Source organism: Melozone crissalis, unplaced genomic scaffold, assembly GCF_028551555.1.
Source record: "Melozone crissalis strain CALT ecotype California unplaced genomic scaffold, PUWL_Pcris_2 ptg000027l_1, whole genome shotgun sequence".
NCBI lineage: Eukaryota > Metazoa > Chordata > Aves > Passeriformes > Passerellidae > Melozone > Melozone crissalis.
In genome coordinates, this window is record NW_026535805.1 from 70,007,306 (window position 1) to 70,057,903 (window position 50,598).

Consider the following 50,598-nt stretch of genomic DNA (forward strand, 5'->3'; position numbering starts at 1 on the left):
TCTTTGGGCAAGGAATCAATCACAATTCACCTCAAGTGCTGATACTTCTTCCCCTCCCTTTGCTCACATGACTGATGGAAAGGTCATTATTTCCACTATAGCGTTTCATGACTGCAGAACCAAAAGTTCCTGTATGCATAGCCCAAAGGAGTTTCTCATGCTCTCTTCAAAAGGCCAGCCAGGGCTTGAGGCTTGGACTAGGGTTTGCTTCTCTACCTCAGAGTGGGCACAGATAGAACAGAGCCACCTCTAAGTTGTATTCAAAGACAGTGGCAAAGCTTGCCCCCTGTCCCTGCAGCAACTCTGGTTTGCACTGACAGCCTTTAGCACACCATAAAGAACAGGCTGGATCACATCCCTGAACTCTTCATCTAGTGAGTGTACAATGCTTAGACATGCAAGCAAACCTTAACTTCTACAAGTTTAAGGTAACTCTGACTGCAAACATGCATGTCTTAAAAAACAGAAGCAGCTCTGTGTTTGATCTCACCCATCCCTTCTGGAAACATGCACACAAGAAATCAGGAGGGAAATTTCCAGCCACAACTTTTTAGGCATTGTGACAAAATGTTCTCTATCTTACAGGACACATAGCTGGCCAGAGGGATGCTTCAATGTCAACTGAAAGGGAATAAGGACATGTATTGAAGCAGTACCAGCAGAAAAACATTCCAACTATTTTTAAGGGTTTTCCAAGCATAGTGGCTCATGCTGTGCAATCAGACAGATGCTACAGTTTTAACAATAGCAAGGACTTCTTTGCTGTAGGAGTGTCAGACCATTTGTCTGAGTCCTGAGCAGCTCCACTGTGAACAAAGTAAGTCTGGTTTGTACCTGCCAGGTATGCAACTCCTCCTTTTTGAATCTAAAAATGTGGGTTCAAGTCATGCAAGTGACCAACAAATACTGCAAATTTTATTTTTATTTCCTTGTTACAGAAACTAAATTAGCATATGCCTACATCTTAATTAAAACAAATTCACCACTGCAGAGAAAAAGTATTCTTTTTATTCTCTAAAGCACACCCGTGAACACAGAATGAAGTGTAATTCAGTACATAAAAGCTTCTTGGTGTACCTCTCACTGCAGTTTCTCCATTAGTTCTTTTAAAAAAATCATTAGATCTTAGGGATTTTAATATGCTTCCATAAGCTTTGCATCTTCTACCCCTAATGCAATTCACTTTTAGAAATCAGTTAAGAAGCTAAATCAAAAAGGCCCCATAACTTTGCTTTATTTACAGATGCAATGGCTGAATTGAAATAGATTACAGTCACTCCCAGCACCAGCTTCCAATTCAAAGGATTAGTGCATTCCAAAATTTCTCTTTCAACTGTTTTCTAGAGGGGATTAAATTGTCCATAACTACAGCTATGTAGGTAATCCCAGCCACCTACATGAATTACCTTAGAGAAAATAAACGTGCTGACAAAAATATTTATAATTAACAAAATGACAAAATGAGAAACTCAACCTTCAGGAAGAATGGACAGAAGTTTGGTTTTGTGCTGCACTCATTGCTGACTATGGGAGCAGCAGCAGCAGTGTGGGAGAAGAGCAGTTAAGCAGGCTGGAGTCCAGAGCAGGTGTCTCTGGTTCCTCTGTGAGGAGGTCTGCATGTCCAGCTCTCATTTCCTCCTTCCTTTCCACACATCTCCCGTTATTACTTTTTGGTGAAATCATCGGGCAGATTTTCTGAACTGAGACAGCATGCAGCTTATTTCAGAGGGGAAGAAAATAACTGCATCTGCAGGCAGGCTGACTTGCATTATCTGAATAAAGACAGATCTGCTCCTCTGAGTTTTACAGTTTACAAATGGATGAAGGTCTTGTGGCAACTGAGAAACTACTGTAAGATTAACAGCTCGGATGCACGTATATTTGTCTGTTCTTACATACTTTCAAAACCCAATGGAAGGAAGAAGTATCTGCGATTCAGGTAGATCCAGAAGGATTTTTTTTCTTACACAATAAGGTAAATTACTTAGCACATTCCAGGTTAAAAAAATTACAGTAAACATTCAGTAACTGGAATGCATATAATATACAAGTACCATTACATTTACAAAGCTGTTCATGACAATTTTTCTTTCTATATTAAGCATAAAAAAGTTACAAGCTAATTCACAATAACCTTAGTTACAATGTTATTAAAATACATTGATGTTAATCATAAAAATATTTTACTATTTACATGTATATTGTATAAACCTTAACAATAAGAATATGCCTATTTTAGGATGCCTTAAATGAATATTTAGGCAGATTGGTCCATTTTATAGTGCAGTATCCCTGTTTTGGTCTTCACACCATGAAACTGTACCAGATTCACAGTATCTTTGCTAGTGCTTTGCTAAAAGGCTTAATCTTTTTATTATTTAAGAAGCATTAATTCATTCATTACAAAGAGTCAGTTTTATTTCCACTTTGTTTCTTATTAAATCCTACCCCCAGTAGTTCAGGACACTCTGCCTGGCCTTGAGCAATCTGGTTGCATTTCCACATAAGGCTGTAATTAATTTCATCAGTTATCACACTGTCTTGCTTGTAGTCTGGATGCTGTGCGATGAATTCCCTCATCCATCGAGCCACTGTCATTAACTCTCCTGTGGGCAAGAGCAATTAAATTTCACACTTTATACATCTAATTTAGCAGTAGAACACCTAGAGTTCTGTGCACTATATACACAATTACTGAGTAGCCCATGCTTTCATGAGAAACACATTCCTCTACTTTTTGGTTTTCAAATATGGCTAAATGGCAGGCACAATTAAGCTTGACTTTTCCCTGATGGTCTAAATGACACTTATCTGGTGCAGTTTTCCAGCATTCAGATGTTCCAATGACACAATGCAGAGAGAAGTAGAACCTGAACTAGAACAGGTGCTACCAACAGACTGTACAGCAAAAGCTCTTAAACATTTAATTTAACAGAGAATCTGGCTGAGATGAATCAACAGACACCTCTGCACTACTACATTTATATAGAATAAGTTTGCAGTTGATCCATCCAACTGACCTGCTAGTTTTGGTCAGTCAACCCTGGCTTATTATTCTTCCTCTGGCAGCTACTCTAGCAAAAAACAGGCTGGTTCCCAATTATACCAACTTCTGGTTTGTACACAGTGCCTCTGCTTCACTGCACAGTTCTTGGGTTGGTCAGCAGGTACCTAAGGGTCCCCAGCACCTCTGTAAAAGGTCACTGAACGACACACACCACTTGCAGGAGACTGGCAGCCCCATGAAGCTGCAGCTGGGGGCTGGCTGGACACCGGGGTCCAGGCTGCTGAATCTTGCTCCTGAATGCAGCACATGCAAGCAAACCTTAACTAATACAAGTTTAAGGTAATTCTGACTGTTTTAAGACATTAAGATGGGCTGATGGGATGCTCAAAGAGCCCAGAAAAACTTTCATGGCTAGCTACCAAAACATCACCTTCACTGTGAGAGTGGGAAGAGTCAATGGCTTCCACTACAGAAGTCTTCGGTTTAAGAATATTATAATAAAGCAAGAGGAATCAAGTTAGAGAAAGCATGAAGGAACACACAAGTAAAAAGTAAAAAGAATCCAACACTAAAAATATCCTAGCAGTGGTTTTGAACAGATGTACATGAAGACAAATCAGAAAAACTGCAGAAAGTACCGGAAAGAAAAGCAGAATGAAAAAGGTTACTAGAAATCAAAATGTGCTTCCAAAAACCAGAAATAATGTTTTCAAGGAATGAGGCCAGAGTTTACACTTCTACATAAGAGGGCAGGAAAAAAATTACTCAAGAGGCTTTACTTATTGAAGGCACTAAAACTCAACATGCAAACTTTCTGACACCAAAGAGAAGCAGGGAGCCTGCAAGAAAGCCAGTGGAGGCAGGAGCTGAGTAGAGTGAAGCTCAGGAACAGACAGGTTTGCAGTGCAGCTCAGGAACAGACAGGTTTGCAGTGCAAGCAGGAGTGCAGCTCAGGAACAGACAGGTTTGCAGTGCAGCTCAGGAACAGACAGGTTTGCAGTGCAAGCAGGAGTGCAGCTCAGGAACAGACAGGTTTGCAGTGCAGCTCAGGAACAGACAGGTTTGCAGTGCAAGCCGTGCAGGCGCAGCGCTGCAGGAGCAGGCAGGGTCCAGCACGGCAACACGGACCCCTAGTGGCCAGGCAGCCCGGCACTCCCTATCCCGGCCCCGCCGCACCCTGCACACCTGCACTGGGAGCACAGCCTGCAGCTCTCAGGAGTGCCACGCTGTGCCAGTACAGTATGGCACCACTGACTGCCAAAAGGTGTGAGACACTTTCCAGCAAGGAGGGGCAAAGGGAGTTGTACGTGCAGGAGCAACAATATACTGGAGAGGTCCACACAATTATGAATGCTGATGACAAGTGAGTAGATAAACATGATCCTACAACACAGGAACTAGAAGGTGTATCATGGAATAACTGTGAAGAGCATTTAAATGAGAAAAACTAGAGAATTAATTTTTTCAAAAAGCATACCACAGAACTGTGTAATTTCTTATTATATGACTTTAGGGGGAGCCAAAGTGTAACTGCTTCAAGAAAGGTAAGGCAAAGATCATGGAAAGCACATCTGTGAAGGCTCATCAAGCTCTGTGATTACTGCACTGCAGGCAGCCAGGAGAGCACAGCAGGACAAGGACCACTCGATGCTGCTACCTCAGTACTGCTTGCATTAATAACTGGTGGTGGTCAGAGCTGCTGCCTGCCTAGCAATCTGTAGTCTCACTGAGTGGTGGCAATCACACACCAGCGATACAGAGGCCAGGAGGGTAAGACCTGCTGTGCTGCAGGAGAGGAGGTGACTGAGGCTCAAATGAATTATGCCAGGGCAAGGTTACAGCCACAGCAGCTAAGGTGTCAGTGATCTTAATTCATGAGTGCTGTGTGCTTTCTCACCATTTGAGAAATCTGAAAAATGGCCACTCTTTGTGGATGTGACTCATACTAAACAGGCTGTGGATAAGGAACATTTGATTTAAGATCAAGAGTAAACTGGAATAATCCAAAGCTCACAGCTGAGAAACACTGTGGCACAGTAATACAATACCTAATGCTTTTTTATTCTGTGAATTCTAGTTCTTAAGAAGCTTCATTTAAAAGTAATTTCAGTTTGTAAGACCTGAACTATAAACCCTACACTCTTATCTACCTCACGCTCACAGCTTTTAGGTCTGTAAATACAGGAGCTGACTTTTGCAATGACTGCAACTTTGCACCAGGCAGCAAAGCTTTTCTTTGGTGGGGAACACCTGCAGCTGGTCACTAGGCCTTAGGGAAAAGGCCTGCTACAGTTATGGATTCCTTATTTTCTCAAGACCATTTTTCTGAAGGAAAAAACCCCAAACAACAAACAAGGGAATGTTTAAAAACATGTTACCGTTCTGAAGAACTGTTAATGTAGTGAATTACCAGATAAGACAAAATCCTGATTTCCACCTCAGCTTTGGAAAGGTCTTTACCTAGAAGCTTCTACAGCAATTTTCAGGAATTAAAGAGGAATGCAGCACTTTAGTTTAAAACTTGGGGCGGGGGGGAGGCCTAAGAGAAAAACATTCTTGACTTAGGAGGCTAAAATTAAGCATCTAGTTAAATTTTCATCAATGCAGTTATACGAGTGATTTACACAAAAAAAGTTAAAAAGTTGACACAGACTGAGCTAAGCACACAGTTCTGAATTAAGTTTAGCCTGCATCTTTTACTTATTATACTGCTGCATTTTATGAAGATACATAAACAGTCATTATACACCTGTCTTGAAAAACATTGCAACGTGGGAATGACTGTGGAAGAGCCTGCTCTGCTTCCCCTTGAAGGAGTTCTGCTGCTAGCAGAAGGACCTTCTTATCAGTGAGCTAAAGTCTAGGTCCCATGGTCTAGCAGACCTGAGTTTACACTTATGAATGCTTTGGAGTCACACCAGTAATCTCAGGCAAGCTACAGACCCAGCCTCAAATACTCTTACAACACTCAAGTGACAGGGAAAGTGGACTAGTGTATGTGTAAACTACTACAAAGTGGACAGACAATACAGTGGCAAAACAGCAGTAAATGGTGTTGAAAAGCAAAATCGAGGACTGGGTACGTACTATCCTCTAAACCATGATTGTTACTCTATCAGTTACTCTGAATTTAAGTTCTAAAATGGATCACTAAACACTACAGATCAAAAATAGACAGGACAAGATTTAAGCTAGAGAACACACTCGAGTCCTTTGCTCTAATGATTTAACAGCTAACAAGACATCCACAGGTCCCATCAGTCTTATCCAATTGAAAGTAGAAAAACGCCAAGAAAGTCAATACCCAAAAATATCAAACATACCAGAGGCTCTCTTTTTTATTAGCTTCAGGTAGTTTAGGATGCTGCATCTTGTATCCACATCCACTTCCATGTTTTCAAGATAGGAATTCAAAATTGGGATCAAACCTGGAAAGACTCCTTCCTGTGTAAGAGAACAGAATCAGCATAAAACACACTCAGTCTGGTTTCTGGGAGAGTAGAATAGGAAGTGTTCCAGGTAGAAGAGGCTATTACCTTCCCATTGATAATTGTGTCGATGCTCATTAAGGTGTACTCTTCTGCATCAGTGCTTGTCCCATTCTGTGCAGAGCCACATCCATCCAAAACAACATTTCCACCTTCATGTGTGACAAAGGGAAAGGAAAAAAATGGTAAAAAAGGCAAGACGTGCTAAACATCCACAACAATGTTAGTCAGATTACTTGATGTGATACCTTTGCAGATATCTTTTCTGAAGTAAAACATTCCCTGTCGTACAGCATCTCTTTTCTGGGCCACCTTCATGTTTTCATCCACCTGGCAAAAAAGAAATATTTCAGAGATCTGTGCTGTGATACTTTAGAAAAGTAAGATTCTACCAAAACGTCACATTTGTGTTTCATAAGTTGAAATATCTACTATATTTCTTACTACTTCATCACACAAGGTCAAGCTGTGAAGCTAAATTTTATTTCATTCTTCAGTGTCCAGAACAAACCCACCAATAGATGACATTTTATGAAACTGGGTCTCCAGCAGAATAGGTAATGGTATTGTGTTAGAACATGCTATGCTAATTTCAGTTTGGATGAAAACATATGAACAGTTACAATTAACAGGTTATATCCCTTCTGGCAGACTTCTTTGCATATTTAGATGCAATTTAAATAAGTACGGAAGAAGAAAATTTCAATTTCCCTAGCCATAATTTCCTGCTTTTATTAACAAAATCACCGCTGTCTTTAGAAGAATTATGATTGTATTAAACAAATGTTCAGAAACAGCATTCAAGTAAGTTTGTATAGAATTGTATCTATTCCATTCCAAACTTGTTAGGTATTTAAACTTAGATTGCCAGCAAAAAAAGTTCTAAATTTCAGGCTTCTCAAAAGTCCCCAAAACTACGTTTGCTCTGCAAATGGCATAAGCATTGCTCTGTCTTTCTGGATGGAAGATTTTGTCCAAGTTCTTTGGTAATTAACATCATACAGCTTTTGGACATTAGCTTTACCATCCTGTCTTCAGAAAAAGGGATATTTCTCTGAATTCTTTGTCTGATATTTAACTAAAGGCTATGCAAAAGCTTCACTTACTTCTTACCTTCCACACCTTTGTTTTCAATTCACTTTATATTATGAAACCTATTTACACAACAGGTTGTTTTGAGAGTTTGAAAGAACTCCAGTCCCAGCTGATGAGTGTTCAACCACATTCAATCAGACAGCCAAGATTAGTGTGAGATTAGCCCCATAACCCCCTATTATTTTATGTGAAAGAGGCAGGCTTACCAATGGTTGTGCAATTCTGTGTTGCATTACCTGCCAAATTGCTTGGCAAGCTTAAGCAATTTTAAGCCCCCCAGCCCTGCAATTCTGTTCAGGTTCTTTCAGCACCTGATCTCTTATTCACTCTTAACTGGTAGTTAAAATTTTTGTGCTTTTGAGACACTCAAATAACAATGTTATTATGCAATCTAACTGCTAAACTGCTGCATTATTCATGGAGTCTGAACTCCCTGACATCTCCTTTTAGAAGTCATATCAAATCATACCATGTATGAATGGTATGATTACTGTAAATTTATTACTTCAATATTTTTCTCCATTTTAATTAAAAAAACTCTATGAAAAGCCACAGGATACTGTGGTTATGCAGGATTTTCCAGTATAGTGTCAAAAACCTTCTGCCCCACAAGATCTTTTTTAAAGCTACCTATAACATCACAGGAATATCCATCTAAAAAGACATTTTTTGGTCAAGTGCCTCAGAAAAAGGACATGCAAGGACAGTTTCACACAAAACAATTCAGCAATTGTGAGGGCAAGATTAAAGAAAAAAGTACATTTTGCATGGCTTGTCTGTCTAAAGGCAAGCCACAGCTGTGACCAGAATCAGCAGTGTTTGTTTCCATTCAAATACTATGTAACACTAAGCATGCTGAACTCCCCCCTTCCCTCCCCACTACCTACAAACAAAACACAGAATAAGAGCATGAGACACAGGCAACATTAATGTTAAATAACTCTAAAGTTTTCATTTTGAGTTCCACATATTTCTCCCCTGCACGTAAAATGGGGGAAACATACCCTTTCCCAGCCTCCAAACAGCCTTGTGACAATGCTATTTCTCAACATTTCTGCAGCAGTTCAGTGCTAGGCATCACAGAAATTCCTACAGCATTTGTCTATGTTTAATTCCATGAGACAGCAGTAAAATATTTGTTTAATATTGTAGAGTTTAAATTAATCCAAAGTACTGGTACAGATGAAAACTGACTGGAAGATAGAAATGAACTGTTCTGTAAGTGGACAAGTATTATTTCCTAGCTTGCAGGGGATAAAAATCAGACTTGATGCCTTACATTTAGCTCTAACAGATCTGATCTTTCACACCTACCTTGGACAAAGGAATGAGAAAATCCAGTTTATATGACAGAATCACTCTGGTTAGCAATACCACAAACACAACATAAGCAGAGTTTTCAAAGTCTGTTAACTGGACCTAGACAGGAAAGGAGCAGAGATTCAATTACTTTGGGGGGAGCACACCCATGCAAGGCCAGTGAGGACAGTTTGACTCGGAGCTCATGCTGGCACTCGAGCTCACACACGCTGCCCTCGCCGAGGGCTGACCCCCACACACAACCACCAGCACTGACTTCCAGCGCACAAAGCACGCACAGGCTGCAACAAACTCAACCCTGCAATTCCATGCAAAGCACACTTGTGTTTCAAAAGACTAATAACCTGCACCTTCAGGCTCTCTAATTACAGAAGTATAGTAGCATTTAAATTTCCACTCTAAAAGGATTAAATTCAGAGAGCTTAGAAACAGACTACTATAGAATAAAAGGACTTTGTGAAAAAAAACACAACTGTGACAGTGGAATTGTTCAGCACCAGGAAATGTACTAGAGAAATACAGTCTCTAGAAGCTAAATGGGGCTTTGTTTGCTGCTGCTTTAATACAAGCCTAATTCCTTTCCCCATCACCCCAAATCCATTAGCATGCGTTGATGTACTGCAGTGGATTCTCCTGTCAGTTACATTCCCACAGTCCATGTCTGATTAAATACTGCTGTCCACTTCACTTGCATCCAGCAAATCAAAGGGGAGAAAACACAGCACAAGTAACAGGAGTTTGATACTGGATGGCAGAATGCCTGGTACTTTTCCACTTAAAAGGAAACGTGCTCTTGTACATACTGATGTCTTCCTTACCTCCATAGGTCTGAATTCCACTCTCCATCCAATATCTGAATTTGGAGGTGGTGGCTTAAACCTCATTGTCTGCCAGTTTGTAGACTGAATATTCTGCAAAGCACATGAAATAATCTGTCACAATCAAGATGCACATCATTCTATAATATAATTGAAGAAAAATAAGCAGATAACCAGAGTCCTAGTGTCTTCTGTGGAACAGTGTAGCAGGTTGGAGAAGTGGTTCCAAAGTAAGTGCTGTAATTTCCTAAAGCCCACAGTACAACTACCCAACCTAGGAGCAAACATGTTGTACTTTCTCATGCTGTTTTGGTTGAGTATTATGCACAAGATACTAAGGGACTGGCATGCAGCTGACTTTACTTTTTCATGAGGAGCTGACACATCCTGAACTAAAAAGGCCTAATATTACCACAGCTATTATATCATAAAGCTGTAAAAGAGAGATTTCTACATAAATAAAAAACAAACCAGGTTTCAGGAAGCCTTAAAAATTGACAGTTCCCCTTCACATTTATATACATAGCTATAATTTAGGCCCTTCATATTTTATTTAGTTTAAAGTATAAGCCATCACCTTCTAAATAAAAGATAAAATGAATAAATGAATGTGCTTATAACTGCAAAGTCATATGCTAAAAAAACTACCTGAAGTGAAACAATTCTTAGCTAATACAGCCATCCTCCAATTCACTATTATGAAGATAAGCAATTATATATATATATATTTATTAAATTCCTCTAAATTAGACATAACCTCAAAATGGTCGGATTCATTTGCATCATCTAGATGTATTTTCTCCTCAAACAAAGTCAATGGGTCTCGAATGAACAAGTGTGCAATATGCTGTGCCAAAAGGTGGTCAATACCTACAAAATGAAAATTCAAACAAACAATTCATACACATCAAAACAGGCTCTAGAAATATTTTTTAAACAATTTTTTTAACAAGACTGAAAGCATCTAACACTGAAGTGCTACCTCAGCCCACCACATCCTGTTAAAGTGATGACTTCAGGAAGGAAGGAAATTATTAAAAACAGCAAAAACCCCCGAACCAAACAGATTCTTGTTTGGAAATGGCAGCTGAGTATTGGTGTGGCTGCTATTCTTCCTGTTTTCTGATGCATTCTGTGCCATGTTTCCTAAAGCAGTTTGGCTTTCTCCACAAAAATAAACCATTAATTCCAGCTTGAGAAACTCAGTTTGATGTATTAGGGACAGTTTCTGTTACAAATTAATCCTTTGTAAAAAACTCTCAAGACCACTCTGCACAGATACTCCCTGAGTAGGAAATCACTCTGAGGGCTGCACAATGTTTGTAACAAACAACAACAAAAACCACAAAATATCCCCACATACTGCAAACATAATTCTTAACCTGCTCATAATGAAGCAAACACTTACCTTCCTTTATTAGGTGCTCGTAGATATCTTTGTCTATTGTCAAATCAATGTCATTGTATTTCTCACCACATTCAGATAGATAACTGTCTATGGAATCATATCTGGATTTACTGATTCTATAATGGTTGTTCTTCAGTGGCTATATAATTTAAGAATACAATATTTTAACATCTTGTTAACAATGTTACCTAAGTTTTGCTCACTAATGACACTTGAGAATTACTATCCTATTTAAAAAACCCTACAACTTCAATTAAAATTATTAAAAGCACGAGTCTTAAATAGGCTCAATATAAAGTGATTCTGGAATTATGACTATTTTGTTTGCAGACATATATATCTGAGCAAAAAATCAGTAATCACACATTTACTAGAATTCTCTAGATGTAGAAATGTTTTTCTGATGTAGTATGACATTACCCCAAGCACCTGGAAAGCATTAAACAAATACCAACAGTTTCACTATGTGCACACTGTTAGAGATGCCCTTAAAATAGGTAGTTCAAGAAAATTAAATTAAATTAAATATATCAAGTAAATTTAAAAACTTATTAATTTTATGTAATTGTGTAAGTGCATTGAACGGAAATTCCTGCTTCGAGAAATTCTACAAGTTCTTATACCTGGCTCTCTTGATTTAGTTCTAGTTTATACTACTCAGCAGCATCCACTATTTAATCTAATGCAACTTTTGCCTTTTGGGCTCAAGCATAAATTAGCAAGTTTCCTCACTGGGGCCCTTTTCAGCTAGCTGTGGAAGACTGGGATTCCAGACCTAATTAAAAGTATGTATTTGTTAACACAACCTGACCAACCAAGGCGAGTGTTTACACCATCTCTCCTGTATTTACCACAAACACCATCACACTTCCTCACTAGGGATTCTGATGAGCACAAGCAGACTGTGATAATGAAGATTTAACTGTTTTGCCCCAAAGCCCCAGATGCCTAGGAGGAGCACGGCGTACCTCCAGCCCCCGCTCCTCGCGCGTTCGGTCATCCACAGAGGCGGAGATCACGCCCCAGCGACAGTCAATGTCAGACACGTAGCCTCGGTAAAATGGAGACGCAGCACTCAGCGCCATCTAAAATGGAACAGCTGACATCAAAACAAAGGACAGGCCAAGGAACCAGAAGCAAAGTACAACCCCACTGGAAAGGGATCCAGAAGGAGCTGAAGTATATATATTTCAGTTTGACATCCAGCCAAAGCCCGAATAACCAGAAATATCTCAACTGCTGCCTCCAAAAAACGCCTGGGTCAAGGGTTAGCATTCCTTAAAGTGGCTTCTTACACTCTCCAAATGTTTCACCTCTACAGATCAGCATTTCAGGAATGCAAAACTGACACTGGCAGAAGCACTTTTGAGACAAATCAGCAAGTATTCTGCTTGCTCACTTCCGAAGTTCATCTGGAAATTAATTTATTTTGTTTATTTTTGTTTGGCCAGGCACCTTAGTAACACAGATGGAACATACCTCACTCAGGGTAGGATCTTCTCATCATTCAGACCAGACAAATACTTTATAAGCAAATACATGCTTATAAAAGGGACAAATTTAAATTACTTAAGCTGAAATCCTCTGTAGCACCAGAGGGTTTTCAACACCAGTTGGAAAATTAAAAATTGTTTTAAGACCAAGCTTGCCTTGCTTTCATGAAATCTGCCCAAATCTATTTCTAAAACTATTTAACAAGAGTCTCACGCATGTGGGAGTGAGAGACGAGGGGAAGAAATAGACACAAGGGCCAAGAAGGAACAGATATTATCTGTTTTGTGGTGTCATTTGCACATTAAATAGTTAACACGACCCATGCGGCAACCTAGTCTTCTCCCAGACTATCCAATTTGTGAGCTTGCAATTTGGGTATTATTTTTTAAATATATAGTGATTTCTGCTATTAAGGAAGAGTTCATCTGACAGATGTCTATTACTCACCACAATGGGACAAATTGTAGCTAGCTGATCATAGAGATACCTTGCTTCAGAAATGCTGCAAGCCTGAAATGTTACCTGTTGGAAGACGTACAGTTGCTATCAAATTTCTATCATCATACAACAAGCACAGTCCTCCTAGATTTAAAATCAACTATATAATAAAATTATTAATATACTAAAAATTTTAGGGTTTTTTGTTTGGTTTTGTGTGGGTTTTCCCCCTAAGTCTTGGACACATTTCTGCCCAACCTATCAATAGCGTTTATATTACAAGCTTCTTTCCATGTCATTTCCATATTCATTCAGACCATAACGCTTCTATGGTGAGGCTGAATATACAAACACTTGCCAGAATCAAAGAAAACTGAGTTAACATCTAGAATACACATGGGTGAGTAATGCACCTTCAGGAAGTAAGCCAGGAACCTACTTAGAACAACAGTCAGACTCTATTGTAGATTTAACATTTGTTTTATGTGACGCTAATCCTGTTTTAAAGAACATTTCAAGATGCCTTTGATCCTGAAAAACTGTGGAGAAAAAAAAAGAGTATCTGTGTGTCTACTGTAACTTTAATTAAAAAAAAAAAGTCCAGCTTTTTCTGTATTAGAGGCTAGAACCCAGCAAAAAAATAGAAAAGAAATATTATTTGCAGAAGGCATTAATGCTTTGGAAGTCCTACCACAGGTAGGAACAGGTAACTCCTTTGTAATATTTTGGTGAAATTTACTCAGAGCACATCAAACAAAAGACACATTTCTAGTAGCAGACCTTACCCTCTAGACTTTGTAAACCAACACTTTATGAATTTAAAAAATGCACAGAGTGATCAGTCTCAAAACTCCCTTTGTCTTAGCAGTTTATGTATTCACAGATCAGAAGAAAACAGATGGGAATGTACACCTGTACTATCATAACATTATACAAGAGGCTTCAGCTCTAAACCAACAGCTCTGCTTGCTGTCCTGAAGAATTCCAGTTGTACACAGGCTTTCCTCTTCCAAGTATAGTAATTAGAATGACACACAAAACACTGATTTTCTTCTCAGCTTGCCACTAAACCAAACTGCACCTCAAGTAAGACTAAAAAATAACCCAACCAACAAATCCCTCCAAAACTCCTGAGTTCACTGGACAGATTTTTTGGGGGGTGTTGATGATGGTGCTATAGGGAAAATATGGGATTTGTTTGTGTTTGTCTTTTAAAATCTTCATCCAATATTCATTAAAATATCCCAAATTAGAAAACAGCTGTGCTGTGGAGAAAATATTCCTTCTGTGTCTATCCTCCAAGTGGCTTGTTTTGTTTTTTCAGAAAAAAAAACCCCAAGCAAACAAACAAAAACCCAGGTGGTTAAAAGACAAGATTAAGTATTATCTTGCAGAAAAGCAGCTAAGTATGATTTCTCATCATTAATTTTGGACATTCAGCACTAGGGAGCCAGCCTTGGAGTGGGGGTGGGTGCACAGGACACCTACACTCTTCCCCAGACACTGATATTTGCCTCCCTTTTCCTTTTATGTTTATTCCAAACCACATTAAATCTGAGATTCAACATGGTTTCTAGGCAAATGTCCCACTAGGGAGGAAAAGGGCATGGCTGTCTTCTCCAGAAGGGCTCATGCTCTGCCAGTGCAGGCCATCCCAGCCCAAGCTCATCAGGACATTATTTTTACCTCTGGAAATGCATCAAACCAAGTTGTAGCTTGGTGTGCAGTACAAAAAAAATAGAACAAAAACCAAACCAACAAGACCACCACCCCAAACACGAAAGGAAGTACATATCCTACAAACTACCTTGCAAAAATAGGTGGGCAATACAGGTTTTCTTCTAGTCAGTTATCAGGAATTATCAGTTGATAGAGAAGCAGCTGCCAGCCTTTTCATTCTCCCTTTGATGATAGCAGGACTACCAAATTTGAATTTGGCCACTTATTACCAGAATGTAATAATAAAGTGCAGCAGTATGCAATAGTAAAATAGTGCTCCTTTAATAATGTTTTAAAAATTCATACAATGACTGAGTAAGGCTAGATTTCTTTTCTTAGTCTTAAACAAGAGAGATAGTATGAAACAAACCATGGCAAACTAACACCTTGTAAAACCACACAGTATTACATACACTTTACTATCTCATCAGACTCACCCTAATTTGCCCTAGTGGCAAGAAACCATATGTAGCACCTGTCAAGAACTTTTATTTGTACAGCTTTTCAAAGTTTCTCAAGGGGAGTGATTTTTATGAGGTTTTCTGTCCTTTCTATGAAACAAGAAGAGCTTAGATGATTTCCTTTAATCCTATAGAGAGTTAGCACCAGCCTCTTCCTAGCTCTGCTCCAAAACTGTGTTGGCAACAGGCACATTTTATCAAGAGTCAAATACACCATGATTACCTAAGGTGGTAGTGCCCAGCATCAGAGAAACATTTAAAGCAAACAGAAAAGGATTAAAGCACTCTTAACATTCAGCACCTGGATTTAAAGGGAAGATACTGTAAGACAATGTCTCGGGAATACTGTAAGGAATATCTTGGGCATATTACTAAAAAACATAGAAAGTGGGCATGTTCAAATGAGAGAAAACAGAATCAAGAACATCTTCCAGCACACAGTCAGAGAACATGGATTTGGTAGATTTGTGGTACAAGCAGTAAGAAGACAACTCCTTAGCAGATAGCTAAAAATATTTAAGAATGAGAAACTTTATATAGCATGATGTTTGTAAATGAAATAAAATTATACAAAAGCAGAAAGCTACTTATTTTTTAAAATATTCTTACAACCTCTTGCCACTCCCTGCTTTTGCTGTTCTAAGGGTGCAGAAGAAGGAAAACACCCAAATGAGTAACTGAAAAACCTCTCCCATTTGTACAAGACCGCTCAGTTTCCATCGTCACAGTGTCCTTTGGTCATGTCTAAAAGATGAGCAGAGTAGAGGATGACCTTTCACACTCAAAGTGCTGGAGTTTCAGGAGCAGGTGCTTGATCAAATGAGGCTTGACCAGTTCAAGAAACTCTCTCAGCAAGTCATCCAGTTATGTTTGAATATTAACAGAAAAAAACCCCATACAGCAAGTGAATAAACCTGGTGTATTGGACTGGCTCTGGCTGGATGCCAGATATCCACTAAAGCCATTTAATCACTCTCCTCTTTTGCTGGACAGGGAAGAAAAAGCGTAACAGAAGGCTTAAGGATCAAGGTAATGCCAGGGAGAGAAGACAGAATCAGTTAGATTGGCAAAGATCTCTGAGATCACCGAGTCCAGCCTATGGCTGAACACCACCTGGCCAGCTAGACCATGGCACTGAGTGCACATCCAGTATTACCTTAAACACCTCCAGGTACAGTGACTCCACCACCTCCCTGGGCAGCTCATTCCAATATCCAATCACCCCTTCTGTGAAGAATTTCTTCCTGATGTCCAATCTGAACCTCCCTAGGTGCAGCTTGAAGCCATTTCCTCTTGTTCTGGTGCTGGTTGCCTGAGAGAAGAAGCTGATCCCAACCTTGCTACAGCCTCCTTTCAGGCACTTGTAGACAGTGGTAAGGTCTCCCCTGAGCCTCCTCCTCTCCAGGCTAAACAGCCCCAGCTCCCTCAGCTGCTCCTCACAGCCCTTGTGCTCCAGACCCTGCCCCAGCCCCACTGCCCTTCCCTGGACTCACTCCAGCCCCTCAGTGTCTTTCTCACAGTGAGGGGCCCAGAGCTGGACCCAGCACTGGAGGTGTGGCCCCAGCAGTGCTGAGCACAGGGGGACAATCCCTGCCCTGCTCCTGCTGGCCACACTATTGCTGATATGGGCCAGGATGGCACTGCCCTTCCTGGCCACCTGGGCACACACTGGCTCACAATCAGCTGGATGTCAACCAGCACCCCCAGGTCCTCTTCCATCAGGCAGTTTTCCAGCCACTTGTCCCCAGCTTGCAGATCTGCATGGACTTGTGGTGGCCAAAGTGCAGGACCCAGCACTTCCTCCTACTGAACCACCTACAACTGGCCTTGTCCCATTGATCCAGCCTGTCCAGGTCCCTCTGCAGAGTCTTCCTACCCTCCAGCAGATCAACACTGACACAACTTGGTGTGATGCAGCTCATTGACCAGTTACTGTCATAGGAAAAACAGCTTAACTTGGGGAAATTAATTGAATTCAGAACAAGTCAAATCAGAGTAGAGCAATCAGAAATATAAACTAAATCTTAAAATTCACTTCACTCCCATATTATCTACTTCTTCCCCTCCCAGCAGTGCAGAGAATGAGGAATGAGGGCTGTGGTCAGTTTGCCACACATTGTCTCTCCTGCTCCTTTCCCCTCACACTCTTGCTTCAGTGTGGGGTCCTTTCCCTGGGACAGTCCTCCAATGAACGTGTTCACTGCTCCAACATGAGTCTTTGTCCTGGCATCAGCTGGGATAATTACTTTTGTTCCTAGTGGCTGGGTACAGTTCTGTGTTCTAGATTCAGTATGGAAATAATGCTGATAACACTCTGATGTTTTAGTTCTTGCTGAGTAGGGCTTATTCTAACTTCAGGACTTCTCAGTTTCCCATGCTCTGCCAGTGAGCAGCTGCACAAGAAGCCAAGAAGGAGCACAGCTGGGACCTGAACTGGCCAAAGGCATAGCCCATCCCGTACCATATGGCATCATGCTCAATACATAAACTGGGGAGTTGGCTGAGAGGGGCCAATTGCTGCTTGGGGACAGACTGAGCATTTGTCTGCAGGCTGTGAGCAACTGTTCTGCTGAGCATCACTTTCTTCTCAAGTTTTATTCCCTCTCCTCTTCTCTTCATTACCACTGTCATTATTTTTTATTTCATTTAAATTATTATGCTGGTTTTATCTTGACCCACAAGTCTTGTTCTGATTTGCCCCTCATCCCACCAGGGCCAAGGGGGTATATGTGTGTATGGAGGGAGTAATGGCATGGTACTTATTTGCTGTCTGGGGTTAAAGCACAGCAGCCCCTCTCATGGGCTACACTTAATTAACTGCTCCAGCATGGGTCCCTTTCACAGGTCCAGTCTTTCAGGAACTGAGTGCTCCAGCACAGGTACTCCATGGGGTGACAGGTCCTGCCTCCTTCATGCATCCACCTGTTTTGGTGTGGGGTCCTCCAGGGGCTGCAGGTGGATCTCTGCTCCAACACCAACCTCCTGCCTTACCATGATCTTCTCTGCATGCTCCAGGGGAATCTCAGCTCTGTCACCTTGAACACCTCCTCCCCCTGCTTCTTCACTGACCTTGGTGCCTGCAGAGCTGTTCCTCTTACATACTCTCATTCCTGTCTTCACCTGCAGTGTCATTGCACAGTTTTCCCCCTCCTTCTTGCTGTATGTACCTCAGAGGTGCTACCACTGTCACTGGTGGGCTCAGCCTTGGCCAATGGTGGATCTGTCTTGGACCAGCTGGCATTGGCTCTGCTGGACATGGGAGAAGCTTCCTTCTTATAGGAGAAGCATCTTCTCAGAGCAGCCACCCCTGCAGCCCCTCTACTAGCAAAATCTGGCTACAAAACCCCAATATATTTGGATTTTAAGGCTAGAATACTAGATATACCACTTGCTCTTTTATCTCCCTTTTTGCCACACTGATGTGGCACACAATGCATCAGTTGAAGAAAGTGAAAGTAGACATAAGACAAATCTTAAAAAGGGAAGTGTTGAGAGAAGACAATGTGTAGTAACATCTTGAAAGCAGATGCACATTACCTGGAGGCAGCAGTTTCCCATTCCAAAACCCATAGCATCCATATATATGTAGTCTGGCTTAGCTGCCTTTGCTGCTTCTCCATCATCATAAGGAAATGTTTCAATGAAAGGTGATGGTGTGTTCTTATCTTTAAATACTGTGTGGAAAACACAGGCACTCAGTAACTCAGAGCATGAGACTAAACAATCACTTTGAAAAAGAACAAAGATAAGACTGAATTTACTCACTTGGTACATTTATCACAACCTTCTCTCCTCTTCGGTGTCGAATGTTTCTGGTCAGTGTACTACAACAAAAGAAAAAGTTTTTTGAATGATATGAAATTTTTTCTTTATGCAAATATTTTTGCACCTACTTTCTAAACAATTTTTAGGGTTTCGGAATGTCATTTGTTTTGAGCACTCTCCTTCAGGATGTTTCTTCTCCTGGTTTTAAGACAGACTGTAAAAGATACAACACTGAATTTTTCTTCAGTAAAGTCAGTCTTATTTTGATGGACTTCACAGTACTATTCTAACACACAGTAAGAGGCTACAGACCTGAAGAATACAAGGCCAAGTTAAAAGGTATGGTCAGTTTTAAAACACAATGACTTTCATTGGCTGAAGTCTCACTTTACAGTGAGAAGTACATTTCAGAGTAACTAGGGCAAGCTACTGGGTTCAGAGATGCCAGTGTGACATACCTTAGAAAGAGCTGGATTAACCATGATGGAAGCATTTAGGCACAGGACTTCAAACTGGAAACACTTTTGCAGGAGCAAAATCAACACTTTTTGCCCCACAACAGTGTGAACTATTATACAAAGTTCCTTTAACTTAACAATTAATTTTCTTAAGACATTTTGAAAAGAAAATACATGTCATCACAACCACTTCTGTCCAAGTCCTTCTGATATCTGCAGCAACCAGCCACAGTGCTCTCTATTCCAGTAATGTAAAGAATTTGCAGATATGTCTATGATATTTAGGTAGAGACAAAATATTTGATTTCTCAAATTTTCCAAATATTCTTACCTAAATCTAGGATGTTTATTGATGGCTTCATCTGGAAAAAAGAGCGATTTTGAAGCTCCTCCTTCTACTGGTGTTGGCATACAATCCGGCAGTGTAAACCCAGGACAGCCTAACCTATGTAACACAACAATGAGATCCAAGCTGTAATGAAAACAGACTGTGATTTTAGAACGGTCAGATGATCAGAGATTAGGATTCTAGTGGAGAGCCAGCCAACAACCACCTTCCACAGTAGTTAACACAGCCTTTTTTTTAAAAGAAACCCCACTAGTCTATCATTAGACAGCAAACAAGGACATGTCCAGTGTCTGAAGCAGGAAACTTCAGTACTATGTGGGGTACATATATATTTTAGTGTGTTAGTGCTTGTTATTAATATTGACATGCAGCTGCATTCTGTGCTTCAAAGTTTATCTTGAGGATATAGGCTGACTGCCAAAGAAAGTTATCCAGCCTTACTCTTAACCATCTACCCCTTTTAAAAGATACACTTAACCAACTCTGCAAGAATTAGAGGTAGCTTCAAGTGGTACACATGTCCTAAGTCTTATAACACTTCTAGAACACTGAAAACCTCTAGGAGATGAAAGTCATAAGCAAAGAAAAATTGCAGCTATTAAGGGTAAAATGCTGATAGATACACAAGCTAATCAGAATATGCCCCTCCCCTTTGGGAAACTCAATTTTAAGTTTCAGAGTCACCTGAAACAAGAATAAGCTCTCACTACAGCTGGGACAAAGGAACATTTGACAAGGCTGAGGTAAAGCAGCAGATTAGTTTCTCCATGTTGAACAGTAAAAAGGGCAAAGATCATGTTGAAAGGCTCTAGTATTTGGATAGTTAAAAAAAGTTAGCTGATAAAATTACAAACTACTCAAAATATCAGGAAACACACTTCTGAGATTATTATTTATGTTCAATATTGTTTCTTCTTCCTGGTTTCAGTAAGTTGTCCTGCAACTTGTAAAGCCAGCTTCATCACCTACCTAAGTGCTACACTGTAAACTGCATCCCTCCAGTCCCCAAGAAAGAAAACAAACTTTCTGGCCCAGCAGTGGTGGCTCACAAATTTATGAACTAGGGACACTTATTTAGTATCTAAGCTATAATTTTTTAATATTTAAGCATTTTCAAATAGTTCACTTTTAACTGAATTATTTTGATTTGAATAAGCTTACTTCTTTACCTTTCTTCTGTCAGCACTCTAATAAGATTTTTTTGTCTTTTCAATTGCACAGATTTTAATATACATGTGTACATGCCCAGATGCACACAGGCATACATACATGCTATTGTAGAGACAATGTGGCAAAAATCTTCAACCCTATGAAACCTCAGAAATACGTGTTAGCAAGACTGCAGTCAAACCAACATGGACTTGAATGGGAAGACAGCAAAAGGCAGAAATAATAAACTAAATTAGGCTACCCTAGGGAGAGCAATCTCTGAGGGATGAAAGTATGTTTGGAATGACCCATAAGTCACAAACAAACTACATTTCATTACTTACTGGCTTTCACTGAAGTCCAAAGTACTGCTCCTACAGTGATGTAAAAAGTATTTATCTGTATCTACAAAGGGATGAACAACTCCTCTCCCTGTATTCCCTGCATGACTGGGTCCAAAACATTTCTATGAAAAACTTATTAAATGACATAATGTACCTGTAAGGTTGCAGGGGAACCTGCAACTACTGATAACTACTTAACCACTGGACTTGAAATAAACTCTTATTACATATAGTATAACTCTAATAAAGGGAAAGTAAATTTTGTCAAAGAGTATTCTTAAAACAGCATTTGTGGGGCATTATGCAGATATTTTGGCACCACTGCTGCAAAGGCATATTTTGTATTGTTCCTCCTCTCAGCAAGAATTTTGGGCTATTGCATTCTGTATTACACATGAAACTAGTCAGTAAGGCCAGCTGCTTCTCTCCCACTGCAGAGCAACTTTTATACCATTATAATCATGACTATCCTCATTCACTTCACTGAGCAGGCTAGTTAGAACGAATGTAATAAATCTCTGTCTCGAATTGTATTTCAAAGGAATGTCACAAAATACAGTTTCTCCTAGATAATGAAGTTCATTCTAAATTTAATTTCTTCAAGAACTCCTTTACAACAATAAAAAGGATGAAATCTATCCTCTGTAAGGGTATTATTAACCCAGGAGAGATGCTCTCCTTTCTAGATTCAGTAAGTAGAGTATTGTGTAATAGAAGTACTAAGTGCAGGTGCCCTAAACTGCCAGAAGCTTCCATGTACTTTAGAGAAAAAGTAGTATTAAAAAAAGATCATGTTGGCCATGTTTTGCAGAACTGCTACTCATAAAGAACACAGTTTGCAAAATAGGTAAAGAGAAACCTTTTCTATATAATTTTCTGTATCAACTCAAGGTGGTAGACTACTCTTTACTTAAGAGTTAACACTTTAGGTTACAAATATTCAGCATTCTCTCCTAATACAAAATCATCACAGGTTAGAAGCAACCTAAAAATTTAAAAGATGGTTATTTCCTTGTCTCATTGCAATAAAAATTTTAGCAAACATGACTGGAACATAAAAGCCAAAGTACTTTAATCAAATAATATTTTCCCCTATTTATTGAACAGTTTAGCTGTATGCAATAAGGAGAAAAAGTGTATAAGGAGAACAGGAAACATGGCATTACACTTCAACAACCATGTCACCTTGGAAATGATGTCACTGTGCAAACAGCCTCATTTTCTTTGAGAACAGAAGCAGCTTCCTGCCGTCTTTTCCTCATGTTGTCTTGCACAGTGTTGAATTCAGACATGGTTCCCCCATACGGCTGTCCAGGTGTTCCTTCAATCATGTAACTTCCATATTCTGGTCTCCAGAGTGTTGGGTGACTGTAATGAAAGAAGAGCCACTGATTAATTATTTGTGAGAATTTCAGAAATTAATACCACTTGCAAGAAAAGTCTCCAAATATTTGTCAGAGGAACACAATGTACCTTCCAATGCACCTCACCATCAGGAAGTGGTGAAAAGAAAGCAAAGTGCACTTTGGCAGTAACAGTGCTGCTGTGTAGTACAATAAGCAGGATTTGCCTACACCAAATTGCAGCCACCCTTAGCATCTGTCTCAAGCTTTGTTTCTTGGGGTTTTAACCAGACCCAGAAAATACAGATCACTGTTGCTTTCCACAAGAGAGGACAGGGGAAAACTTCCCTGCCATTCTTACATATACACTTCTAGCCAAGAGATACAGGAGCAAGTACACATGCACTTTATGGGACATGGATTACTGCATGCACACAGACAAAAAATCAGAGCAAGACAAAACAAGCACCCAAACTGCAACTTCTGTGGGCTCACCATTGCATCTTCCTTTATTTCAAAGCATAGAAATTTCAAAGCAGAAAGTGCATGGACTGCCTGCAAGTGTGCTCAAAAGCTTTCACTTCCTGACCCTTAGATTTATTTGAAAATATCAGTATCTGTGGTTTACAGTTTTACCAACAGCAGACTTGAATGTGAAGCCAGGTTAACAAAATTTTGCACAGCATCGTAACAGGAGGATTAAAAAACCCAAGAAACTGGAAACAGCTACTCACTTGGGGTTTACCTTCTCCCCCTTGTCTTGCAGGGTTTGAAGAACTTCTTCACCACAGAGCAACAAACGCACTTTCTTATTTTCATGGTCAAATTTAACCAACATATATTCCACCTTGTAAATAATAAAAACAAAATAAACAATTATAAGTAAGGTTTTTTTCAGGCACAAACAAATTGGCATGCAATTTTAAGCATCAAGTGAATAAAAAGATATGTCACACTGAACTTTACAAAGGTTCAAAAACATTACTAACTACAAATGCAGTAAGCAGTACTGGCAAAGTTGGCTGCAGGCTTATTTAATCTTGAATAAAGACTTGAAATACCTTGAAATTTATTTCTCTCCATTTCTAACTAGAGACACTTCACTAAAAACATCCTAAATTTGTACTTGCCTCCACATTATTTCTAGACAGAATTAAATTCTAGAATTATTCAGAATTATTTCAGAATATTCATAATTATTTCTAGAAGGAACTAAAACTCCATGCAAGCTATATGCAACCCACAGACATTTCACTGTCATCCCATCAGTTACAGTCTCTGCTGCTGACAAAAAAAAACCCAAACAAGCAAAAAACCCCAAAGTTATTCTACAAGACATTCATTTACACCCATCACTTCTTGGAGCTACTAAAGACTAGCACAGAAAGCCCACAGCTGTTGGTGACAGCATCAGTCCTGTCATTGTGACACTCCAGCTCTTGGCACAGCACAGTGGTTTTCACCCCTGTTTGATTCAGCTTTGCTGCAACATTTTCTTCTCCTGCTGCCCAGCAGTGCACGTTGCCCGCAGAGCTCTCCCTGTCCCTGCTCCAAGCTGCAACCCACACGAGATGCAACAAGCCACTAGTGACAGCACTGCTGCATCCCAGCACTACAGACTATGTTCCTCTAATAGACGTCATCTGAAAGCAGCCAAACCTGGAACACCCCCATCTCAAACTTCCTGATCTCCTGGCTGTCAAAGCTCCCATAAAGACTTGTAGAATGCTACCCAGCTCAGCAACCCAACAGCTGCTTGGACCTGGTAGCCCTTCAATACCCATGGATACACTCTATTTGCTAGCACCTCTAGGTCAGAGGATCCTTGGCAATGTTTTGGAAAGGTAAAAGACAAACCAGCCCCCAGCTGTGATGCGTTGCCTACCATGTAAAAACAGAAGTTAACATATGGAAATGCATTACCAGGGTACTGGTAATGCTTTCAGGGCTTTCAAACCCCAGCTGGACCAGTGGTGACAGGCAGTGCCTTTTGTTGGAGGCTCTCAAACCACTGCCTCCAAGAACTACAAATATCATCTAATTCAAACATCAACTTCGAGTTAAAAATTCAGATTGCAATTTCACAGCTAGAACTGTCAGAAGTGCACTGTGCTCCTCAGTTTCATTTTCCAACACTGTCTAGAGCCACATCCCTCTGTATTTAACAAAGGTGACTGCTCCAGTCCCAGGAGCTCAGACTCACCTAAGATGCTCATGTTAAAGTTGCAGCATACCAACTCATGGCAATTTCTATTTTGTACAGAGGTCTGATGAAATAGGAGAGCAGCTTGCCAAAAGACAGGAAACTTGTGCCATGTTTTACAGCACACTGCAAGTAGATTTGTGGTCTTCCTGTTCTTTGGCTGCCTCAGTGTCCGTGGAAGAGTTATTGCTTACTACTGTGACAAAAATATAATCCTTGTTTGGGATTTGTGATTAAATTACAAGCAGTATTATCCAAGAGTGTTTTTAATTCTACAGAATCTGATCAGAGGCAAAATCTGGAGGGACTCATCCATCAATTATACACATTTGCTGTATGTTTCCTAAGATCAAACTTTAATCTCCTAGAGAAAAAAAAAATAATGACTTTTGGTTTCTGTGCAGATTGCACTTTCTTGCATGGTATATTTTATCAATTGTGTGTATTATGCCACAATAATGTACTTGAGATAACTACACTTTATAGTCAACCAGAACAGAGTTGAGCACTGATTTAATTATTGCCCAACACCAGTCTCTCCAGTGTCACTTGACCTTGAATATTGGAAAGAAATAGGGACTTCCAGTTTCCTACCGCATTCAACATCATCTCCTGCTTTGTAAAACTATCATTCTCACTGGGAGCTGGCCTGATCTAGAGGGGAATGCGAGTCCACAGGTCTGAGTCATTCAGATGGACACCGAATGAGCATCGAGCTCACCACATCCCTGGCCTCCCCCACATTGCCTGTGGGAGTGTGTAGCAGAAGGGAGAGCACAGGAGCTGCTGCTGTTGAGACACCCAAAGCTGAACATATGTCCACCTTGACATGAGTATGCTACTGTTATTAGCCTCCTGTTCTAGAAATCCCTCTCCAAATGTAGCTGTAATGAGCTGGTGGAGAGAATACTGTATTTCTCTATAAACCAAACAGCAAGTTTAAAAAAAAAAGAAGCCAAAAGTGTAAAGAAACACTAAGTCAAGAAGGCAAACCCCCCCAAAAAATCAAAGTGTTTCATATTTCAAGTACAGTAGTGCATATACTGCATTTATGCATCTAGCTTTAGAAACAACTATTACCTTTACCTCCAGAAACACTGACTAAATCTTCAAAGCTGTCTTAACACACAGATGATCTGCCTTTAATTTTAATAAGAAAAGAAAAAACTTCAGATGGCTGCCAACAGTTCCAAGTAACCCACAGAGTATCTTGACAACAGAGGGACTGACTGAATGGGCATCCTTAAAGAATGTAATTTAGGCTCATCAAAAGATTTAGCCTACAGCTACAAAGAAAGAAACAAATTCAGAGTTCACACATTCTTACATTCAACTCCAGGTCATCATTCACAGACTTCTCACATGTTTTTTATCCACAACAAAGTTCAGAGAAATGCAACCAAGCTGAGAGAATCAGCATGCCTGGCAGAGATTCCAGTCCAAAGGCCAAATGTGAGGGGCTTCACCCAACATCCATAATTCATCATTTTGCTGAGCTCTTTAGAGTTCACTTTTCTCTACAATTTTAACTAGGCTCCTTAGCAAGAATCAAAATACACTTTAGATCAAACTACTGATGCAGATGGCTGACCAGCAGCCTTGCTTAGAGCCAGTGAGGACAATGCACCCCGTCATGGCCACTCTGGACCCAAGTTTCCAGTCAGTGCTCTCATTGTGCAGCAAACCCTACACACCTCTGTCTTCTGGCTGGCACATGCTGCAGGGCAGCTGAGGACAAGATGTGGCATCCCAGCTCCTCCCTGCAGGCAGACAGACAATGCTCTGCACAACCTCAGTGGATGAATCTCTCTGACCACCCCTGCTCTGCCAGGCTCACAGAAGTTCTATGGTACCTTACCAGGCAAAGGAACAACAGTATGGCCAGCAAGATTGCAAAGCAAAAGCTGAGAAGTCCAGCCCTCACCCTGTTCCGACACAGAGCAAGCTTAAACCAAATTACTGTTCACAGTTAAATGCATTAAAAAAGCAAGTATGATCCTAGTTAAAGCAAATACTTGAGAGTATCAGAACTACTTATGAGCCAACACAAGGAAAAACTGTTCTTTAGAGATTTCCTCCCTCTTAATTACTTGCAATGTAACTGCATCTACAGAGTACTTCCATGCCAGCTCTGCTCCCCTCCACTGCAGGATCTTCTCAAGAAACGCTATGCTCCATTAGATTGCTAGCACCCAGAATACTGCTACTTCACTCACTATGACCTTTTCTCACAACTGGCTACCAAGAAAATTTCAGGCTTTTGAAAATTCTTTGATAACCCCTCTGTAAATACAAGTGAGACCTTGAGGCCTTTCAACTGCGGAGAACCACAACCATTCTCCATTCATTAAGTCAAACAATCGTGCTGGACTTGTCTGGAGGCAAAATGAAAGATGACAGCTCTCTGGAAATGGGTAAGCATGTCTGAAATTGTTTGAATGCCTGAGTTGTTTGACCATAATTACACATATTATTTCTGCATAAGCAATGTTTCTTAAAAGTGAAGGTGTACAAAAAACAACACATTAGGGGGTAATTCTAAAGCACAAGGAGGATCGAAGTCGTCACCTACGCCAGTGCTGTCCTAAATGTGGGTTTGTTGCCCTGTGTGCACAGCCAATGTTCACACCAAGATGAGGTACCTCTATTTAATCACAGGATCTTCAACATCAGAAGAGACCTTAAGGATCAGCAAGTCCAACTTTCAACCCAACACTGCCACTGTAGGCCCTAAATCCCTAAACCATACCACCAAGCAAGACCTAGATGTCTCTTTAATATCTCCAGGGATGGTGATTTTATCCCCTCCCTGCGTAACCTATCCCAATGCCTGGTCACCCTAATGGTGAAATTTTTTTTCTAATGTCTAATCTGAAACACCTATGTTTCAACTTGAGGCTGAATATTTCTTTGTTCTAACTTGTGCAAAGCAAGGAGCTAGGTGATAATCAACAAAAGCTTACTAGCTTTCCTATCATCAAAGCTTTATATCATTTATACATTTTAGCAAAGAAATCACAGTTCACTGACAACAAGTTACACACTTATTAATTCTACCTTCTGTTGGTAAAATTATTCTCTTGCTTCTCATGCTAATTAGTCTGCATGCTCAGTACTTCTCTTGAGTTGGTAGGTTTCTTAAGTCAGTGGACCAGAGGTGAGAATCTCTTCCTGTTGGAATTACCTTCCACCCAGTTTGAACTGATCTCCACACAGTTGCTCAGTTGGCTTTGTTAGTTTATTACTTATCTTGGGAGTTTTGCCAAATGTCCTTATGGCCTGTAAATTCTGTGTCCTTTGTGCCCACTATCAGTAGCACAACCTTCTCCCCAAGCTTTGCTAACCTCTCTCCCTAGACCTAAGACCACTGAAGCGTGTCAAGCTCTAAATTTTAACGCAGCAATTCTACCGACAAGTAATCTATCTTTGTAAGGCAGGGACAGCAACATAACATTGTCCAAACACTTGCCTTGGCAGTGGTCTGCTTCCCAATATAAAAACCCACCCTTGCACACTCAATTTAACACCATCATGCTAACTACACAGGGAACAAAACCTATCTAATAGATGGGAGCAAAGTCTCTGCTGTAGTGTTAAATGTTAAAATCAAGAGCTTTTAACTTTCAAACTATGTGCCATGAGGAACTTCTGCCTATGAAAACACTGGTAAGCACAGAGTCTGGACCTTAGTAAACTCAGAAGCAAGGTGCCAAGATTATATAATAGAAGAAAATAGTTTAGAAGAATGATTTGAAGAGAAGCTTTTTTTAAAAAAGAAAAGCAATGAAAAAAGCATTGCTTCATGCTTTCTGTGTGTAAAAAACAGTACATGCATTAGCCTTGTACCACATTCCTGACCATCCATCTCAGATGTGGATTTCCCATCCCTGAAGTGACCAAGGCCAGTTTGGGTGGAGCTTTGAGCAACCTGGTGTAATGGAAGATGTCCTTGCCCAGGGCATAGAGTCTGATAAAATTATCTCCAACCAATGATCACCGTTGAAAGGTCCCTTACAAGGCAAACCACTCTGTGATTCTACATAAACCAGATCATAGGTGACTCACGGACCACTCTGTTTCTCAAGGACAATCTTAGTGACAGCTTCTTTCTCCCTCCACTGGGCAGCTACCGCCACACATACTGGAACAATTGTTAGCAGTCCTCTCATATGAACCTTCTTTCAGGCCTGGAGCTTTAAGGGAAATTGAAAATTCTTCCTGAACATCCAATGAGGTCTCATGGGTATTGTTTACTGTTAACAAAAGCCACTACCAACATTTAAGTATTTTTGTGCAGTTTGCCTCATATATGCCTATGCCTATTTCCTTATATATGCAGGAGAAAATGCCCTTTTCACTAGTTATTAAGCTCACTTATGGAAAAAAAAAGTAGTTCTTCCAAATCTTTATTCATCAGTTAATGCATCATTAAAATACCATTATCATGAAATGACAGTCTAAAGAAGAACAAAGTTTTAATGATCTGACTGTTCATTAAAGAACCTCTGCCACAAGTTTTCAGTGTTAGATGGAAAAAGCAGATTATTTTCCGTAGGTACAAATACTTCTGATGGATGTAGAACATAATATCCAAGGTGGGTTTTTTTGATGCACTCATCTTCTCACCACTGATGTGATAAAGCATGGAGCCACAGAAATAAACAGCTGGTAATGTACCCTTAATGAAAGCTTTTCTATCTTACAATAAGTCTAATGCCCTCAGGAGCAAATTTCAGAGGAAAACAAGTTTGGAAGTTCCACAGAAGGTCGTTACCCTGTTCCTAGCCATCAAGCCCCCACACTGCACAGTGGCATGAGGCAAGCATTTCCACACTCATGAGATTACCATGGATGTTCTCTGCCACAGAAATAATTTCAAAAATCTGCAACAGGAGAACCAAGATTAAAATGTAATTCTCAAAATGCTTAATTTTGATCAAGCAGATTGGAAGTGGCAATTCAATTTAAAAAGCACCAGCTTTTTTTTTTTGCCAGCTCTAAACAAAACCAATTCACAGAAAGCATGTCCCAGAAACAAAACACAGCTCATGTTTTACATTACATTGACAATAATGAAAAAGTTAAGAACTGCTATCCCACATTATGCATTGTCATAGACAAAACAAAGAGGATGCAGAGCCTCTCAATCTCAGTCAACACACCCAGCCACAGTCAAGCACTCTTGCCTCTTCCCCTCCATGTGACAGCATCAGGGCTGCAGATTGTTTTGTGCATGACACAACGTGACTAGAGGACCTTCTGCACACACCACAAACCAGGAAGCTGGGTTATTGAAAATTAAAACTGAGAAGTTATAACCTTTTGCATGATTTTAAAGAAATAAGATGTGCATTTCAGAAAGAAGTGTCATCTTTGACTTCTGTACTATGTAACACCTCAGGCTAATATTATTAAAAAGACTAGGATCATGTTAACTTTAGATTTCTGCAGCAAAGACAACATTATTTATTCACCAGTGAAACAAAATGCTGCAAGTTTATAATTCACCTTTGGCATACAAAAGAAAAATAAAAAACCTGAACAACCAAACACGCAACATCAACGATAAAATTTTTCTTGTACTACTCCTTCTGACTCACCCTTTCTCATACTTTTAACTAAAATAACGTATCTGCACAGCAAGAAGAGGTCCTGAGGGAAAATAGGAATTAAAATAAAAAAGGTCCCATGATAAAACCACAGCAATCCACTTGATACCCACAGAAGGAAGCACACTGTGAACAAAATATTTTTTATCAGAAATATACAAACAGTAGGTAATTTAAACTTCTCTTATTAAAATCTGAGATTGGGAAGGGGGAAATCAATGTTTACTATGGGGGCAGGTCAATATTTATGACCAACTGCAGATTGCTTTGGGAAAAGCACTACCAAAAAAGAAACTCCTAAAAAAAAGCCCTAAAAATCCCCAACCAACCAACCAAGACCCCAAACCTGCTAAACTGGTTTCCATTGATTACAAATTTAAATTTTCAAAGAGCATGTCAGTATAAACTGCAATGAGTCTTGCTCTGTCACATACACAATGCATCGGGAGTACAGCTCTCAGGTAGGTCATGGGTGCTGTACTACAACCTTATATCAAACACACACATCACCCAGCCACTGGAAAAGCTAAGCAGAAGGAGATGAAGCAAAATTATCATGGGGTTAGCACACTGTGCATGTTTTGAGAGCTACAGGGTTTAGTTTAGGTTTTCCCGGATGCCAGGATTAAAACCAAGCAGAAGAAGTATTTTCATGGCAGTCAGTTGAAGTATCCAGGGAAGGAATAAACATGAAGACTCTTCAAGGGCACCTATCTTGCTCAAGTCAAAATTTAAAGAGTTACATTTCTGTGCATTGGTGTCAACTCCTTTTAGAGGTTGCATGCCCACACACTCATAGCTGTCAAGCAGCACAAGCTGATGCACTAATATCATACCTTCAGACCCAGCCTCAGAAAACTCAACTATTTGAAACAGCAGGTATCCATACAAGAGATGTATGAAGGAAGCACTAAGTCTATCTGTAAATAAATAATTCCAGTGTCCCTTTATTTAGCCAAATAAAGCTCTGAGAGAAAGGGTAAATAAGCAGACATGTGACAAATAACGAAAACACTCATGAGTGCTGCTTCCCCCAAGCTGCCAGTGGGTGAGCACATCGATTAAGACAGCTCCACTGAGATACATCTGCACATGTCACATTTGGCAGAGGCCATCATGAGGAAATTCTGCATTAAAAATCAAAAATGTATGCTGTTTGGGGAATTTCACTGGGGCATGGGGAGACTAAAAGCATTTGTCTTAAAATGACAAGAATGCAAAAAAAGACTTCAGGCTGCCATTAGCTTTAATATAGGCACAAGGTTACCAAGAAAAGCTTTTAAAAATGCAATTTCTGCACACTGGTATACTGCAGCAGTTTGTACAAAGTGAGAATGTGAGATCATCATAGTACTGATGATGAAGCTGTATAATGACTTGGGTGAATATTTTTAAAAGACCATATATTACTGACATTCTGGAAAATGCAACAGCTATTTTTTGTGATTCCGTTTTATTTATAACATATAAAACAAAAAGTTAGTTAGAAAGTTTCAGATAAACATTAAAGAAACCTCACAACTGACTACACAATTATCTAAGTGGTTTGGATAGACGGACAAACATCTTGCATCATGTAAAGTTTAAAGAAAGCGTAGTGAACTGTCTATTCTTGTTGTTCATGTCAGTCAAGGTCTATCTCAGCTTCAAAGCTATCATGTGGCACCTTGTTCCACAAGGCATTTAGGCTTTGTAAAATAAGTAATTATCTTAAAAGTCCATCTGCTCTTCTGGCCCATTAGGTTAGCCAAGTTTCTTGTAAAATGAGAAAAGAACACTACCCTTCTGTACACCATGACACTCTCTCATCATATTCATCACTTCTGGTCCTTTCTTATCTCTTTTTGAACATTTTTAGGCATGTATATCTGTCTCTCACCAAGCCTCACTGGTTGTCTTTTTAGCAAAGAGATGATGAAAACGTCCTCTGTGTACATTAGGGATAGTACCTGTACTTATTTTATGCAGCTGGTGAGCTAGATTCACCATTGCTAAAAAATGCCCTAGATTTTGTTCCTGGTTTTAAAAGGCTGACAGACAAACTGGAGCCTCAAACCACGTGCATCTGAACCCAAATTCATTTCCTTAATATGCAGCAATAATTTTACCAGTCTGAAGTTCTGCAGACTGTAATGTAACATCTCCAACCATACCATTTACAGGCTGCTACTGCCCTGGAAACACCCAAAACCATAACAGGCTAGAAACTGTAACAAGACACTAATGCCATAGCTAGTTCCCTGGAAAGAATAACTCAGGAGGAAATACAGCTCTTTTCACAGCCTAGCCTTTCATTAACAAAAAGGAGAAAGCTTTCAAGAGAGTCATGCATCTTCTAATCAGAAGCAACACCTTTGGGACATTCTGGTAAGAAACCTCTGGCCTCTCCTAGCTCCTGAGAAGGGCTGCTTTGCTTCTTGCATGAGGAAGTGCTGATTAGCACATGTTCATTTTAGTTCTCATTTAACATATTTACAAGGTATAATTCAAAAACTAAAAGATAAGGAGAGGAATTAATTGAGTGTACAGAAGAAAGATCAAAAGAAGCTTAAAGAGGACTGAGAAAGAGGTAAAAGGAAGGAAAGAAAACAAAGAACCAAAACCAAAGTAGAATTAATTCAGAAAGACTTTAACTTGCAAGTAGTGGAGTGGTACATTTGTCATGCTGCCTCATACACAGCATTATCAAATCTTTATTTAGAGGCCTCAAATTTTCACTTCAAGTTGCTGTTAAGAAAACAACTTCTAAAAAGCGGAAGATGCTTACTGTGTGCTAGGTCCCTACACTGATAGGAACAAGACTCATACACAACAAAAGTGTCATTATGTCCAATTTCACTAAACAAGGCTGAGCAAGTCAGATTCCTACTTCATTCACATGTACTTCAAAATAAAACTGTCGCGTTTTGCCCATGCTTGCTTTCTAAATCTCTTCCTTCTGAGATCTCCTTCTGGCACACCTTTCTCAGAATTTTCTTATGCTCAACAACTCCTCGTCAGTCTTTACAGACTGTGGCAGACAAGTATCCCATGCAGATGTGAGTACACATGGATATGTAGTTTGGTGCGAAATGCTGTGACTCTACACTTGTGTGCACACTCAGCACACAAGTGTAGAGCAGCAGCAGCAGCAGAGAGCCCTGCCAAGGGCCAGCCATTCCACTCGCCTGATCCGAGTGTCCGCATTAAGCTCCAAAGGGAAATTTAAGCAACATCCGTCAGTTAGAGGAATGCAATCAGCAGACAAGAGGTGCTGAACAGCACAGGAGACTAATAATACACTGGCACAGAAGGGAGCTTTTTGGGATACAAGCTGGGAAGCAGCAGAATAGGCTAGCATCTGCCAAGCTGCACAAACTCATTGTTTCAGATAGTATCTGCTAACTGTACTGGAGCTCTGAAACAGTACTGAAAAGGTTTTTGATTCTGCTGCACAAAAATAAAAAAAAATAAACAATGATCACAACTCTGCAACCCGGAGGTCAAGCACACGTTATTGGATGGAAGAGGAAGATGAGAACACAAGGAGATTGTTGTTAGCATGACAGGGTCTCACCAGCAGATGTAATTGTTGCCCAGACTTTGTGAGCATTAAGGCGATGATAGTAAGGCGGAGTTTGATGAGGGATAATGAGACAGTTCACTGTTTTGTATTTTCACAATCAGGAGAAGTCAAGCATAAACAGGGAGGTCAACTGTCAGTTTTAAATGAGGCAGAAGGATGATTAAGAGGCAGAAGACCTTTACCTGCAAATGCAAATTTAAGGAGACCTTTAGAAAGCTTTTCTTAGAGCAAGTCTTACTCCGTTACATATTTGGTAGGCTTTTGTTTTTTACCATTGCAAAGGCTTCGTGGTTGTGGAAAATGGAGTAAAAAAAAACTTACCCCAAAACAGACAACAGCTCTTAGTTCTATTAACACAACAAGCAATAAATGAGCTGATTTTTCCAAAGGTAGCAGAACCAGTGTTTTGACCTTTACAGCTCTTTATTCAGGCGAGGATGGGAGCACCAGGGAATGCTACCCTCCAGTGTAAGCTGCGATGCTGTCTCGCTCCCTTCAAAACAGATGCCATCATCATGCTCTGGTAGCACTCAGCCTTAACACTCCTGTCTTACACCCAAGAAACAGTACATGATAATTCCCTCGGCTCCCCAGTGAATGGCGTCCTTAGGAGGTTACAAGCACCCCAAGGAGCTCCCACAGCTCTGTAATGAGTCTTACAACACACACCAAGAAGTGGGAGTCCTAATGAGAACAAAACCAAAGCAAAGGCTGGTATCTACACTCGTGACCAAACACAGTATTTCCTTTTCACAATGGCATCATTCCACTCTAGATGGAGAAAAACCTTTCAGGTATTCACACATACACCCTGAAAGCACTCAGTATGTGATACAGACGTTGAATCTTTTCTCATAAACATTCCTTAAAAAAACTTACAAGATACAGTTTTCACTAAACACGGTCACAGAAACACAAAAGTAATTTTGTTTATTCTGATTTTATCTCTATCACTACATGAGGGCTGTCATCTTTATTCTTGATTTCTATCTTCAAGAAGTTTTTAAAACAATTAAACACCCTTAGGCTACAACTTTAAACATGAAGGTCAAAGTGCAAACAAGACTTTTTATTAAAACAGTCCAATTAGTCAGTTGATTCATCTAAGCTGCATATAAATGTGGTGCCACTTTCTAACAACTAGGTACCTGAGGGGAAAAATGGAAAACAATTGCACTGCCCTCTGCACTAGCCTATCTACAGCACAGCTCAAGTAAGCTACCGACTGAGGTACAGTTTTGTGTTTGCACAAGAGCAGACTAGCTACAAGTACCCGGTCCATTAACTCACTCCTAAATGCTATGTTACATAAAAATATATAACCACATAACACAGCAGAACAAAGTTGTCACACCTGAGTTTATTAGCATTTGCTAAAATGAAGAGGTAGACAATGAACCAGGTTACCTGACCTTCTCAGAATATCCACAGACATTTCTAATACAGCTCTCAGCTCCTTACCAAAATAATGTCTGCAATGATAGTGCTCTTAAAATGCTGCCTCTTGCCACACTGGGGCATGGTAGAAGAGAACTGTGAATTTCCTTTGACACTATGCTCCACTGTTTATTGACCATAAACACTTTGTTCAGTAGGGTCCCCAGGCCAAAGGAAGAACAAGGCTCCCAGAGTCCAGCCTCACCATGCATCTGAGATTACCAAGTGATCAGCTGTGGGTGCTGCAGGGGCTGGTTGTACTCGGTCATTTCCTCCACACACTCCTGGTACTTTCCTCACACTAAGCAGAGCTTGTTGGGCCTAACTGTGAAAGAGCTGAAGCTCTGCTGAGAAAACCAATCACCCTCAAAAACTGAATGGAAGAAGAGTTTTCTCCGGGGTAAACTTTTTGAACTCAGCTGGCCAGTAACAACACAAGGCAGGCAGCAGAAATAGGAGCCTGGAATACAGGGAAGGAAGCTGAACCAGCTTGCTAGTAGATCAGCCTTAACTATCTTGTGAAAGCTCACCCTGAGAAAGCAAGGACAACTAAAATCTAACACCCATTGAAAAACGAGCACCATCTCTTAAAGATTAATGAGAAAACTCTTGAGCTAAGTCTCAGAGCAACAGGAAGACTGTCGATATTCCTGGACTCAAGACTGTGAGGCTCTTTTGTCAGCATAACTTTAGCCATACTAGACATGCGGGAACACAAACGTCAGACAAGGACAGATAAAAGTATATTTAAACTTTCTGAGTCCACACCACTCTAGGTGCAAAACTCTGTGGTTCAGACTACACATACTTTCATTAAACAGATTTTAGAAGCCAAGCCCCTGCTCACTCATGGAAGCAGCTTCTGGGCGCTGATGCTTGCCCTGTTGTTACCTGAAGTATAAAAGGGGTTCATTTAAAGAAGAACTGACTTTAGGACAGAAGTTCTCTCAGAGTGCACACATTGAGAAGAGTGAACAGCATTCTCCTCTGGCAAAGAGCATCTACGAACAGCTGCTATTATCTGAATGAAGTTTTCTCACAAATGCCTTTGCTGTTCAAAAAGCAAACATGAGATAGAGGTCAATGGCCAAGTCCCCACATTGCTTGTATCCTACTCTGCTCTTCCAACTTCCCTGCAGCTGCATCTTGAACACTTTCAAGTGACCAATGCTGGACTTCACCAACACCACGGACAAGGACAGCTTCTAGTACAGCACATGTCAAGCTGCTCCCTGTCTCCTGGGGAACTGATGAACAGAAGAGGCAGCCTTTGCCCCTTGCAGAGTGCTGTCAGGCTGTGTCACAGATGAGCGAAAGTTTACAAGGCAGCACACCCAAGACCTGTGACTAAAGTTACGGTCCTCGGGCACAAAGCACCTGTAACAAAGTTCAAGTCATGACCCGAGCGATCATCCTAAACCTTGTTCAGAAGGCAGGCTGACTCGTACCAAAAGCCCAGGAAACTCCGGGATAAAGCAGGGCTCGGCAGGTCCCTTTCTCGCAGGGATACAGGAGGAACGCGGTGACAGTGCTGCCACTGCAGAGCGGCCCGCCCACCCCCGCTCCTGCTTCCCTCACTTTCCTCCCAAAAACTGAGTCTGAGTTCGAGCAGGCAGTGCCTTGGACTCGAGGCATAGACATGCTTTACTCAGACTCATCGAGAGAGCATAAACAAACTCCGGAGCAGGAGCGAGCGCTGCCGAGCATCGCCGTCCCGGGAATACGCCTCCCGAGGGGCTGCCCGGGCAACCGAGCGGTGCCAGGCGGAAACGCTCAAAGTTGTTCTGGCGTTTCAGACCCGCGGTACCAGCGGGGCAGCCGTGCTGCGCAACGAACTGCGGCGGGCGGTGCATGTGCGCGAGGTAAACAAAGCCCCACCGGGCGGCCGCAACGTCCCCTCCCGCCGGGCCACCGCGGCCGGGCCCGCTCCGGGCAGCACGGCCCGACCCGCGCCGCACCGGAACGGCACCTGAGCCCGCCACAGGGGGCGGCGGAGGCCGCGGCGGAGGCCGCGCTCGCAGGGCTCTCACCCACCTCGTCGCCCCACTTGAGCACGTCCTTGTGGCGGTCGCGCAGGGCGCGGTAGATGTGGAGGAACTGGAGGATGCCGTGCCGCCGCACGTGCTCCGCGTACCGCCGCGTCTCCTCCCAGCTGAGCGGCGAGCCCTGCGACAGCAGCCCCATGCCGGCTAGCAGGGAGGGAAGGAGAGAGGCCGAGGACGCGAGCGGAGCGGAGCGGGTGCGCCCGTGCGCGGTGCGCTCGGTGCCGCGGGTGCGCTCGGCGCCGCGGCGGCGGGACCGAGCCCGGCGCCGCACGTGACGGCGGCCGCGCGTCAGGGCCGTGACTCAGCACTTTCCGCCGGCAGGCGCCGCCCCCGCCGTGCCGGGCGCGGGGCTGAGCGCGGCCTGGCGGCCCCCGGGCGCTCTCGGCGCGGAGCCGCCGGGCAACGAACGGGAGCGAGTCCGGGGAGGCAGGCCCGGTCACCGGCAGCGACCGTGAGCGCCGCTGCTCCGAAAGGCCGGCCCTCTCCCCGGACACAGGGGCGGAGGCGCCACTCGCCCGCACCAGGCGACATGGCGGCGGAAGGGTGTCCCCCGGCAGGACGGAGCGCGTCTGGCCGGCCTGGTGCTCCGGGGGGAAAGGGACCCTTGTGGGCCTGAGAGTGCCAGAATAATGGTTCTGACTGAAAGGCCCCAAAGCGCGGACAGTGTGAGAACGCTTCTGTGTATTTTACAGATCAGAGCACGGGGAAAACTCGGAGTGATGCTCGGAGTGGGTGGAGTGCAGTCCACAGAGGGCGTCCCTCATCCCCCGTGGATTCTGCTCTGCATCTCTCCGGCTGCGGAACTCTCGTGCTGTGGTGCCGAGCAGTAAGCCCAGCCCGTGAAGATGCTGAAAATGAGTTTGTAACCCGGGGGTTGTTCTGGAGGGAATTGCAACAGCATTGTGTCAGGAAAGAGGATGCGGGGGCGTGTCAAAGCGTGTATTTTACAGTCCATAAAAAGTAGAAGGAAGGCTTATTAGTGTTAAATTCTTACTAAATGAACAGACCGAAAGCTGAACGTTAACATGAAGGGAAAGTTTCTCACTGCTGAGAAGCAGAAATTCATTACTCCTGGACCCTCATTGTTACATTTACAAAGCTCATCATCGGCCGCAGGGCTGGTACGTGATAATCCAATGCTTTGAGAATTAGTAAGGTATTTAAATTGTGATATAGCCCACTGATGGATGAACTGTATTATTAGCTATTTCATTGACTGACTGACTATACTTACAAGAACTTTTGCCTTATTCCAGGATATGAGGTGCCTAAAGGATAGAATAAGCTCCCAAGATAATAGAATAACAAAACTGAAACACATTAGTGGAAGATACCAACTACTAAAGTAAAATGACTCAAAAGTGTTTTAATGGCATAAGTTTCTACACAAAAGGCAGCATTGACAAAACAAGGAGTAATAGTTAAAATAACAAACAATTTATAATGACCTTTTTTTAGGAGCTCATGATTTTTTAAAAAAAACCTCATGATTTTGACAGAAATTGTACAGGCTGGCCTGATTGAAAGCAGTGCTGTTGTTGGTACTATAGTAGATTTGGAGATGGCTGTTTGACTTAGTTTGGTGGACAAGAAAACAATCTTTTCTTCTAGCTAAAAAAATCCTGTAACCTTTTTTGTTTTTGAAACATCAAGAGTCCAAAAGTCTCACACTTGGCAATGGTAGAGTCTGATGAGGCATATCCCTCATGTGAAAGCCAAATTGTACTTTATTTCAGAACTAAGGGGACAAAGCCTTGCATGTTTGAGCGCAATTGCACCAAAATATCAAGATACCATATTTGTGCCATCATGCTGCCATCCAGCCTCAGCTTTTCCACAGCTTTGAGTTACAGCTGAAGCACCTCAGGAGTCCTGGCAGTGACAAGGAGCACCTGATAGCCAACAGCTGTGTCAGCCCCCTCTAGCTCTTGGGGCAGTGAGCCTGGGTCTGGAGCAAACCTTGTTGTATCAAATCAAAGTTAATGTTGTCATCTTACAAATCTGAGCCAAGGTGTCTATATTGTTTAGGGTCCATGCTCTCAGTTCACTTGGCTGACAGCAAGAGCCCTGTGTTACTGAGAAACTTTTCTGGAAGAATTGGGTATTTGGTATAATCCCAGCTGCTTTTGAGTGTGCTGGTGTATAATGCACTGTAAATGTTTCCAGCAACATACAAAAAATTTTGAAAATAAGATCAATTTTATTATATTGCAGGCTGCTATTGCACAGTCTGTACTCTTCAGCTGACCACTAATGCTACTCTTTGACCTGCAATTCAAGAGTACATTTTCAATGTCCTGTCTTTCTCAGTATTTAAACTCAGCTCATTTTTGTGTTCGTTTAGTGTCAATATCTGCTCTATTTCCAGTCCTGTGTGCTTAGTCTCATCAACTATTGAGCTAATACATTGTTTGGAACAGAAATCAAGGTATTTTCCTTTTGCACCAGTAAAACTGATAAAGATGTAAACTCTTTCCTCACACTGCAATCTCTAGCATAACAGCGTGACAAAGTCAGCTCTGTTTATGAAGTGTTCACCACCTTCAGCTGAAACCTTTTCCCTCCAGTTCTAGTGAACGTGTTCTGGCAGTGTGGGGTGATCCATAGTGGAGGACTAAGCCATTCTAAAGTTGACAGCATCACATGCAGAAATGTTCATTTGCGCATCACTTAAAATATGACTTCAAGACAAACCACCATTGTATAATATCTGCCCACATGCTTAATGTTGTATAATTATTTCCAGTACACTGAGTATCATGTATAATTACTTCAAATACACTTAAGAGGAAAAAAAGCTTCTCTGAACATACAGGCAGTAGTTTGGATGATGGTACTGGTTTACTCTGTACCCATATCCCCAGCCCCAAGGCTAACTACCTTTCCTGAATGGCTCAGAGGAAATAGTTGAGGGGAAAGGCTGTTGTACCTGTAATTTAGTAGGTTGATTGGAGGAGAATATGTGACTTGCAACTTGCACAGCAAGGAGCTGTTTGACACGTTCCTGTCATTCTCCACAGAGGATAAGTCACTTTTTGTTTTGTATAGCTGCAAAGCTATTCAAATCAGCTGCCACTAAATCTAAATAGAGTAGCTTGGCTCTTTGAGAATATACCCACTGGGAGAGATGAAAGATACGTAGACTCATAGGTGCGGCCACTCCTACAGAATCCTTTCTTTTGCTGGCTGTCATTAAAAGTAATAAGTAACGAGGAGACGTCTTGTGATGAGGCTGTTATTAGAAGGAAGAAAGAAAGATTTGTTTTACTTCATGAATCATCTGCAAAAAAATTTTAAAGCAACTTTGTTCAAGGTAATTTTTGAGCTGGCATTGCTGTATTTGGGTTATTCTCTGAGTAAAATGAAAAGACTTCAAATGAAACAGTCATCTTCCAAAGTTTTTAAATGGTATGTTTGGTAGAAATTGTATTTTTTTTTTACCAAATATTTTTATGCTTCCAGGTCTATAATTTATGATGGGCACTTGTGTCCAGTATAATTGACTCAGGTGAGCAGCAGATGCAGTATCTGCTTCCTTTGGAGTGAGGAGGCCTCTAGACATTTCCTGAGGCACTGGAGAGACCTGTGCTCAGTCAATTATTTCTTGATGCAGAAAGTCTTGCTGACTAGCAACTTGGATTAAATGATCTCTCTAGGGAGTGAAGGAAGTCAGGACACTGAAAATATTCAAGTGAAGCATCTTCTGATGTGTCTTCCAGTTAAAGTCTTGCTGCTATGCATTGAGGAATATGACTAATGGGGACTTATTCTGGTCTAACTAATAATACTTATTCCTCTCCAAGCCAACTTCTCAAGTAGTGTATGAGAGACATGGGTGTGGCTTGTCAGTACTGCTTTAAAATTTCTTTTTCTTGCTGTTGCCTGATGTAGAAATGACTGTAGTAGCATGAGTCTAAGTGGTGTATTTCTAGGAATTTTTTTGTGAATTTTTATTTATAACCATTGGTTTTGAGGGTTGGAGTTTTTTTCTTTAGTAAGGATGAATTGTGCATTTCATTCTATAAAGTTTCATGCATTTATGTAAAAAGTGAATATAATCACGTTGTTTCACCACTTTGGTCTTTATTAGCATGTTCCTTTTGCAAGGAACTTGAACTTCTCATTTTTGAGTAGCCCACATATTCTTTTGCTGTGTCTGTGGACAGGACACAATTATGGTGCCTTGTCTGACTTGGGCATACCTAATCACGCTGTCCATGAATGCTGCTGGCAGTAATAGCAGTTGTAGTGTGTGAATTACCCTGCACATTGCTGAGCTGCTCCCTCTCAGAGTGCTCTGGCATGGTGACTGATGCCCAGTGCATCCTGTTCACCTTTTGTCCTGCCACCACCAGTTCCCTTGGAAGTGCACTCTCCTACCAATTCAGCTGTCACTGTGTCCAAACCTGTCCTAAAGAGGCTCTTTGATGACATGCACAACATAGAAAGAATTCCAAAGAAAGCAAGAACTTCCAAATTGCTTTCCAGTTTATTTTCTTTCCAGCATCTTTTAAGATGAAGACCCTTTGTTATAGAATTATCTTTATATTCTTTTTCATAGGCTGACCTGTGGGTTTTTTTTTTTCTTAGTAGATACCTGTGTAAAATAAAAGAAGGCCAGGTGCTTGATAGCAAAGCTGATGGCTTCCTCCTCATCCTCTCTGCATGTCAAGTTGTTGTCTTTACTGCATCACTTCATTCACTGTGAGTATCACAAGCAGTGAAATTCTTCTTTAGATATCAGAAAAACAGTGGCTGAGTGCAAAGTCCTTCCAAAGACTCTGTCGATAATTAAGCTTTACAAAAGCCTGAATTGTGAGTGTGCATCTTAACAAAGCAACTGAGCTCCATGTTACTTGAATTCCCAGCACAGGCAGGAGTGTAGGTGTGTGCACTTTTTTTGCACACATGTATCCTCTTGAAGGACAACATGCCCAGAAGTCCTAATTCCATCATCAGCATCTCCTGAAAAGAATCCACAAACCCACAAATATTAGTTAAATGTGGATTGGAGCATTCAAAAGTTAGTTGAAAAGCAGAATAAATAAATAAATAATATTTTTCTCTTTAGCAACTATCTCATCTTTCCTGCCACACTCAAGCTGTAGCATATTTTTTATGTAAAGTTTAGCAGCTAAGAATAAAGTCCTGATCCTTAGTGGAAAAAATAGTAGAATTCCTAAGTAAGATGCATTAGTAGCAGTTTTTATATCTTTTTAAATATCAGTTTTCAGTCTCCAGTTTTTTTACAGGCTGGGAAATAAAAGCAGAGCCAGTGAGCTGCATTGCCAGGTAAGAGTTGGAACCCAAACCATGCTTCCCATTACCAAATTCCCCAAGGTTCCATTGTTCTAGTATTTGAGGGTTATAGAAAATAACTGCCTGGTTTCTCTCTCTGCCTGTAAATGATTATAGGCCTCACATTTCTAACCTCTCCTAATTCTGCCAGTAACAGCAATACAGCCTCCATGTGGTTACCCAGTTGTTCACATCTGTAACTTCTTTAATCTTTGTCCAAATTCCAGTTTCTGCCACAGAATGCATCAGGCAGCAAGATAAGACTCAGGGAAATGTAACCCTTGCCCCAAATAACCTGTCATGAACTGTAATGTTTTATCACAAGAACTGTACTTTGCACAGTTGTGTAAAAGAGCAATCATCTGCTTGCCAAACCTGCAGCTCTCCCACGCTCTGTGGTGCTGACAGCAGGATTCCCAGGTTTTGCCTGTGGGATTCCTGCTGCCTGCTGGTTCTTTCCAAAGCCATGGCTCTTGGGTAGCAGCACCAAGGCAGCATTGTTGGGTTTGTGCCCTGCACAAATCCATGCTTGGGACAAAGAGGTGGAGGAGGCTGCAAGGTTCCCTCAGTGCAGGCTGTGGGGGCATACAGCAGCAGAGCAAGAAGGAAGAACAGCAGATACAGCCAAAAAAATTCCATGCTTAAAATAATTCAGTCTAATGCTGGTTATAACCTCCCTTTTAGTGTATGTATATGTGCAGGTTTTAGTCATGTGGATCACCCCCTGAGAAACCTTTGTTCTTCTCAAATTTCTCATGACTCCAGTGTGCTTTAATCTTCTTTTTCATCATGTGTAATTCTGTGGCACTCCACCAAGGAAAAGGCTTTAACTATGTCATGAAAGAGTTGTTCAAAATCCCAAGTAGAAACCTGTGTATTACTACATGTAACAGAAGATTGAATTTATTAATAAGCCTAAACATGTTCCAGGCATCTTGAGTGAAAAATGCTGTTAGCTAGCTCAGCAAATATTAGTGGGGCTGAACTGCCAATTTGCAAATAGACTGGCTATATCAAGAAAGATAACATTGGCCTTCCATTTAATAGTTCAGGTATTTGAATAATTTTACATTCCATTTTTATCTTTCTTTGGCAGCTTGTATTTCTGGAGAGAGCTTCAGGTACTGAGAAATGGGTGGAATATAAGCTGAATAGGTCTGCATTTTCCCAGTGAGAAACTGAGTTATGTGAGGGAACAGCTCCTGGCTGCTGTCTCCCTGCTGCTTCCACATGGTGCATAAACAGCACTATTGGAGGTAACTATAGATCATGGGCTGCAGGGTCTTTGGTGGTCTCACCACACTTGTTTCTCAGCCTTTGTTGCTGAAAGATTCAGTCCTAAATGACCCAGGAAGTTGTTGAGAGATAAGGGATAGATTCTCAGAGACAAAGATGCTACAACCAAACAGGCATGTGCTGCTCTCAAGGGATGGCTAAGTGCTTTGGAAACACCTCAGTAGATACTACTGGGCATTTTAGGCCTCTAAACATACTTAAAAGGTAGCTTTCTCTTGGAGTGCTTTTTGTTCACCTTATCACATTATTGCTCAATCCTTTGAGCCAGGCTGTATAATTACTGTCAGGCTGCAGATGGCTATTAGGAGAAGCCTGCAGGACACATAACAAAGAATTAAAGTGTCTGCAGCAAAGCTCCACAGGTAAAGTTACACGTTTGGGCTTGAGATTTTCTGACAGCTCATTTCCACTTAAAGAGGTTCTGTGCCCTTCTCCCTGTCCTCCTTTTGCCTTGGCCTACATCCCCTTACATGCACTGGCTTGTGTTTTTTGACCCTGCACCAAGCCAGTTGTAATTACTGGAATTGGGAAGAATATTAAACTGGAAAAAAGATGAATCATTTGTGATAGCATATGGAATTGACTCAAAGCATGAATGTACTGATGAGCACAGAGATAATGCAAAGGATGTGACTGGATCTGGGTCTAGGGAAAGGAAGTGGAGGAAAATGAAGCAAGAGCTTTACAGCAATGGAAATGTGGTTAATGTTCTTTGTGGTGAAGTGCCATTACTCCTGAATAACAGATGGCCAAAGTCTGTTAATGCACAGTCCAGCATCATCCTGCATATATATGTTATCCTTGTCCTTATGGTTTTGCCTTTCACAGCGTGGATCTCAGTGGATAAAGCTGGGACTGCCATGTGGCAGATCAATGAGACACCAGCAACAAGGTTTTGCTCTGAGAGAGGGTGGTCAATAGTAGTGGCACATTTTAAGCTTGCCCCTCAGCTGTCTCCAGGTGATAATGTCTCTTGCCAGCTCCATGGGCTGAAGGTAGGCTTTCTTTCTCCTTTTTTTTTTCCCTCTTATTTTTTAGCTGTTTTTCCCCCCTATCATAAATTCTAGAAACAGATCAGCTTTCCATCTTCCTCTCAAAAATCTGTAAAAAAGCAAGACAGTAAATAAGTAAATGGCAATGAAACATACTGGCCACGAAAGATTTGGCATAATTCAGTTGGAGGAAAAGGAGGAAAGTTAATGGTTGGCAGCAATTAGTAATCTCTCCAGCATTTCAGACTTTTTTCCAGATTAACTGAAGACATTTTCTGGTTTTGTTGAAGTGAAAGACAATATTTCCATTGGCAACAGTTGGGGCAGTTTTAATCCCTTAAATTTTGAACCATCCTGTTTTTCAATCTAAAATAATAAAGTACAATATTCTTTTCAAACTGGGTCAGTTATCTGATGCGTGGATTCATCATTCATTGTGACACTTACCTGATTATATCCTCATTCTTCTACTGAGGTTAGTTTAAAAGAAAAGCCACCTCCCAAGCTGTCCTCCCTTGAAATGTCACCTGAGGCTTTCTTGTTCACTTTTTAAGCTCTGTGGGAAGTACAGCTTCAGCCCTATTATAAACAAAACACAGCAAGAACCTGTCTTCCTCACGCAACATGTCTTGGGGTGAGCGTAGCAATGAGTCACTGTTGCCTCTGGCACCCTGCTTTGGCTGGGCAGGTGCAGTGGCAGGAACGTGGGAGCATCAGTGGTGTTGGCAATTGGTGCACAAGGGCAGTTCATGCCACGACTCAGGCAGCCATGTGTGCTGGGGAGCAAGGCAGTTGCCTGGACATAAACTGCAGAGGGTGGCCAGGACATCCACGCAGAGCTGAAGACACAAAACAGGACTTAATGGACCTCTGTGCCTTCTGCCGTGTGGCTGGAGGCTGGGTGCAGTATGCCAGGCACTCAAGAGGGCATCTACATGTGAAAACCTGCATCTTTCTTGAAAGAAACACACCCTAGAGCTGGTATGTTAAGAAGTCATGGGTGAAAGAGCTAACCCACACAGAGAAGGTACTTGCTGGTTTTCTTGAATGTATTCTCCTCTGAAACCTTTAAATGGATTATGGTTTCCACTTCTTTTTTAACAAATGGACAATTTGTGCTGGTTTTTTCCTTTGGTATAGCATATTCGACATCTTGGCAGCCTGAAGGTCAAGGTTCCCATGTTGCAGTTGCCACTGCCTTACAGGCAGCTCTCAGCCCAGGACTTCTGGTTGCACAAATGTATCCCTCATGTTTTGTCTCCTGGAAGAATGGAGGAATGGTCCACCTTCAAGTGGACAGATTAATCAAAACTCAAGGAAAATTATGCCCTTCAGGTGGACTGATTTCCTTTGAAGAAAGGAAGTCTTCTTTGTCTGTGCATGTAAGCATTGGATACAGTGGTCTGTCCTGGCATAGATCAGAGGGAATTTCAAGCTTTCAACTTCACATTTCCCTATGATAGCTTCAGGTATTATTTGTAGTCTGTACTGTGCAAACACATTCGACAGTCAGTCAGTCAGCCTGAGGACATTGGTATAACTGTGCCCAGTGAGAGTAAAACGTGTATTTTCTGGGGTTGAGCTGAAATATGCTGCTCTCTGAAACATCAGCTTTTAGGGTTGAGTGGAGAACTTTCAATGAGGGTAAGAATACTGCCACAGTAAATGCAGCTGGACATGGCTATCTCACACAGCCTGAGGACACAAGACATGAGAACTAGGTTTTCACAGCTTGCTTAGTCTGCATTTTTTAGTTAACCATCTTGGATTACTGAGTCATAGAACTCAGCTGCAGTTGACTTGAACTTTGAGAATAATTACAAAAAATATTACATTTTTCATTTCCCATTCAGAGCTGTACTGGGAATCAGTTCAGTAAACAAAAGAGGGCGTAGAAGACCAGTGCTAATAAAAATCCTGCCTAGAATCTCATTAAGAAATCTCATCTGTTCCCCTGTACTGAATGAAGTAGGGATCTCTTGAAAGAAGTACAATGCAGTTGTCTAATTTAGAAAGTGTATCATCACATGTACACAACAGGATGCCACATTAAAGGCAAACTTAATTCTGGCATTTCATGATATTAAAGATACTGACTTTGCAATAACAATTTTCTTTCAGTGCAGGGCCATTTTTGCTTGGGTGGTGTGTGTGAATACCCTCATAGTTTCACAAAATTGGGAAGGTGAACATGCAGACCTCCTATGAATACACTACCCCTCCCATGCCCAGTTTGCTTTCTGATCAGCAGAGGCATTTGTGAGGGGTGTCTCAAAGGAAATGCTTGGCTGTTGTGTATGGGGGCCTCTGGCCATGGTTCTATACATGGTTGAATACACTATTCATGTTGTCATTTATGTCATTTAACTCAGCAAGTTAGGATGCTTTTGATTCATATCATGTCCTCTGTCCTTTGAACTGCACTCAGAGCCAGGCTGCCCCTCCCAGGGAGTCTGTGCCAAAAGGATGCTAAGACATCTGTGTTCTCATTGCCTTTGACACATTATATGCTGTTAAATGAAACTTGCGTATTCCCAACTCCAGAAGAAGCCAAAATGAACTGGGCACAGAACTGTCTGGTATTTGCTTTTCATAATTTGTGATAAGTGTGTGTCTTGTGCTGATCCATTGGCTCCGTGTGCTGATCCCTGCCTTGGAGCCTTCACAAGAGCATAAGGCTGGCCCAGCCAAGCAGCTGCAGCCTTACTGTGTGGGGATGGCACATCTGTCAGTCCCTGCTTGGTTCACAAACCTCCACAGACTGGAGGAGCAAGGCCCCCTCAGCACTTCCAACCCATATTTGTTGTGCCCTTGGAATTTGAGGACTTTCTTATATCGTGCAACCCTCACCTTTCCAAGTGGGAAATTCTTCATCAAATTCAAAGTTACCAAAGAGCTTCCCAAGGGACCAGTTGTAGTCCTGTCAGCCTAGGAAACAGCATGTTTCTCACCTGGTCATGTTCTCAACAGTGATTGAACTCCTCCATAAAGAAGGTGTATTTTATGTCTTTTTTTGTTCTCAGTAATGACAGCTATTTTTGTCAACATTTTCTAATGATGGGCACTCTTAGTGATGCCAAGAGTGAAAATTTTCAGCTGTATGGAAGTCTTGCAAAGTCAAAGAAGAACTTCAGGGGAGAACCACTGGACACTTTTTCCTGTAAACACTGATGCCAGATTTGTATAATTATTCATTTCTGTCCTGATTTCACCATTCCTTAAGAAATAGAACATGATTTTGCCCACTGTAAAATAAAGACAATAGCTGCTATTCGGTTGCATATTGTACTTGTGAAGGAAGCAATTTCCTGCTTCTCAGATTTCTGCATTTGTTAAGCTGTCCCACTTGCACACCGACTTCTTCAAGACCTACAGAGCCACTCAGTAGCAGAATCCAAAACAGAATTAAATCTGAGAGAGGAGTCAGAAGATAGAAACTGTCCTAGTTGATGGGGAAATATTTGATTGACTGCACTAAGGACATAGTTTATTTTAAATATTCTCATCCTTTTGAAATACTAAGAGATCTAAAAGTAGATACTGCAACCTTGAAATGGAGCATTGCTATTTGTGGGGATGGCGCCAAAAGTAAATGTAATTGCCAAAAATAAACAGAAATATTTAGTTGCTTTTCAGCAAGCACTGACCAAATAAAGGAGCTCTGCTGGATCAAGCTGTAAGTTAATTAGTGACCCATCACTAGGGTCTTTGCTTCTGAAAGTTTGACACCACTTTTACAACAAACCTATAAGATGCTGCACTTTAGAAAATACCACTTTCCCTGCTCCCTCTGTCAACCTGAACAATTCCATATGAACTAAAAAACTGTTTAGCTGTTGTCATGCTCCCCTAAATTCTCTGCTCTCTGCTTAAATCTTAGGCTGCTTGGAGTTTAAACAATTAAAATTTGTGGATGTGTTTTTGTATTGTTGTTTGGCCATGCTATGGTTATATATAATCAATATGGGGTGCTTTCCATGGTAAGTTACATCAATACATGGCAGCAGTGCTGTGAAAATCAGGTTTCCAATTCCTTGGTAGTCAGGAATTTCTGACCCAATAGGATGCTATTTGAAATAATCTAAAAGGATCAAATATTCTGTAAGAAAATAAATTAACAAATCCTTTTCATCAACTCATATTGGTTTTCTGTTGATGTATCACCAAATGAAGCCAGAAAGATAAGGAATTCTTTTTTCCAGAGAAAATGAATCCATTTCTTATCTTTGGAAAAATTTGGCTGGTCTCTATCCTTGAGTGATGTTATTTCTCTGAGCTAATAAATAGACCAATGACTCAGCATCTGTAACTTATAATTCAATCTCCGGTGAAAAGTTTGAACAGCATGCCAATATTTCATCCCGGTGTTAATATATTATCTTCAGGAGAGACCAAGGGGAGCCTTCTAGAACACAAAGATGAATACATTTAGCCATAATTGTTTTTAAGTCCTCTGCTTGTTTTCCAGGTGGAACCTGTTATTCCTAAATGATTTTAATTCCTCATTTGGATTGACAGATCAAATTTACCACCAACTCTGCCACTTCCCTGCCAAAACTGGCAGGAAATATACAGAAAAAAGGACAATTACAGCAAGAAGTATTTTCTCTTCTGTCTGGCGACTTGGTTTATTTTAATCTTCTGCACTATCAATTATTTCCAAAACCCTCAAGTGGAAAATGCAGATGTAAACAGAATTATGGGACTCCATGGAGCACAGCTTGCACAGTTTCAGGAGAAAAAGTAGTTTCAGGAATTTAACTCAGGTGACTTTTTTTAAAATTGCACTTCAAAGTTGTGGAGAAGGGGGGTGCACAGAGATAGGAGGCAGCCTCGGAGTATTTGTGAGGAGGCCACTGTGCAGCAGCAATGTTTTCCATGAGTTCACCAGCACAGGGCCAGGCTGATCAGGAGCCCTCTTGGAGCAAGAGCACCTTGTCTGGGTCTTTCTTGCCTGTGTCACTGAGCAGGATCACATGTGTCATGGTCGGATACAGCTCAAACCTACTAATTCTGTTTGCAGAGAGAACAACAGGAGTTTGTCAAGTTGCTCGGTCACTACTAAATTGAAACATAATTAAAATAATAACACAAAAAGTTCTATACTGTTTCATGAGGGTTGCCATGAGGCTCCTGTGCAATACAGGCATCTGACTGCTTCGTTTAGCTTTTCACAAATCTGGTGACTTGTCTGAAGTGAGCTCTTTCAGAACCTCCTCTCCTGGCACTTCCAGTTTGCATTCCAGTTCTAACAACAGCTGCTCTTTGAGGGCTGTATGACTTGGATGGCCCAGCTGCAGAAGCAGCTATGCCCTCCACATTCTTGGAGAGAAGGCTGAAAAGGATTCCTGTGCTAGGGCTGAGAAGTTGGTTCAGGAATGGGAATTGTATTTTTAAGCTAACATTTGCCAGAATTGATACTAAAAGATGTAGTGTTGCCTCCCTCCTGTTCATTCCTACCCTCTCCCCTGAGTTTGCACAAGCTTGGTCTGAACAA

General features: G+C 41.2%; 1 protein-coding gene and 1 long non-coding RNA gene across 2 annotated transcripts; one reads left to right on the plus strand and one right to left on the minus strand.

Annotated features, from left to right (window-relative positions):
• Positions 1-893: 893 nt before the first annotated feature.
• On the minus strand, positions 894-37,751 carry GCLC (glutamate-cysteine ligase catalytic subunit). The gene is made up of 16 exons (XM_054280187.1): positions 37,505-37,751; positions 23,391-23,503; positions 22,499-22,681; positions 19,803-19,916; positions 19,014-19,072; positions 18,786-18,922; positions 13,078-13,152; positions 12,105-12,221; positions 11,137-11,275; positions 10,486-10,598; positions 9,729-9,821; positions 8,905-9,009; positions 6,744-6,825; positions 6,544-6,647; positions 6,331-6,451; positions 894-2,606 (listed from the first exon to the last, which is right to left on the minus strand). Exons 1-16 carry the CDS (start codon positions 37,652-37,654, stop codon positions 2,401-2,403), a joined length of 1,911 nt encoding a protein of 636 aa, XP_054136162.1. The 5' UTR covers positions 37,655-37,751; the 3' UTR covers positions 894-2,400.
• Positions 37,752-37,884: 133 nt separating this feature from the next.
• Positions 37,885-39,997, plus strand: LOC128939045 (uncharacterized). The gene is made up of 2 exons (XR_008483199.1): positions 37,885-37,966; positions 38,208-39,997. It is a non-coding gene; the product is annotated as an uncharacterized LOC128939045 (long non-coding RNA).
• Positions 39,998-50,598: the final 10,601 nt, after the last annotated feature.

What these genes read in the sequence shown, in the direction of transcription:
- GCLC (XM_054280187.1), bottom strand. Translation starts at nt 37,654, where the DNA reads ATGGGGCTGCTGTCGCAGGGCTCGCCGCTCAGCTGGGAGGAGACGCGG. An exon ending in GGGGAGAAGGTAAACCCCAA is followed by an intron (nt 22,682 to 23,390) that starts GTGAGTAGCTGT and finishes CTTTCATTACAG; the next exon opens with TCACCCAACACTCTGGAGAC. An exon ending in AATAAACATCCTAGATTTAG is followed by an intron (nt 19,073 to 19,802) that starts GTAAGAATATTT and finishes CTTTTGTTGTAG; the next exon opens with TACACTGACCAGAAACATTC.